This window comes from Pelecanus crispus, chromosome Z (assembly GCF_030463565.1).
Source record: "Pelecanus crispus isolate bPelCri1 chromosome Z, bPelCri1.pri, whole genome shotgun sequence".
NCBI classification, from domain to species: Eukaryota; Metazoa; Chordata; class Aves; order Pelecaniformes; family Pelecanidae; genus Pelecanus; species Pelecanus crispus.
In genome coordinates, this window is record NC_134676.1 from 40,417,448 (window position 1) to 40,489,536 (window position 72,089).

General features: G+C 40.0%; 1 protein-coding gene across 1 annotated transcript; it reads left to right on the plus strand.

Moving 5' to 3' along the window:
• The first annotated feature begins 8,172 nt into the window (after nucleotides 1-8,172).
• Nucleotides 8,173-44,819, plus strand: CEMIP2 (cell migration inducing hyaluronidase 2). Its single transcript, XM_075726247.1, has 23 exons — nucleotides 8,173-8,497; nucleotides 13,240-13,380; nucleotides 13,915-14,476; nucleotides 18,027-18,196; nucleotides 19,498-19,686; nucleotides 22,589-22,758; nucleotides 25,313-25,522; nucleotides 25,912-26,117; nucleotides 26,703-26,772; nucleotides 29,511-29,639; nucleotides 31,330-31,418; nucleotides 33,364-33,495; nucleotides 33,985-34,020; nucleotides 34,718-34,873; nucleotides 37,047-37,224; nucleotides 37,719-37,934; nucleotides 38,657-38,865; nucleotides 39,393-39,578; nucleotides 40,770-40,989; nucleotides 41,610-41,708; nucleotides 42,869-43,017; nucleotides 43,756-43,862; nucleotides 44,623-44,819. The coding sequence occupies exons 1-23, from the start codon at nucleotides 8,173-8,175 to the stop codon at nucleotides 44,817-44,819; spliced, it is 4,146 nt and encodes a 1,381-aa protein (XP_075582362.1).
• Nucleotides 44,820-72,089: the final 27,270 nt, after the last annotated feature.

Sequence of the window (72,089 nt, forward strand, 5' to 3'; positions counted from 1 at the left end):
TAGAGACTGCAGGTAGCTGTAGATACCACTTCCTCTTATCACCAATACGAGTAGTAGTTTAAAAAAAATTTTTTCTCCTGCTTTTATGTTTTTTCCCTGCCATCTTCTTCAGGTTCTCTAAGGTGAATGCTGCAAATCCGTTATTTTCACGTGGAAGCTGTTGACTTAAACAGAGCTATTTATTTGCTTAAAAGTAGGCTTGTACTCGGATGCATCACTGAGCTGAGGGAGACCAAAGTGTTCTGTGAGCTAACCCTCACAATGTCCCTGTAAGGCTAGTGACTGCTTTTTTTTCCTCATGTTACAGGCTTGGGGCCCAAATAAGCTGTGACTCACGCAGCAAGTTAATGGCAGATGCGTGATTAGAATGCAAGTTTCCACTCTTGATCTGTTATGCAAGTTATTAAATCTTTCATTTCTGAAAATGAGAGGAACAGTAAAAATTATTCCATTCATGTTGCCTATTTCAGCACACGTGCTATATTTCCTAGTGTGGTCTCTTGGATCCTCTGTATTTAAGTCATTGGTCAATTCACTTGTATGCAAAGAAACAAATGGTTTCTGAATAATTTCCTTCAGTGGAATGTGCTATTGTTTTAACAGTGAATGAAAAACAGAATAGAGTTCCCCAATTTGTAAGTGATTTATAAAGAATAACTGTGTCAAAAAGAAACAAAGGGGAAAAAATTGAAGTCACTGGAAGTGTCAGGCATCATTTTGGATACACAGACCACAGTTCGATGCTGTGGTTTCTGGCTTGTGTTTGTTTCGATGGGCAAGATCTGAAGATATATGGTGTACAAATGTATATGAATGTTTGTATATGTCACAAACGTATTAGAGCACACTGAAAATAGCAGTGTCTTCGTCAGTTAAGAACACTTGAATGGTTGCAGGATAATGTCTGGTGTCCAGGAACTGGAAAAGATCAACATGTCCCTGCAGCTTCTGCAGTAAGGTGCATCTCTGCAGTAGAACTACGAAAATCCCTAAATTTTGCACATGAAATTTCTGAAAAGTTAGAGATCGCATCTCAAATGCTTTCCTGACAATTATGTAAGTGAAACCAAGTGACTGCTACAGAGCTCATTCACACAGGCTGTGGGTGAAGGACAAAAGCCCAGTTGTCATTGGAGAAGGGAACCCTTTTTCTTGTACAAAACCTCACTTTGCCTCTGATCTTTCAGCCTCCTCCTTAATGGAGATCTACCAAACACCTTCAGAAGAGGCGAGGAACTCGATTCATGACTCTCCTGTATGCTGTAAGCCATGAACCTGAGGGTGGTTTTCCTTGACATGCTGTAATTTCATACTTGTTCCCACAGACAAACTCATTTTCCACAGGCTACAAATTACCTGTCTCCTTCCCTTGGGAAGCAATCTTCTCACCATCCTCTCCCCCCTGCCCCAGCATCCTTTCTAATCCATAGGTAATAACTAAATTGTTTTGCATACCACCTAAACATGTGTAATTAAACTTTCTCTACTTGTATATAGGTTTGAAATTTGCTTCTGACCTAGAGAGAGACTTGTGTGCTCAAAAGATTTCATTAGACCAGATGATAAAGATTGCTTCTATCTATGGACCTTGTCTTATACTATAAATATTATGCATGCTTGCACTTCTGTCTCTTGATCTGTGGTACTTCGGAAGGACTTGTTTTAGGAAATGTGGTCCTCAGCTCAAGTAGTTTCCAGACTGCTTGATTACTATGCAATTTTGTGTGTTTTCTGTGTGCCAAAAAATTCAGTAAAAATTCATAGTTGCTACACAGGAAATTCAGAAAATCTGGTGCAATATAACTTATTTTTGACAAAGTTTTATAATTCTTACTGTGTTTTTATCCCTGTTTCTCACTGACTGTTTGATTTTTGTCTGAAACTGCTGGGCAAGGGAGAAGACTCAGTTGTGGCATGCAGCAAACAATGTATGGGATAGATGATGTCTAGAGTTTTTACACATTTTTAATTCAGCTGGGATTTTTGTGGCTGTTGTAAACATTGTTCTGATTTCCAACAGTTACTTAACTGTGTTAATGTGTTTTACTGTGCACATATTTTTTCCAACTTTTGCACATGCGGGTGCAAAACTAGGTTCCTACAAACATGCTGTGTATTGTCATAGTGAATAGGTGTAATTTCAAAACAAGACAGTGGAAGAAAATGTGGAGCCAGATAGGAAGGCATGTGGGCACCTCATGTGTCTAATGGGAACACAGTGAGGTTAAGATTTGTTGAACTGGGGACTTCTAAGGCATTTGAAACACTGTCCTGAAATTAGTATCTCCCTTGTAGTTGACCAGCTTGGAGGCCTGTAAAGGTGTGCATGTCATGCTTCAGGAGTTTGCTTTACACCACTTTCTGTTCAGTAATTGTAGCTACTTAGGAGCTTTTTAATACTGGCTTCTTGTCCCTTTCCCTTCTCTTGGATTTCTCCCTGCCCTTTGATCTCATACCAGACAAGTGCCTGTGCCAGGAAAGCAGCAGTAATCAACATGGTGCTGTTTGCACAGGGAAATATTTTTCTTGATGTGTGTGGTTTTCCCCCACCCTTCCTCATTTTTTTCCTTAGTGGCGATTGTATACTCTCAGATTAAACGGTGTGGTAGTTGGTCAGCAATACAGTTGGTGTTGTTTGATAGCCCAGAGCAACGGAAGTGGGGTTTCTTCTAGTTTCTCTTTTTAAGACCTATGAACTATGCATCCCTAAAATGTGCATTAAGGGAAGCATTAATTTCTTTGCATTGTATGGAAGTAAGCATACTTTGCTTACAAAGTTTTGAGAAGATGCAAAGGTGCAAGAGTTTTCTAGCATGTTTGACATGTTTTGTTCCACTAAGCATTTGACAGCAGAAAAGTGTGAAATCTCTTGGCATATTTCTCACATTTTAGGTGGTGTCAGGTGATGTGTTGAATTACCTCGTGAAAGAATCCAATTCCTTTCCAGGAAACCAGCTCTGAACTGAGTGACAGATAAGCATGCCACTTGCTTCTGAGCACATGCTCATGTCTTGGAAGGTTCAGATGTTACCCCTTGGTCGTACAATGCATATGTTTCTAGTTTCTGCCAGTGTGAACAATGTGGACTTGTATGAGTGTGTAGCAGTGGCACAAGTTAAAAGTGGTGAAGGAATATGTGAGGAGGCTAGAGATGTTGCAGCCTGTTCATGGCTCATTGCCGTCTGCCTGCTGGGGTTTGCTGTCCACACAGCTTGCTTGGATGCTCTGCTGGCAGAGCCAGACTTGCAGGTAATCGCTGTTTTTACTTAGATGCTGTGCAAAAGAAACTTTTTTTTTAACATTGTTTAAGCTGAGTTAGCTGATGTGATGAGTATGAGAAGTACTTGTTTGCTTGCTTATGCTGTGGGAAGGTGTGCATAAGCAGAAATCTGGATTGCGTGGAGTAGCACTACTCTTGCAAAAGAGTGACCTGCAAATAGTGTAGCCTTCCAGCAGATGGGTTATAACAAGTACATAGTGGGCTGAAGTATCTGAGATGCTTTAGCCAAATTGGTGCATTGGAAGCTTCCCTGGTATTGGTGAGCTGGAAGCACATACTTCCGTGTGGCCCTGACTAAAATCTGTGGTGAATAATGGATTTGAAAATATTGCATATTAACCTGTTGAAGGCTGAAGGGTGAGAAATTTGGGAATACTGAGCAGCCTGCCTGAATGGCATGACAAATAACAGATTTGTACAGATTGAATTCTGTATAACTCTGTTAGGTAAGGTAATGGGTTGTATATTGTGCAGGAACTTGACTTTTACTGAAATCACTCTGAAGCAAGCTGCAAAGTAAAATAATGCATCACTCTGTATTCTACAGTACAACTTTAAAGTGGTGGTGTTCTTGTCTAGGACTGCTCCATCAGGAGGAGATGCCCACATAGAATCATAGAATCGTTTAGGTTGGAAAAGACCTTTAAGATCATCCAGTCCAACCATTAACCTAACATTACAAAGTCCACACTAAACCAATCAAGGGTAGACTAAACTAAACCATGTCCCCAAGTGCCATGTCTACTGGTTTTTTGAACACTTCCAGGGATGGTGACTCCACCACCTCTCTGGGCAGACTGTCCCAATGCTTGACTACCCTTTCTGTGAGGAAATTTTTCCTAATATCCAATCTAAACCTCCCCTGGCGCAGCTTGAGCCCATTTTCTCTCATCCTATCACTAACTACTTGGGAGAAGAGACCAACACCCACCTCACTACAACCTCCTTTCAGGTAGTTGTAGAGAACGATAAGGTCTCCCCTCAGCCTCCTCTTCTCCAGGCTAAACACCCCCAGTTCCCTCAGCTGCTCCTCATAAGGCCTCTGTGCTCCAGACCCTTCACCAGCCTTGTTGCCCTTCTCTGAACATGCTCCAGCACCTCAATGTCTTTCTTGTGGTAAGGGGCCCAAAACTGGACACAGTATTCCAGGTGCGGCCTCACCAGTGCCAAGTACAGGGGGACAATCACCTCCCTGCTCCTGCTGGCCACGCTATTCCTGATGCAAGCCAGGATGCTGTTGGCCTTCTTGGCCACCTGGGCACACTGCTGGCTCATGTTCAGCCGGCTGTCAACCAGCACCCCCAGGTCCTTTTCAGCCAGGCAGCTTTCCAGCCACTCTTCCCCAAGCCTGTAGCATTGCATGGGGTTGTTGTGACTGAAGTGCAGGACGAAGCACTTGGCCAACTGTATGAGGTTTAACAAGGCCTCGGCCCATTGATCCAGCCTGTCCAGGTCCCTCTGCAGGGCCATCCTACCCTCGAGCAGATCGACACTTCCACCCAACTTGGTGTCATCTGCAAACTTACTGAGGGCACACTCAATCCCCTCATCCAGATCATTGATAAAGATATTAAACAAGTCTGGCCCCAAAACAGAGCCCTGGGGCACACCACTTGTGACTGGTTGCCAACTGGATTGAACTCCATTCACCACTACGCTCTGGGCTTGGCCACCCAACCAGTTTTTTACCCAGCAAAGACTATGCCTGTCCAAGCCATGAGCTGCCAGCTTCCCAAGAAGAATGCTATGGGAGATGGTGTCAAAGGCTTTGCTAAAGTCCAGGTAAATGACATCCACAGCCTTTCCATCATCTACCAGGCGGGTCACCAGGTCATAAAAGGAGATCAGGTTGGTCAAGCAGGACCTGCCTTTCATGAACTCATCACGAGCTCCTTTAGGACACCTCCTGCTTCTGTGGTTTTAGGAGATGCTGGTGACAGGAGCCAGTCCTCTCTGGTGTTTTCAGTTGCAAATGGTCTCCTGGGGCCTTTGATCGCAACATTTTTTGTCCTTTTTTTTAAAGGAACACCACATAGGCACAGGTCAAAGTGAAATGGCAAACCTTGGGTGGAGAAAGAAAAAGTTACATGGAAAAATTCAGGTGCATGGGAACTTGCAAGGAAATGTGGTATTTCAATAGTTCAAACAGATTCTGTCCCCCCCACCCCGCATTTTACTCAAACTGGTTTTGTACAACCAAATAACTGCACTCTGTAGGGTGTAAGGGGCCATATAGCCAATTACTACATTTGCATTTGTGTGGTGCTATCTGAAGACTTCCACAGAGGGGAAATAAACAAGTCAATAATTTTAATCAGATTATCAGTGTGTCTTAATTTTAAAAAGCCAGTAGCTGTTCTACAGCATAGAAAAGATCCTTTAGCTAGAGAATTTCAAATAACACAGGAAGAGGGAAGGAAGTGTTGAAATGGTTACTCCTGTTGTAATGGAAAACTATATAGTAAATCTTTTGATGGTGCTGAGTATCTCCTTATGAGTTTGTTTCATTATTTTTATTTTGCAGTGGGTAAGACAGTGATTCTGCAGTCTCTTTTCCACCCGTCCTTGGCGTGACCTGTGTTTGCACTTGAGTGGGATAGTTGGAAAATTTTTACAGTTTGCAAAATGAGGCTTGCAAACCAGGCGGAATGCTTTGTACAAAACAAAATATGCTTGAAATATGACACAAGTGTTTTTGATGTCTGTTGTAATGAATGACTTTTTTCTTTAAAGGGCTAGCAGTCCTTTAAGAGGCCTCAGTAGGCAAAATTGTGGTAAAATTATTTTGTAAAAGTAAGTTAAGCTTTGCATAACTATTCTGGATTTAGTTGATATAGCTCAGCAATTAACAAACTCATTGACTGTTTGTGTCACATTGTAATGAACACTCTGTAGTCATTTTGTCAGTATGATAGATAAATGCCATAACTGAAAACTCTTTAACCAAGTTTAAGGAGTTGGGGGTCCAAACCATAAAAAAAATCTCAGTGCTGAATCAGATTTCTTTTAATTTTTTAATCAGAAAGATACTTCAGTATTTGTTTCAGCTAGGCATAAATACTGCCTTTGAATTAGTTGAAAAGCTCCTTCTCTACTCAGCTTTTAACATCACTTCTAAAACATAGAAATGATTGAGTTTTCACTGCTGAAAGATGACTAGTTGAGTGTAAAAGCACATGTGGTGAAAGCAAGCTGTTCCACAGTGCTCATAACACATTGAGCAGTTAAGTTTGAGAGCAGAGGATTAGGTTTGGGAAATAGTTTCTCAAAGAACAGAAAGGAGAATGGTGAAAATCAATTTGCTACAACAAACAGGTGCAAGAAGCACTGCTGGAGGACTTGGCATAATTTTTGCACTCTGGGATGGCTATTCCAGTTAATGTTTCAGTGCCTTTATTGTCATTGTGCATACATCTGGAGATGCATTGTCTCCCACGAAAGGGTAATCCAGTCTGTTCAATCATAACAACTCGTTTGCCTTCAAACAGTGAAGTGTCAGATTTTGCAGCATGTGAGACAAAAGGCTCCTTTGCTACTTCTCAGAGTAAGATTACAGTTGTCACGTTTCTCCTTCACCAGCGTGCCTGGCACTTCAGAGTATAGCTCAGACTTCCCTTTGTTAATGGAAGAAAAAGAGGATCTTTATGCTCCTCCGTTATTTGTAGTTCTTATTTTCATAATTCATTTTGCGATTTAGTACACATGATTTATGCCTAAATCCCCTTCAGGATTTAGGTTTCAGTTAACTGAAACTTGAGCAGCCTTCTCAAAATCCCATCCTTAAGAAATGTTAATTAAAAAAAAAAAAAAAAAGAAAAATCATGCCAGCTTTGTGATTACTCCATACAATACAACAGAGTTGACCAGAAAGACTGAGAAAACAGCCAAATGCAGTTTTGTGTCTCTTAAAGCAAACCAGAAAAGTGTGGTAGGTTAGAATTGCTGGCGAGGATGGACCAGGCAGTGATGGTTTTGGTAGGCTTTCCTTGTTGGTTGCTTCAGAAAAAGATGGAAAGAATACTAGTAACTGAAATAAAAGTAGCAGTTGCTTCTGGGTGATAGGTACAGAGATCTGGAGCAGTCATATTGCTTCCAGGCTTTGTGTCCAAATCCAGGCATCTCAGCAATGAGAGAAACCACAAGGTTTGCTGAACAAGATGCGGATGACTTTCTTACAGGACCATTCCTGATGCACCTTTATGAGCAACTGAATCCTGCTGTAAGTTAAGAGTTTGCGGGCTCTATATGCCTCAGCTAATTAAAAGTGTTGACTAAGTTGTATCAGTGTGAATGTAAATAAAATTGTGTTTGGTATTTTATGTATTAAATTTAAATGCTTTTTACTAGTTCCACTGTGGAAGGGAGGCTTGTCTCTTCCAGCTTCTTTTCCATAAAGGAAAACAATGAGGAGTTTGTTCAGCTTCTGCGTGCAAAAGAAATACATTTAGGCATTCTTTGCATAACTGTGGGGAAGAAGGGGTTGCTAGCTTTCTCATTGTTCAGCTTGTTTCTTAATTGCATAATACAAGTTAACTGTGAAAATGCTCTGTGAAAAATACTTAGTGGAACTACAAAGAAATGGTTTGTGCTGTACTGTGTTCCCATACCAGATGCTTTTGAGTTTATTTTTGTTGAAGAGAGAGAGAGAGATGTATATACGCTATTGTTTCAAGCTGCTATGCCATGGCGAATGACCAGTAGCAACTGAGTGACTGATACTTTGTAAGTAGCCACAGTTTCAGTGGCTGTTCTTCTTAAGAAGGCACGTGGCTAAAAATTGCTTTTTTGTTTCTTTTTTTCTTGTGTGTGTATCGTACTCTGTATTCTGAAAGCTTGTCTCTTATTTTTTCCCTCTGTGTGTGTGTGTGTGCATGTTCCAGTGACTTTATAACATGCAAGACACTGATGCCAGGGGGAGCTCCCCTGCTTTCCTCCGGCCTCAGAACGGGAGCAGTCACAGGTCTTCGGGGTACGTCCCTGGGAGAATTGCCCCTCTCCGTCCCCCGCCACCTTCGCAGAGCCATGCTGCAGCCGAATTTACCTCTGCACGACAAGAAGCCCGGACAAGATTCCCATCCTTACCAGTGGATCAGCACCGCCGCCAGGCAGAAGCCAACAGGCATAAAAATACTCTCATTTGTGTTGCCATTTCTAGCCTTTCACTTTTTGTTGCACTGGGGATTTTTTTGGGAATAGCTTCAAAATACGCTCCAGATGGTAAGTTCCTTTGCAAACAAAATCATCCTAGATGTTGTGGTCCCTTTGAACATAATTAATAATTCAGCATCAGGATTAGTGCTAAAAGTTAAGTGCAAAAATATGACACTTAACTGCAATTTTAACATGGAAGGAAGTGTTTGTGTGCTAAGATCAGTTCCTTTTTCTGTTATCAGTGTCCTTTTTATATGTTTTTACTGTGAATGATTTGATTTACTTACATGAAGCAAAGAGACATACCAGTAAATAAAGACTACTGGTCAGGGAGAAAGAAGTGTGAATGTTGTGTAAGGGTAATTGCTTTTGTCTGCAGAAGCAGCTGTCTGATATGTTCACAGATTGCAGTCAAAATGAAATCCTGTTTAAGCAGTAACTAAGGAAGGTAGTAGAAGAGTGTTTATGTAGAAACATCTAAAAATCTGCAAGAATTTATACCAACAGTATGTGTTTGCTTTGTTTATACTCAAATTGGCCAGGGACCTTTTTGATCTGTTAGCCCTGATTTGTTTCAGCTCATCTTAGAAAACTGGGCAACTTTCATGGAATTTGGAAAACCTCCCAAATGTGTCAGTGGTTATAAAGCATGAACAGGTGATGTGGTTATAAGGCACGAACAGGTGATGTGATTAACCGCTGATCACTAAGTATACATCCCACTGGCCAAATACTGCTAGGAGTTGCTATGAGGTGCAGTTGCTAAAGGTTGGTAGTATAGTTTGGAGCATGGCTTATTTTGTGGGGTGGGGTTTTTTTGGTGGGGCTTTTTTGGGGTTTTTTTTTGGTTTTTTTGAAGACAGGAGTCAGGTTTCTAAAAGCTAAACAGGGTTTTGAATTGAAACTGTTGGCTATTGTAACACAACAGACTTACACTCCTCAGTGGCTTTTGGCATAGTAACTCAAAAAGATTACATTTCCAAAGTCAGTGCAACACAGACTGAACAAATTAGATAATTAATTGAAGATTTCAGATGACAGTACAAAATGAATGCATATATCTAACTGGAGTGCTTTTGGTGGTGGCTCGCTTGCCAAGATCTCTTCTTGGTTGAAGTTACTGAGTTTTTGTAATAATTACAAAGGAAAACAAAAAAACCTGAGTGAGTAGTAAATGGAAAGTTATTGCTATGTTGTGATCCAGATCACTGGTAGCAGGGGTATATATCTACAGTAAGTACTTTGGTTACAGCCAAGATAAGAGAAAGCTGAAGAGTGACTTAGCCATATGACTCTGAGAGGTACTTTGTGGGGGAGAAAAACCTTTCTGCTTTGATACCAAGACTTTAACTTTTAATTAACTAAAAGCTGTAGATTTTGATGATGGTTTTAGTAGAAGTGGGAGTTATCATGTGCTGTGGGATATGTAAAATAATAGTCTCTGTATGTTTTAAAAGCTGATAATGTGAAGGAGATGACTTGCCTTTTTTAAAAATGTAAGTGGTTTTGGAATGGTTTTGCTTCATCCGCAGTAGCTCATTCCAGAGGCAGAGTTGTGCAGATTTTTTTGCATTGAATGCATGGCCAGCATGTGGTTGATAGATCACTGGGGATACTGAGGATGTTGCAGGAAAAGTTGCTGTAATTTAGTAGACAGGCTTTTTTTTGTCTATGGTAATGACTTACATAAGGGCTAAGGAGTAACCCGAGGTCATGACTGCTTTGCTTCAACATCCCACTGCTTCTGGATGGAAAGACAGGCCAGTTTCAGTCTTAATTGTTACATTGTCTTTCTCAAGTTTCCCTGCATTATCCTTTAAAAAACAAACAAACAAACATGCACCCATAGAATCCTTTGGAAACCCTGACACAAAACTCCTATAAGCACCAAGGAAAGTCTGGCTGAAATTTTAATCTTGCAGTATTGTTGTTGCAGCAACTCCCCAAACGTTTTCCAACAGCACCAGTTCCAGCTAGGTGTGTTCTTCTTGAGGGCTAATTGGAAATCCATATTGTCAGTACTTTTAATGGATGTTTAAAAGGCAGTGGAGGGAATGTGAGACTTAGCAGTAATTGCGTGTAAATCTTAAACCTCCGGCATACCTTCCCCAAAGGGAAAATGATACTTGTCTGCATTTCTGTTCCTGCCTGTCAGCTGGTTTCTCTTTTCCTCCTTGCTTTTATCTTCCTGTCATCATCTTTTTTTTTTTTTCTAAGGAGTCCTGAACACTGAAGATCAGGGAGGGGAGAGCACTGGAAATGCAATTTCCTTCCCCATTTCCAGGGGCTTGTGCTGCAGGGTCAGGATGACAAGCTGGGAAGGTTTTCAGGGAAAAGTTCTGCTTGGCCCTTGCAGCTCTCAGCTGGAGCTTGCCCAGGGTAAACAGGATCCTCAGAAAATTTAGCTGCCAAACTGTGATAAACTTCTGCTGAGCATAATATAACACTGATAACTTTTTCCCAGAGGCCTTAAAAACTCCAGACTTGGTGGCTAAGCAGGTAGAAAGGAACTCTTTAACTACATCTTGAGAACTGTTTCCTGCCTTTTCTCCTGCCAAATTTCATATCCTTGCTCCAGCAGAGGGAAGGTTCTAGATTTTTTTTTTTTGACGGGGTGGGTTTTTTTTTCCCCCTCCACCATTTGCAAAAATACCACTTCCTTGTCCCCAATTCTATTAGAAGCAACTAAACCTTAAGGAGAGCTGACCCATTTTTATAAAAATGCTCTGAAGCAGAGGCTTGACTTGAAAAATTTTCAACATGAGTGGTTAAATTTGGCAAGGCCCTAACTACCTAACGTTTTCTGGTCTATGCTTCTGTTTTCATTTGACCTTAACTATAGAAGCACTGACTGTAAAATGTAACCAGTTATTTTGGAGGTAACATATGGTGAAGTACTAAATATTTGATGTTTCCCTGTACCCTACTGCAAATGCTAAGGGAGAATTCCAAAATACTTTTTCTGAGCACATTTGATCTGCTTGCCAAAAAGTTGATCCACCATACTTCAGAAGCATGCTTGCATTACAGGAGTACCTGCCTCTGATGCTGGTGGCTTCCTTGCTGGATTGTAATGTACAATGGATTTTAATTTCTTATTTTAGTTATTGTGCTGTACCTCTTCCTTCCAACTCAACAGCAAAATTTACAGTTACTGACCTTCCCTTCTGTGAATCACACTAAGCAGAAATTATCAGATTGCTGACTCATGGTTTCCTTACATTGCCCTTTGCTACTAGTCAGGAAATAGGTACTTCTTCACTTATTCTTGTATGTGTGTGGTGTCTGGGGGAAGGGGTTTAGTGACTCTGCATGAGTCAGGCAATAGACTTGCATTTATCTGGCAAATGTTCAGCAGTCTTGCTGATTGCAATGCTTCTTGCTTTTTTGGCTTTCCCTCATGTTGAATTTAATTTTTAAATGCTATCTTCTTAGGATCCCCCCAAAAAATTTTCTTTTATTTTTATATTACTACTTGGACGCCTTTTGCCCTTATGCAGTTCTGCTATTTTTTTCCAACTGGTAGCCAAATCTTGGTTTGTGTGGATTTCCTGAGTTGGAAGGGATTTGAAATGTGGAGAGTAACACCAGAGGAAAAACATTTCTGTCAGCAAAACTAAGGCTGGCTTGTGTTAAACTTGTGGATAGGTTTCACTTTCTTTAGATTTTGCAAGAATGGGTTATTGCTAATAGCTTTTTGCCCCCAAAGTTGTGTGGGTGTTTTTCTTCAGAAGATAAAGTGTGAAAAGGGTATTTTGACTGTTATTCTCAGTTGGGCTGCTAACCTGTTTATTCTGGCATCTTTTTGGTTGTCTTTTGCTTAAGAAAAATATTTTCAGTCTGAGTTTTCTCTTGGTAAGAAAATCCAAGGAATATACTTACCATTTCTGGTTTTGTAGTATGTCTATGCTGCTGCATTACTCAGCTGCTTAAGATGCTAAAGATGTGCGTGTTGTAAATACTACATTGCTGTAACTTCATCTGAAATCATGCAGCCCTGTTACTTCTTGCTGCTGCTTCTCCTTTTCTGGCCTCATAGTGTGGTGTCATTGCCTGTGTAGTGCCAGGCCTGCAAGCAGGGTTTCAGCAAGGATTGCATGTATCTCTGCTCTCATGTGGTTTGTAGCCTGACATTTAAGCTGACTTCCTAAGGAGTAGAAACCATGAGTTTAGATCCAAATGTCTTGTCTCCCAGGAAACTGCTCTAACCAGCAAGGTATTATACTAAATATACTAAGGATGTCTTGTCCCTCTTTAGCCTTTGCCTGCAAACTTACACTGAAAGGAGTGATTTGGTTGCTTAAAAGCAAGAAGGGATCAGCCTTTTTCACACAGGGAGAGAGACCTTGAGGGAGGTGAGATATTTAGAAGCTTTACAACCATGTTGGTTGGCCTAGGACATCCAGTGCTCAGTGTGACTGCTATGGATCTGAGTGCTTCCCACTTACATCTCGTCTACTGCAGGTGATGTAGAAAATGGCAAAAAAAAAAAAAATCAAATGGGGTTCGGAAGTATCTACTGTCAACAGTGTATGTTGACAGTTCAGTCTGTGGTCATCAGTAGCTTAATTCAGTATAAGAATGCCTTCCTATCCTTGAGAGTTTAGCCGCCTCTCAGGTGTCTTTTTAGCTGCTTGAATACAAACAGCAGCATCCGTGGCAGCAGTATTGTAACCACAGGAGGAGGTGGGAATCCTTTGTTGGTGACTGACTCTGCCTTGCTCATGTTCATCCTAATGCTGCCTTGATTGATGTGATGACGCTGTTTTTTTTTTTTTTTAAAAGCTGAATTTAATGTTTTATTGCAGAGAATTGTCCTGATCAGAATCCTCGTCTTAAAAACTGGAGCCCTGGAAAAGATCCTGAAAAGAGAGTTTTTATCAAAAAAGGGGATTTGTTTCGTCTGAACTCAGATGCTACAGTATACTCTATAGTTATACAGGATGGAGGTATGAAATGGCAAGATGAACATCATGCTTTAATTTATTGCATAGTTTTTACTCCTGTGATTACATGAAAAATGTGTTGGAATTTTATGTTGCAGCTTAAAGGCCGGTTCTTCTGCTTTTACTTTTCAGCATGCTACCAAACCAGGAATATCATTAAAAAGATGAATGAACACTGTAGAGTCTTTTCAGTGGAGCATTGACATGTTTTTCTGTAGGATATTGTAAAATAAGACTTGTGTAGTAGCCTTCCTTGTACAAGATCTGATTGTCTTCTGATGGTGACTATGGTATGTTAGTAATTCTACCAAAATGGCAGAAAAAATTAGGAATAAAACAACCAAATTCTTAGAAAGACAAATCACAATTGGTAGGAGTTACTTTCCCAAATATTCTTAAACATATATAAGAGTGTAACAGCTTAATTCATGGGTGTGGAAAATAAATCTGTAGTTTTTCTGTTCTTATTGTAGAACTTGGTTGTTTGAGTCTATCTGAATTTTGCTTTGACCTACAGAAATGTTTTTTTCCCTTTAGGGTTACTTGTTTTTGGTGATGATAAAGAAGGTTCTAAAAATATTACCTTGCGAACTCGATTTATCCTGATAAAGGATGGTGGAATGCTTCATGTTGGAGCAGAGAAATGCCGCTATAAATCCAAAGCAACTATTATTTTATATGGAAAGTCAAACGAAGGTGCTGATGTGCCAGAATTTGGCCAAAAATTTATTGGCGTGGGCCCTGAAGGAACGCTGGAGTTGCATGGGCACCAGAAGTTATCATGGACTCTTCTGTCAAAGACTATGTATTTCTCAGGGCTGGCCTATGGTGATTATACATTTAAAAAGAATTTTTCTCGAGGACTAAATGTGAGAGTGATTGATCAGGACACAGCAGAGATTTTGGAAGTGCTGAAGTTTGATACTCATGAATTTTCAGAAGAAAGTGTGAAACTCCAGAACTTACTGAAAAATGGAAGTCCTGGTCGCATTGTTGCTATTGCCGTAGGAGATTCAGCTGCTAAAAATCTACTGGAGGAAACCAGAGTGACTATTCAAAATCTTCTGGGAAGTAAGTTTGTCAGAGGATTGAGTTACAGGTAAATAATTCATTTTCCCTTTTGTACTGAGTGAAGATTAGATACAGGTTCTGCCGCCTTTTTTTGAGGGGTGGATTCATTAAACTTTGACGGTGTCTGTTCTTAAAGTCTTCAGAGGATTCTCAGTGTTTTACGTAGTACTGTAGTAGTAGTAATATTCAGTGTGCAGTATTTTGATAGTGCGGAGACTGACAGTTACAGGTATCTGTGTGATAGACTTTATTACTTATAATTGCTCACTCTCACTGTTCTTTACAGAAATTAAAACTGGGTGGAGCAAGGAATTTTTTCTCATTCAAACACACAGATAGAAAACAGTTGCTAGGTGAAGCTTTTAATGCATATGACTTTGTTTGGAGAGCAAGGAATGCCAGGTTAGAAACTGGATACAGGGAAGGGATACTAATCCTGTATATCAAACAGTGTCTTATTCATACCTGTGCACTGTTGAAATGAAAGTACATTACCCCTCCACTGATTCTGTAAGGGAACTGATCTGTAAAAATATTTTGTTATTGAAGTACAGTTGTAAGGTGTTTCTGTATCTCTTGACCATTCTTTTCAGTTGATCAGGTTTTGGATGGTGGGACAGTAGAAGAAGATATTACAATAGGACAGTACGATAGGAATTACTGAAGCAGGAAACTTAAATTGCTGTGCCATTCATTAAGTTGTTGCAGTGCATGTTCTGAGCTTGGCTTTATGCTGCACACAGTTAGCAACACAAGTGAAAAGGACACCAAGTCTCCTAACTAACTGTCAGTCCGTTCTTCAGTTTCCATTGAGATGGTGTTGTATGACCTCTTTCCAGTTTCCAGGAAACCGGTTGTTTAGTTTTTCCGTTCTATTCTTACCCCTCACTATCCCCTGACATCTGGATTCCAGTTAGTTTCCTCCCGCTGCTTTGGCAGAGGCAGGCTGGGGCGTCAGTCAGGATGGCATGTTCTGACCTCAGTTCCCGTCAGGAGCACGTTTGTGTCGGTGGCTGTGTAAGCATGTGGTCAGGGGGTGGAAAGTGCTTGCAGCGCTGCCTCTGAAGCAGTTTGGTCGGAGGTGCTGAGACCTGGATGTCCTGTTGTTGTGGTTTAGCCCCAGCCAGCAACTAAGCACCACGCAGCCGCTCGCTCACTCCCCCTGCCCCGATGGGATGGGGGAGAGAATCGGAGGAGTAAGAGTGAGAAACACTCCTGGGTTGAGATAAGAACAGTTTAATAATTGAAATAAAATAAAGTAAAATAATAATAATAACAATATAATAATAATAGTAATAATAATATACAAAGCAAGTGATGCACAATGCAATTGCTCACTACCTGCCGACCGATACCCAGACAGTTCCCAAGCAGCAATCGCTCCTCCCCAGCCAAACCCCCCAGTTTCTATACTGAGCATGACATCATATGGTATGGAATAGCCCTTTGGTCTGTTTGGATCAACTCTTCTGGCTGTGCCCCCTCCCAGTTTCTTGTGCACCTGGCAGAGCATGGGAAGCTGAAAAGTCCTTGACTAGCATGAGCAGTACTTAGCAACAACTGAAACATCAGTGTGTTATCAGCATTATTCTCATACTAAATCCAAAACACAGCACTATGCCTGCTACTAGGAAGAAAATTAACTCTATCCCAGCCAAAACCAGGACATCTGCCTACCTCAGCCCTCTTACCTCATCATCTATCAACACCACAGCCACAACATCCACCTGTAAATACTTGCCTTCTTTGTGAAAAATGAAAACATATTTGTTGATTCTCCAAGATGGAGACCTGGTGACGTTTCAGGCTTTCTATATCAGGATGCATGGTCACATTCTTCTCCTGCTAAATCCAAAACACAGCACTGTGCCTGCTACTAGGAAGAAAATTAACTCTATCCCAGCCAAAACCAGGACACCTGTAATAAGTACCGCTTCCTGAAAGCAGTGAAGCCCATGTGGCGGTTGTCCAGGTCGCTGTGCAGCCAGCCCTGACCTGGCCCGGAGCTGTGTGTGTGGTGTCTCAGCCCATGACCTCCACACTAGTTTGTCTGACATGAGGAACTTCTTCAGCTTCCAGCTGGGAAGAAGCAGCCTGCCTTCCTTCTCTGCGGAGCTGGTTCTTGTCCATTTTCATTAGTTGGTAGAGGGTCTGTAAGCACATAAAACTGCCTTGTTCTGCCGTGGAAGACTGGCAAGAAGCTCTCCCTGAGTCCTCACTGAGGAGACGCAGGGTCATACTGCTAAATCTGTAAAGCTAGCGAAGGAGGCTTCAGCATAGAGGTGAACACTCCATTACATCCCTCTGCCCTTCTGCCTCTTCCGGCAAAATATCATGCATTAAAATATCTTGATATTTATTTTAAATGTTGGTATGTGAAACGTTCAGCTTGTTTACCTCTGCTACTGGCCTAAAAGCTGGCCTAGTATGTACTATTCCTATGAACAGGTTAACACTAAACAGTTTCATTTGGCCTTTTAATCCCAATCAGTAAGAACATCATGAGGGGACTGAAACAAAGGCAACTGGATTGAACGTGGTTTTGATACCTGCCTTTGAATCAATCATTAGCAACGGACTGCAGTCCAGCTAGCTGGCACAGTTTTCATTTGGGGTGAATGATTCAACTTTAATGATGCAAAATTGTTCAGCTTTTTAATAGATGATCTCAACTGCTTCCTCTGCACACATAATTATGGCATTACAGAGCAGTAAAGGACAGCAAAATAGTCTTGTTTTTTTTGAACTTGGTGGCAGCTTTCTGTGGCGTGGGGTTTGTTTTTCATTTCCAAAAACTTGGATGCATTGAACAGAGCTGTAGGAAGGGGAAGCACATCCAGAACAGTCCCCTGCTCCATGCCGGTGCTCAGCCAAGTAGGTGTCCAGCTGAGGGAAGGGCCAGCGAGGAGGGGGCAAAGCAAAAATTCTTGGTCTCAGCCCTCAGAAACATCTGTGATGCCTTGTGCGTAGGTTGTGTAACAGTATGCTGTTCCTTTTCTGGGTCTGAGCATCTTGAAAGGTTCAAGAGGTATTGCCTATCCAGTACAGTGACCGCCAGCAGCTGCTGCTGGCTGCATCCCTCCCTCCTGGCCGATGCATGCGCAGTCTCCCGGCTCTCCTGGCCGGTGCTGTGGGACGCCGCTTGCCGCGGTGCCGTGATGGCAGCAGGCTGCGGCAGGAATGTCGGCACTGGCGTTCTTGTGTCTTCCTGTGCCCCGGTGAAGCTGTTTGGCAGTAGCATCCTCTATCACTTCTGTCGCTCATCTCTTGCGATTGGCTTTTGGAAAAAGCGTGTCTTGTTGGATGTTATACTAAAAATATATCTGAAAGTCTTCTCCATTAAGAGCTCTTGTATTTGCCAGTTTGTATATAGGACATCCAGTTATTTTAAACTATGTTGCTTTTCAATGAGGTCTGACCGTTTTTATTCTGCATTTTGAAGATGTGTTTTAAAATGAATTTGAAAGAGCAGGTAAAAGGATTGTTTATGACTTCTGTGCTCCTTGTCTTGTCCTTTACCTGTTTGTGAAGAATTTGTTAAGGACCATTACATAAACATTTACTTTTGGTTTTCACAGGCAAGCCTGGGCTTTTGTTGGTGTGTTAGGTGGTGGAAATTCTTCCTGTAATGAATCAGTGAGAAACTATGAAAATCACAGCACTGGTGGGAAAGCTCTTGCTCAGAAAGAGTTTTTCACAGTGGATGGTCAGAAGTTTGTTGTGAGAGCTTACAGCGAATGGAACGATGGTAGGAAAGCATTTTGTGAAATCCTGTAGTTGGGGAAGAAGTAAAAAATATTGTATGTATTATATATGCTTTTTTCGCTAGAACTGTTGGTTGCAGTTTAAACTTCTGAGCGCTGCTGTAAGGCGGGAGGTTTTCAGCTTGTTTGGGTGGTTGGTTGTTTTTTTTTTTTTGCTGTGGATGAAGTATGAGGACACAGTTCTTCAGTACAATGTATTTTCTCAGTCTGTGTACAGCATGTGAACAGCATAACATTAAGAGTCTTCATTTTTAATACATTTAGATAGAGATAAGGGGTCTTATAAAAGGCTGAAACAGACTTTTTTTTCCCCTTTTAGTAATTTGTCAGTTATGTATATTTTAATCTAAGCTTCTGACGTGGTGATTATGATCCTAAAAAGAAAACTTGGTGGAAACCAAGAGAAATGTTTTATTCTTGTTACAATCTTCTGTTGCTGTTTGATGTTGAACTTTAGGCAGCTTTTCTCATACCAAGTTGAATCTGTGGTATAAAGAGTCTGGAAGGCATACCACTCACTTGCTTTTATCCTTTATTCATTTTTGTATTTAAGATATCTTTGAGCTGAGTTTTGCTTTTTATGTGCAGTCGTCTTTTTCTGTTTGTAGAGTTACTAAGCAATATTGTGTTGGCCTCAGAAGAGAATTTTTTTTAAGGTAGTTGGACATTTATTTGTTAATTAAGCTATTTGATACTACTCCTTTACTGTTCATTACAGCCCCATGAAAATGTACAGACTTACTTTAAAAAAAAAAAATCCACCAAAATAAATCTTTTACTTGCTGGTACTGTAGAGTTAGGGTCAAGAGTAAGCAACAGTAGCTGAACTTATGCAAATCCATCACAAGGCAGTGAAGTAGCATGTGTGTGTAATTTAGCCTGCCAAACTGTTTTATTAGTTGTGAATAAAAAGGAAAGTTCCCCTACTTTGTTTTGCCAGGTCCTTGATTACATCTGTAGAGTTTTAAATTGCAGAAAAATGTCACTTGAAACAAGTAGAGGTAGCTGCACCTACAGATTGTTGCCATATGATATTAGAGTTTTTCCTGTCACTGTTAGTTCCATCTCTTCCATTTGTTTTATTTGAGATCTGCCAAATAAGCAGGCTGTTAATAGTATCTCACAGTAGCACGTTTCAGAGCAGAATTGTACTTTAGAGGGCTTTGGAGCTTGTGAAATCTTCTACGTTTCTTATTAGTATCTTCTTGGAGATGGTTTCTTATAAAGGTGAAGATAACCTTATATTGTGTTTACTTTTTTCTTTTCTTTTTTCTTTTTAAATTAGGTATCCCAATTTCAGGCTTCCAGGTAGAAGCTGTAGGTGGAGTGATACTGAATCTTCTGGATGATGTTAGTAGTTGGGAGCCTGGAGACCGGATTGTGGTTGCAAGCACAGACTATTCAATGTATCAGACAGAGGAATTCACCCTCCTTCCCTGTCCAGAGTGTACCAAGCATCAGGTCAAAGTCAAAGGTATGAGAGCAGTCACCACTTGAGGATTTGTATCAAATACGTATTCACAGTAGTACACCCCAGACAGTGCCTTTCAGCGGGAGCAGTAAAGAACAGCCTGTTCATCTATCTCTTTGTGGCCGTATACAGGAATGTGTACTTCTCCTTGATATAAAATTGCTCTGTATAATGTCAGGTCTGCCTCACAGCTTACCATACTAACTTTTATTTCTCCTTTCTTCCCAGGCTCATTGAACACTTTAGTTTTCTTCCAAGAGGATTATGCTTGTTTTCCTTTCTTGGGTCCTTTCTGTCTTTTCACTAGTTCTCTTTATATGTGCTTGAATGGCTGAAGTGGTCATTACCATTTCCTTTTTCTTTAGTGCCCTTCCCATCTTCTGAAGTGTTATCATTATAACTTTTTCTGTTGTTATTAAAAAAGGAGAAAGGAAAAAAAAAAAAGAAGAAAAAAGACAATGGCAATCTTGGAACCTGTCATTTTCTCTTCCCCCCTGCCCCTTTCCTCAGTTCCCCCTCCATCCCCCACCAGCAAAACAGTTACGAAATAAGTGACACTTCCAAGCCTCTGCTCACACAGGATATCCCTGAGTAGTTTCAATCTGTTTTTCCTTTGGGTGTGATGTGCGCAAAATGGTCATGCATGTTGTTGACCGTTTCCTTTTTTTATTATCTGAGTCATTCTGCTTTACTTCACAAGAGCCTCCCCTGGGACTGGCTCCCCCGCTCTGCCGGTGTCTGCGTCTTCCTCCTGGCGCTCCGTGCCAGCGCCCTGCTCCACGGTGGTCCACCAGCCTCAGGTCTTGAGCTTCCCCTCTCACTCCCTTCTGGTGGGCTGCAGCACAAACTAACTAATGTTATTTTGCAGTGTTAGCTTGCAGTTAGATCAGTGCTCTTCAGGATCTGGTCTTGTCCCACTCACCTCTGTATGGTGCAACTTCCTCTTCTTCAAACCACTCTTCTCTTTCTCCATTCTCGGAAGTTTTCTGTGAACACCCTCAAACTTTCCTGTTCCCCCATGACTTAAGGGACTGCCAGTTTGTATGCCCGCTTTGCAGTGCAGTTTGCATCCCACAGCATTTGTTAGCATGGGTCAGATATGTTTTACTGTATTGTGAAGCCCCAGATACAGGAGGAAGGTGTCTAAGTTGACCTTACTGTACATCATGAGACTACCAGGGTGTGTGAAGCTGCAGAGCTGACTTAGTGCCATTGAGGGTGACACTTCCTGGGCTTTGTTCTTAAGTGTCTCACATTGTGTGTGTTACTGAGCATGGTGTTTTAAAGAGCAAGCTAAACTTGAAGGCTGCAGTATGAAGTTTTAAGAAGGTTTTTGCCACCACTTAATAGTGTGTGTGCAAACTCTTGTTTCATCTTGGAAATCATGTACTGTGAAAAAGAAGCTGCTTTTAAAGGATTTAAAAAAAAAAAATTTCTAGATTTACAATATGGTGTAAAATACAAAATCTTAGCATTCATTTTCAAAGAAAAAGGCATCTGAATTGTATATAGATCTTTAAAAGGTGTTAAAGGAGGTGAACTGGCCCATCTTGTTTTTTTCCACTCACAATACCAAGTTTCCTTTGTCATAGTAACAGATACTGTCTAAAAATCCCCAAACTACCCTATATATTTGTTCCACAAAGAATGATTTTTCTGTGGAACGGCAAACTCGACAGGCTGAAGAACTCACCATCTTTTGAAACTATTTCTTGTATTTTTTGCTAAGTTTTTAGCTATTTTGGCCCTCTGTAGTAGGAAAACCAAAAAGTATTGTTTTGTAAGAGGCCTAGTTACTCTTTCTTTCCTTGATTTATGTATGCTAGTCAAATATAGGGAAACACAATAGGTAAGCCTTCAAGGAGAGGAGTACAGTCCCCTTTACAGACATCTGTTGTCTTTTTAAATCCTCAACAGCACGTACAGAATTAATACCACTCTTGTTTCTGCTTTGAATTGTGGTAATGACCAGTTTAGGCTTGTATCCTTTTGTAAGCTTTGAAGGGATAGTGACAGTCTGTGCTCAGGGAATCAATAAGGGGGGGGAGGGGGGGAGAAAAAAAAGCAAGGGGAAGAAATCTTTTTAAAAAATAAACACACAAACACATTTTTTTAAGTTTACAGGACCAGATAATTTTCTCACTTCATACAGACAAAGAAGTAGTTGATTGTTTCTTTGGAAGAACAGTGTAAACCCGGAGTATCTTGCTTTCCCTAGTTTTAGTTTATGCATCTTCAGAATAGCTACCTAGGAAAAACCAAATTCAGTTAGGAAAGCAAATCCTTTGTTCTTTCAGAGGAGGGTGAATGCAGTGTTTACTAGAGATGTTTTGGCCTCATTTTCAGTTCCTAATGTTTCTTCAGAACAGATTAAGCAGCCAGTGTAGTCTTTTCTTTTAAAGCAAATCTGTATCTATGTTTCATTAAAAGTTTTCTAGTTACCTTGAATTCATTTAAACTTTTCTTTGTTTTTATCCATTCTGTTCACAAATTGGACTGAAATTAAGATGCACTTGCAAATAAAATGTTGGGATTTGTTTAGGATTAGTTGTCTTACTAAAATGAAAAATAAATAGACAGCACTTTGTTTTGAAAGGAAACATGGAGTAGCATACTTGATTCATCATCCTGCAAGATGCTTAACTATCATAGTCAACTGCAGTCTGGAAGGAAGGAATTTGCTTGGTGTTAGCTGGGCTAATGTTTATCATCTAACAATTATGTGCTTTTTGTGTGCCTTAGCATAACAAAAGCTAAGGGAGAACAGCATGTTAAGGTATCAGAATGCATGGGTTTTGTTACTATAATTGGCTTGCTTATATAAAATAAGTTGGTTTTGTTTTCAATCAATGACAACTCTTCTCCCTACCCCCACCCCCCCCCTTCCAAAACTGTTTTTGGACAGAAAATCCTCAGTTTCCACATGTAGGAGAAGTTATTGATGGAGTGGACATGAGGGCAGAAGTCGGAGTTCTTACGAGGAACATCTTAATCAAGGGGGAGACAGAAAATACCTGCTATCGTGAAAAGGAGTGTCAGTTCTTCAATTATGATACATTTGGTGGACATATCAAGGTCTGAAAAACATTTTAAAGTAATCTTCTTGTCCTCAGTATGCCTTTACATGCCAGAAAGCTAATGCTAAACTTTGTAAGATTTGAAAACTTCAAGAGCATCAATTCATACAGCTGTATTGCATAGAAATGATTTCCTTCTCAGCTTTCCCAAAATTAATTTAACTTGTCAAGACTTAGTCTCCAGAATTGGAGGAAGGCATAGCAATGCATTAAATGTTGTAGAAGTATCCAGCATATATTGCAACACTGTATGGCAGGGATTAAACCTTAAAAATGACATCCATGCATGTGCATCTTGTAGCATTACAGAATAAAGTTTAATCTCCCTTTTCTCTGTATTCCCTCCTTTGACTGCCTTTTTCCCTCCCCAATTGGTAAGCATTAAATCCTAGAGATCTGCCTCATCTGAAGTTGGTCACTAGAGAGGCATGGAGAGGAAAGAAACTGAGTTGGACCATGGTGGTTTTTTATTTAATTTTTAAAAAAATTGAAAGCACTAAGGTTATGTAAAGGAACCTGTTTCTAATTTCTCGTATTACCATAAACGTAAAGAAAGCTAAGGGAAAGTAGTGTTACAGAAACTAATATTTAAACTTATATTTACGTATGTTTTTAGATGAAAGGATTGATCAGCTTTTCACTGACGCTGGAGAAGTTTGAGGCCTTGTATTTTAAATGCAAATGTATTTGTGCTCATTATGGGCTGGTCACAGTGTAAATCTCTCTTCCTAATATATTTGGATGCAGATTTTAATTTTATAGTGGTGGACATAATGGTGGGAAAGAAAATATGCCCTTTGCCTACTGTGTGTCAGCTTTTGTTTTATGTAAGAGAAGTAGGTGGGCTCAAGGCACTCTTTTGTGTGTAAGATAATGTAATGAAAGAAGATAATGACAAGCTGTGAATCCTGCAAAGCATGACCTTGATTGCCACAATAGCGTAAATACAGCAGACCCCTCAGATGTCTGGAAGCTAGAACAGAAAACAAACATTTTGAATCATCAAAGTTGTTAAACTGTTCCCAGGAGGCTGTTCAGAGTAGCTGAGTGTCTGCTGCCAAACCTAGACTTCAGCACTAAAAGCATTTTCAGTTTATGTTAATCTGGCGTGCTCAAGCAGAGGGTGTCTGGGCACTAGCAGATGTTAATGGCCTCAGGGGTTTTGATCATCCCAGATTTTCTACCGGTCACTGGGACAGTAGTATAAAGGAGGCTTAGTGGCAGTGAGGAGAGGCATTGGTTTGTAGTTTTATGACTGCATTAGTGCTTTTAAATGTTAAGAGTCGGAGATCTCAGGGATGCCTGTTTGACCATCCCCACGTATTTTAGGCATACAAACAGCAGTGCAACTAGAGCGGGGGGTTGGGCGGGGGCGGGGGGGGAAGTCCATGTTACTAATTTCCCCAGAGGACAAAGTACATATGAAAATGGTTATTTTTAATAAATACCCAGTACAGGTAAGTTAGTGAACTAACAGAAAAGGTTTTTTCTCAGCTTAGCTCCTTGCAGTGTAGCTGTTGCACTTGGTTTCCATTTTCATAGCAGGTTAGGTGGAAGAAAATACTTTCGCTTTCCTGTGTGACCAGTACAGCCCCATTATGTTTTTACTTTGTACTAGGTAGTGTTACTGTGAAGTTGTATGATTCTGAAGGCAATTTCATATCTTTCTTGATAAAGAAGTTGCTCTGGACTGCTGTGTCCATCCAGTGTGGGGTTCCCATTGCAAAGAAGATGTAGATGCACTGGCGTGTGTCCAGTAAAGGTGGGGTGTGGGAGTACCTGAGGATGAGTGAGGAAGAGCTGAGAGAACAAGGCTTGTTTGGTGTGGGGAAGGTGAAGAGGAGGGATGTCACTGCTGTCTTCAGGCACTTGGGGGGGTTCAGACGAGCCAGAGCAATTCTTGGAGGTGCACTGTGATAGGACAAGAGGCAATGGGACCAAGGTTCAACAAAGCAAATTCTGCTTAGATATGAGGAAAATGAAAGGGAAGAGCCAGCTGATGTCATATGAGCATCTCTGTGGCTGGAGGTATTCCTTGGGCAATGCGCTGAGCAGCTGCCATTAAGCTGGCCCTGTGCTGAGCTGGCGACTGGACCGGGTATCTCGACAGGTTCCTTTGAATCTGTATTATTCTGTGGTTTTATTCAACTAAGCTTGTCCCAGGTGGGCTATGCTAGTACAGTTTCAGTATAGACAGGCCCTGATGTGAGCAACTTCTGTGTATTTGGACAGTGCATGGTTATACGTAAAGAATATTTAATATGCCAGGTGGTAAAGACCAAAGAGTAAAGTGTGGCAACATGTCTGGTGGAAATTACTCTCTTAGCCAAATGGAGATTTAGCTTTTATGCTTATTTATGAAGGATACTGTTTTGTAAGGCAGGATAGAGAGCAAGACAGTAATGATTGTTCTAACTGTTATTGTGTTGGCCTGTGGTAACTATACATCTAACTTTTGTACATCTGGTATAGATGATGTATTAACTTAAATTTCTGTTGGTTAAAAAGCAAATAGTTGGTTATTCATTCTGGACTTCTCATTATATTTTTAGATTTTGAAGAATTTTACATCTGTTCATCTCTCCTATGTGGAATTGAAGCAAATGGGCCAGCAGCAGATTGGAAGTTATCCTGTTCACTTTCACCTTTGTGGGGATGTGGATGAAAAAGGAGGTTATAGTTTTAAGACTTACCTGGAAGGTCTTTCCATTCATCACTGTTTTTCCAGATGTGTGACTGTTCATGCAACTAATGGCTTGCTGGTAGGTGCAAGGAGAGTAGAACATACTGTGTTGAAACAAATGTCATAAAGAACATTTAGAGCAAAAATAGTCTCCTCCCTTCTTCAAGTTTAATGCTCAGCAATGTTGGGTTTTTTATTGCAACGAATAAATGAACAAGTGCAAACAGTAACTTACTTTTAACAGGTCTCACCATTCTGTTTTTTCAGATTCTTCCAGGCAGCTAAGCTCTCCAGACATAGTAGTGTGTTTGTAAGGGATAAATAAAACTGTATGCTTGAATCATCTGAACTGCTGATACCGAAGCTTCACTCTGCAGCTGTGCCAAAATAGTAAAACTAAATGGTACTTGTCAAATAAATCTCAGTAAATGCTATTGCTACTGACATAATGAACTTGTATTTCTGCAGATAAAGGACACCATTGGCTATGACACACTAGGTCACTGTTTCTTCACAGAAGATGGCATTGAGCAGAGGAATACTTTGTTCCACAACCTTGGACTAGTCACGAAACCAGGCACTCTTCTTCCTACAGATAGAAACAGCAGCATGTGTATTGGTATTAGGGATAAAGTGTATGGAAGTTATGTCCCAGTGCCAGCCACAGACTGCATGTGAGTATTTCACAGTGAAAAAGTAAAACCAAACCAGCTGCAGCAGTCAAACTGCTGATAATCTCTTGACAATATACCAATGGGAACATTTTAATGTGTTATTTAATGAATGCAGACACATTAGATGTGGTTCACATAATAGTGGTATTTAAAAAAAAAAAGAATTAGTGTTTAGTCTTTTATTAAAGAGAATAAATAAGTTTGTAGGAAGAATTTTGTTTCTTGTGATACTTGTTCAATAGACTTTTAAGGCTGCATCTTTACTTCTGTGTAAAGACATACGCATTCTCAAGTTGTCTCCACTAGTTTTTCTGCATACTACTAATCTCTTGTAGAAGCTTATTAACACAGTTTATCATTGCATGGAGTATCTGAACAACATTAAATAAAATACTGTGCACTGAACTAAAAAAAGAAGCATTTTTGACTGCTAAATGTGGAGGGGGGGGTGATTTTTATTTCATATGTGAAGTAGTGACTTCAGACATCAGTTTAGTTTTTTTTGATATGCTTGTAACAGAGGGGAGATATTTCTGTAGCAGCTAGAGCTTTTCCATAATAACTTCTTTCTGAATAATATTTCAGGGCAGTTTCGACGTTCTGGATTTCTCATCCCAACAATCATCTTATAAATAATGCAGCAGCAGGTTCACAGGTGAGGTGTATGGATGTAATTCAAAACAAACTACTCAGGCTACTGGTATTTCTAAAAACCTGTAACACACTGCCAAAAATACATAGATTTTTCCTTTTTTTTTAATTTTAATATGTTCTTTTTATGTTTGGCAGCATATTGGCATTACAAGTGTAGGGTTTGTCTAGGTGCACATTTAAGAGATGCCAGAAATCTTTGTTCTGGCTAGAGTGGAGGAGATCTCTTCCTCTTTGTAGTTAATAGACCTGACAATAGTGTCAATGTGTGTATGTAGAAATAAATCCTTTTATTTCCAAAGAACTAGTGCATTTCTTAGTAAGGCTTCCGTATTTTATGTAGGTTGTCATAAGTTTAGTGCATGACTGCTCTGCAAGATTTGTCTTCATAGCAGTAGTCACTGGAATGAAAAATGACTACAAAAAAATGTTCATTGTGTAAGAAACAGATAAAACAACTTCTATTGTCAGTCGTTAGTCATTTCTTTCCCATCAGTGACTGCTGATTTGTTTTTACTTGTTGTGAACCTTATATTAGTGCAAATCTCTTGTCACAGCTGCTTGTGAAGTAAAGCGGAACTACTCGGTACATGTTGTGGAGGAGGGGGATGGAGTCTGTTCTACTTCTCCATTGGATGAGAGGCTGAGATGTGCATGGTTTTGACTGGATTTTTCTGAAGAGATCAGTGGGAATGGAAAACAGGAAAGATTTTTTTGTTGTTGTTGCAAAGGCTCCGGTACTGGAAGTAGAACATGGGTGTGTGTCAGTGTATTTTTAGGCACAGAATACATAATAGACTGTTATTAATAGAACAGGTTTCAAAATATTTAAGTGAGTTGAAATATCTAGAGTATAAAGAAATGTAGAAAATTTGGTCTGCTTTTTGTGTGGTCTGGCTTTCTTTTTTTGGACAAAATTTTCTAGTTGACTGTCTACCACTAGGAAGGATCTGGACACACTTACTGAATCAAAACAGTTCTTCCCTTCCCAACACAATGTCTTTCCATTTTGCCTGCTTTATGTAATATTCCTTTACCTTGTTTTAGCATTGCAGGCTAAGTTAAAGGAAACAGCTTCCTTGGTCTGGTGCTTAAAACCTGCAAGGTCTTTTTCTGCCTCTGTAGTGTATCCCAGTGAACGTCACTTCCTTTTGTTACCAGAATGTGCGGGGTCAGAGCAAGCATTTGTGTATGTTACAAAGTTTTGCCACTCTAATCTACCTCCCTTGCATGGATGTAAACACATTAGTATAAAGGGAGTACAGCTTACTATGTTTCAGAAACAGAATACTTCAACTGTGTTGATACAAACTCTGCACTGTAGAGCTTTTGCTGGTATAAACTATTAACAGTTCACAAGCAAATAAAATAATTCCATTGCCCCCCCCAGCGGCTTCATTACACAAGCCTATTGTAAGGGTGTATCGGCAATAGATGTTTCTTTTGTTTGAGCTGTATATGAGGGGTCGAGGGGGGAGCCCTTTTCATTTTTCTGAATGCTTGTAAGTGCTTAAGGAGCTTTTAAGTTTATTAAACTTTTTTCCAAGCATCAGGATGTTGCTTGGAAATAAAAATTACTTTAGTCTGCCAAGCACAGATCTGTATTTAATTATATGTGAAGTAAGACTTTGGTATTTTTATTAATGGAACATCCACATTTTCTTTGGAGTTGTTAATCACCAGAAATGTCAAAGTGTGTCATAATTACGGATGGGAATATGTTACTGAGAAGCAGAATTTCCAGGACTCTCTGGAAAATGAGTATATTCTCAGAGTGAAATGCGTGAAATCTTTTAAGCCGGAGTGAATTGGCTTTATCCACGATTCTTGAACAGGAGGATGATGACTATTTTTCATGAGATGGAGCACTCAGTACGCAGTGTTTCTTTAGCTACTGTTTAACCCTTAATGTGCCTTATGCAAAGATTTTTCTTATTTTATAAGGGCACAGAGCATGTGGTCAGACAAAATTTTTCGTGTTTGTAGGTATCTGCTATCTGGCTGTTGCGATGCCACCTCTTGTGAACCCAGATGTGGTTGAAAGGGGAACTTTATGGGTCGCGTTTAGCAGATAAATCCAGCTTCTTTAAGAGCAGGGATGTTGAGGTGGAGAAAATGAACAGATGCTGAAATTATTACTGCATGTTATTGGCACAGTTCTCTGAACTGGCCAGACTTCTTGATGTGCTTTTTTTTTCCCCCATCTTCTGAAAGCTCTTGTGGGTTTTTCGGCTGTGTCATTAAATTCTGATGTGAGCAGAGATGAACAAACCTTAGTCAGACTGTAACAGTAAGGAAGAGAGGAGGGGGTTTGAGTATTTTACTGTAAATGGTATGATTTGCTAGGAAACAAAGGAAAATCAAGTGTGTGTGGTGAAATATAACTGAAGTGCAAAAATTACATCAACTCTGACAGTTTTCTCATTTGAAATATTAGACTGTCTTAAAAGTGTGGTGGTGTATGGTTTCACTGAGAAGCAAAACACTTTTTAGTGCATATTATTGACTAGATTATAGCCTTATTTGCAAAATTCTTTTTTGTCACTGGACAGTTGTTTGGAGACTTTATTTTGAAAAACTGTATTCCATTATGCGCAATTGGTTTGGGCTATGTTCTTATTCGCTTCCTTACTTAAAATATCCAAGTTCAACTTAGCATACACTTATTTTGTGATTAGATGCATCAGCACTGATATTAGTATCAGACTCACTTGTAAGCAGTGTCTCTCTTCTTTCTTGCAGGATGCTGGGATATGGTATTTGTTCCACAGGGTTGCTACAGGAGATTCTCATAGCTTAGCCATTGAAACGAAGTCAGAGCTTACACCCCTAGGAATCTTCTATAACAACAGGGTTCATTCTAATTTTAAGGTAATGTATTATCTCATAAAAAAAAAAATTGAAGTTCTTTATTTGTAACTATTCTATATCAGGACTTGTCTGTTAACATTTTAAGCTGGTTAGGTGAGGGTTCATGCTGTGTTTGAACTGCATGATTCTATCTAGGTATTGTAAAACAGTATAATCAGTATGCGTATAGTTTCTTGCCACATTTTGAGTATTCACTGTACTTTTTAATCCTCGTAAGGCACAAACAACTAAAATCAATTAATACTTCTAATGAAATACGCTGTCTCAGAAGTAGCATTTCAGATGCTACCCTCTAACTGATGGGATTGTTTTCTACTCTGAAGAAAGCTGACCCTTGAAGCATCAAAGTTTATTACAGTTGTGATTCATCTAATAGCTTCCAGGAATAGCTGTGACTTGTTTCACCAAGTCTCTAATGTACAGTAACTCAGGTGTTTGCGCATGGTGGCACAGTCTCTGACTAGAGATTAAGCTTTCAGGTTGCCTTCAGGATCTCCATGTTGGCAACAGTTTTTTGTTAGAAGGTTCTCAGCCTAGATACAGGCATTCAGTATTGTTTCATTAGTGTGACTTTAGTATCTTTAACAGATTCAGCTAAGTGAAGTTAAAGTCCTTAAATTAATTATTTCATTTGGAATCTAGCTGCTCTCTGTGTGTATGTATACATACATATATATATAAAAAAAAATATATAAAATGACATTTAGAAAGCCCCCTAATTAGACATTTATGTGTGTTTGAAATTTACCTAATGAAGTTCAGGATCACTACTGGACTTTTTTCTTTTTTTTTAACCAAGTTAAACTGATTTTACTTGACAGTTGGGTGTCTGGGATACCAAGAAATGATGCACTGTTTTATAGAAGCTGTGTTAATGGTGTTTGGGACTGTAGGGCATTTGTTCAGATTGTAATTAAAACATACTGAATACAAAAGCTCATTGTAAAGAAAAAAGGGTTTCAGCTGTATGGCTTGTATTATCTTTAAACAAAGGTAGCAGTTTGTGTGCTAAGATTCCATGTTAAAAGAGCGAACTCCACTAGCAGGTCTGAGGATTGTCTTGGAACACTCGACTGTAATCGTAGTTTGGATCAGAGGTGAAAGTAGCTGCAGGTATTTGTGTACGTAATTCAGGTTAAATAATAGAAATGCTTCCTTCTGCTTCTGTTTTCTCAAGTAAATTATTTCATACTGGATTATTGAGTTTCAAGTTGGTGATTGCTTGGGCAAAAATCAGCTTCGGTGCTGACGGTAGTTTAGTTTTAAAGTGAAATACAAAGCATTTTTCATAGTGGTTTGGTGTCCCCATCCCATCCCCACCCCACCCCCCATTTGTGAGAATATTTTGAATTCACCACAAGATTGGCTTCCAGATTTTCCAGAACAGCATCTGGAAATAAGTGTAAAACCTCAAATAGTTAGAAGTTGTGAAAGAAATCTGAAATGAACTTTAATGACTTTCCATTACTTTTTTTTTTTTAATGCCAGGCAATTATTTTCCTCTGCCCAAATTAGCATAGACAGATGCTGTTTTTCTCATAGACAATATGTCAGTTAAGGCCAAACTGAAAGATCTAAGAGTTTCTAATACATGTATTGAATGCAGTGTAAAGTTTAAGTTTTAGAAGTTTAATGTTTACTCGATCTTTTGTTTTGGATAGGATGAATTTTCTTTCTTTGCTTGTTTCAGGCTGGTTTGTTCATTGATAAGGGTGTTAAAACAACTAATGCTAGTGTTGATGATCCCAGAGAATATCTTTGTTTGGACAACAATGCAAGGTAAAGGATATTGTCTTTCAAGTGAGTGAAAAATGGCAAAGTTCTGAGTTTGCTCTTACATTCACATGAGGAAAAAAATTTTTAAACAATATAATTATTTATAAATAATAACAGAGCAACAAGTTCATAAATATTCTTTTCCCTCATTTGTTCATCTGTTTTGGGAACAACAGAGCATGGTGTGCCTTAAAGGAGTTGGCTGTTTCTTCTGAGACCTTGCTTAGGGTAGTTTTCACCCTCTTAGGAGACACTGTTTTAAACATGCTCTACTGTCATGCTTAAAGTATTTTCTGGAATTGCTGCTAAAAAGTAAAGTCTTACTTTAAAACCTGCTCTTCTGATTTATGATTTGGTTTTAAATAATTGTTAGAAAAAGGCTTAATAGAGCCAAGTAATACATCCACTTGCCTTTCCTACTGCTGAATGCTTCCTGCTGTACCTTCTAGACTTGGGGATCATAGTTTAGTGGTACAGTTTTACTGAAGGCTGTTTGCAGAGATAGTACAATCAACCACATTTTCTTTATTTTATAAAGTGAGAGAAAATAATGGAGAGTCTAGGAAAATTCCAGGTTATACTGTGCCTGGTTAGTCTTGTCCGGAACTTCAAATAAAATAGCCTGGGATGGTGGTCAAAAGACAATATTGGGTAACTGGATCCATCAACATTTTATTGTGACAACAAGCATTAAGAGTGAAAACACAGTTCATAAGACTATTTCTGATTGACTTGTGTTTGGGATGGGGATAGTTAAGTGATAGTTGCAGATGCGGAGAGGAAGGTTCCCAATTTTGGTGATACTCGATACTTCATGATTTGGAAAACAATTTGTTAGAAGTTTTGACAGAAAACACATATAACCCTTGTGGATTACCTCAGTCATAATAGGTAGTCAAGAGGAACATGCAAGGGGAAGAGGCCCTGTGAGAACCTGTAGTGTGTTGACAGAGCATCAACAGAGGACGTGAGAAACTCAGTGCATGAGATGGGGTTCATGTTTCACAGCAGCCAAAGAAGTAATGAGGCACTCTGTAACTACATGAGGCCACTAATCATTGTACGTGGAACCAAACTGGAGGGGTTTAAACCTTGAGGAACCTGAGACTGTCAAAACCAAAACATTCACCTGTTTTCTCCTTCCTCCCCTGGTGGGGTAGGTCAGGGTGGATCTGAATTGGAGTGCAAGGTGATCAGAATAAGGGATATATATATCTTTACCTGCTCAAAAATGCATTTTTGTAATTTTTCTGTAATTTATTACTTTTTCTCTGGGATTGTGGGGATAATCAAGTGAAAGGTTCTACCAGTCTTTAATTAGGCTGTTTCTTCCTGTTATGTTAAATAGGGTCCAGCCATAACTTACTGTATGAGACCATCCTGGTAGCAATGTGGAGTGTCTGGGTTGGAACAGAAAAATATCTCACATGTGCTCAAAGAAGGAGCACTCCTCAATGTCAGAAGAGTTTGAAAGATTTGAAGGAACAGTTAGACAAGCCTCCAGCCTTTTTTTTTTTGTATAGTGCATGTCAGCCCTTTGTAGCCTTCCAAGGAGCTTTAATTCCTTCCATCAAACTTTCACATTAATGCTGCAATACAAGTGGGGAGGGAGTACTTTAGGGAGGGCAAAAAGAAAAAGCAGGGGATAAAAGGAGATGCGACACAGCTAAAGAAACTCAGGGAGATTGAGCAAAAGCCATTGAGAGTTACTGGGAAAGATAAGTTTTATGTTCCTGCTTTGTTGTACCCTGGAGACACTTTTCTAGAAATAGAGAGCTAGAGATGCACCTGGTTTTGGTTGCTGTCATTCCAAATGTGAAGCAGAGTAGATTTTTGCCCATCAGATGAGCATAAGTGTTTATCTTTCAGGCTCTCTCAGCCCAACATATATGATGTGTAAAACAAACAGTATTCTTATATTGAGTGTGTGGGTTTTTATCTGTCCCAGGTTTCGACCTCATCAAGATGCAGACCCTGAAAAGCCCCGAGTTGCTGCCCTGATTGACAGATTAATCTCCTTCAAAAACAATGATCACGGGGCCTGGGTCAGGGGAGGGGATATCCTCATTCAAAACTCTGGGTAGGTATCCGGAAGCAAATAGCTGCATGTTCAGAAGTTTCCCCTGAAGCTTTGTTTATGAAAGTGCATTACAGCAGGGTTATACAAGAAGATGCTTAACTCGAACTGCTCAATCTGTTGAACTGCTTTCACACCATTCCACTACTTTAAATGAAACAAGTTTATATGTCATTATATGAGAACCTGCCTTAAATGACAAAAAGAAACTATGTGATAAAAAGAAGTCCAAGTAGGTAAAGACAGTAAATTTATACTGAGGTATCTATGGTTTCCCTGAAGCTCTCATGTTCCTCCTTGAAATGTATTTAAAAAAAAAAAAATCAAGTAATTTAACAGCAAGATTTTTGTAAGAGTTAAGTTTGTGGTGGTTCTAAATTCCATTAATAGAAAAATTCAAGCTTTCTTCAGTGCATAGCAGGATGTGCTCTTGCAGTAGCTTATTGTAGGATAATCCAGAAAACATGACTGAAGCTTTGAACTTTCTTTTAGGTTTGCAGACAATGGAATAGGTTTGACATTTGCTAGGTGAGTACTTCATATTAATCACTTCTGTTTTTTCTTGCCTAGAAGCTTAGAACATATACATCCATCTATTAACAGGTGTATTTTGATAAGGCTGTCACTTCAGTTTTGGGCCAGGTTCTATTTCCAGTGGTGCAAATGATGTTATAGAGGCTGTAAACTGACACAGCTGCAAAAACTTGCACTTTAATTCAATCTGTGCTTGGTTTACACCACAATTTGCTGCCTCTTCACCAGAAGGGTTATGTTTATCCAGTTTTTGGTATTCTGTGAGTCCTTAGGCAGTTTTGATTTTCCTCCTGAATAGCTGAAGGTGAGTAATGGAAGAGAAAGGGGATGAGCATTTAGAGGGGGAAGAGTCTCTTTCTAATAAAAAAGAGACAACTTAAGTAGCAGGCCAAAATTGCTGCCATTTAGGTTATGACAGACTGGTCCTAGGCTTGCAAAAGTGGTCTGTAAAAGAAAGAGTGCTGCACTACAAAGGGAGATAGAAGATTTAGTGCTCAGCTCTCTGCTAGCTTTTCAACCAGTTAGGCTGTAATATTGTTAATGATTAATTTATTATTCTGTATGTTGTAAATGAAGTCTAGACTGCTCTGCTTTAGGAGGACTTACAGAAGTAAAAGTAGCACTATGTCTTGGTGTGTTCATCTGCTGGAGAGTCTTGGCTAAAAGCTTATCTCTGACATTGCTTTGGTAGTGATGGGAGCTTCCCAAATGATGAAGGTGCCAGCCAGGAGGTATCTGAGTCGCTGTTCATAGGTGAGAGCAAGAATTATGGGTTTCCAGGCGGCCAAAATAAATATGCAGGAACTGGAGGAATAGACAACAAGGCACGTACTCTGCCTAGAAATAGGTAAGTGTATTATGAGTGAAGGAAGTAGAAATGATACAAGAAATGTTCTCTGTATCATATGCAGATACCCTTCCTGAGATTTAAGAGATTAGGACTCTATTGGTGGTGATGCTCTTTTTTTCTTTTTAACACTTTCTGTGCAGCTGTGTCACTCTTGCCTTTTTGCTGAGTCAGTTTTCATCTGATGGTACCACGGGTTGCTTTTCTGTAGTGATATAAGTTCTCCTACTTTAATGAACCCTTAGTCTTAAACAACATTTGGGCCTGGAAGAGAGAAAGAAAAAGCTTTCAGGTAAAGTGAATTCAAGGCTTGGTTTAGGACTAGAGACCACAGTCCGTCTGTGACCATGATCCTTTTCTTTTTTCTTTGGCTTGCTGTGATGCTTGTTTAACATAGTGCCAAGTCCTACCCTTGCCACACAATAGGAAAGAAGGGTGAGGTAGGTCTAGGCCACCGTGGTTTTTTGCTGCTTAGCCATTCAGAGGAAAGTTAATGTGGCGGTGATATATGAGGTATTCAGTCTAGTTGAGCAGAACAGCTGAGGTTGGAAGGGACCTTTGGAGGTCATCCAACTCCCCTGCTCAAGCAGGGCTGCCTAGAGCTGGTTGTCCAGGACCATGTTCAGGTGGCTTTAGAATATCTCCAAAGATGGAGACTCAACAACCTCCCTGGGTAACTTGTGCCAGGTTGTGCCAGTGTTCAGTCACCCTCACAGTGAAAAACTTTCTCCTTGTGCTCAGGAGGAACCTCCTGTTTTTCAGCTTGTGCCCATTGCTTTTGGTCCTGTCACCGGACACCAATGGAGAAAGCCTGGCTCAGTCTTCTTTACACCCTCCTTTCAGAGATTCTTATACATTGATGAGATTCCTGCCTGAGCCTTCTCTGCTCCAGACTGAACAGTCTGAGGTCTCCCAATGTTTCCTCCTATGGGAGAGGCTCCAGTCACTTAATCATCTTTGTGGCCCTTTGTTAGACTCTCTGCAGTAGCTCCATGTCCATCTTGTATTGGGGACAAGCACTCTAGGTGTGGCTTCACCAGTGCTGAATAGATGGGAAAGATCACCTCCCTCGATCTGTTGGCAACACTTCTCCCAGTGCAGCCCAGGATACCATTTGTCTCTTTCCGGCAAAGGCACATTGCTGGCTTATGGTCAACTTGGTTTCCCCCAGGACCTCATAGGTCCTTTTCACTGGCACATAGGGTTGTTCCTCCCTAGGTACAGGACTTTGCATTTCCCCATGAAGAACTTCATGAGGTTCCCATTTGTCCGTTCCTCCAGCCTGTCAAGGTCTATGTGGATGGCAGCATGACCCTCTGGTTTATCAGCTGCTCCTTGCAGTTTTGTGCCCTCCGCAAACTTGCTGAGACTATACTCAGCCCCATCATCCAGGCCACTAATGAAGATGTTGAACAAGATTAGACGTAGTATTGATCCCTGGGGTGCACCCAGTTACTGGCTTCCAAGTAGACTTCATACTACTACCCTCTGGGCCCAACTGTTCAGGTAGTTTTCAATCCACCTCACTGTCCTCTCATCCAGCTCATACTTCATGTGGATCTTATGGGACACGGTGTCAGAAGCCTTAATGAAGTTTAGGTAGACCATGTCCGCTGCTCTCCCCGCAGCTACCAGGCCAGTCATTTCATCACAGAAACTTATCAAGATGGTCAAGCATGACTGCTCCTTGGTGAATCCATGCTGATTACTCCTGATGACTTTCTTGTCCTTCATGTGACTTGAAATGGTTTCCAGGATTAGCTGCTCCATCACCTTCCCGGGGATCAAGCTAAGGCTTACTAGCCTGCAATTCCCTGAGGGTTCCTTCTTGAAGTGAGAAGTGACGTTTGCTTTCCTCCAGTCTATGGGCATTTCTCCCAGTTGCCATGATCAATCAAAGAGCAGGTGATATTATTCTGCTGCGTTGGGAAAGGGGCACATTTGCAAATGGACAGCGATAGCTCTTCTAACGAAAATTAAAAAAAAGCGGTAGATTTTTTGACTCATTAGGTAAGTGCAGAAACAAGATTTCCTTCACTAAGATCTAACCTGCAAGTCATTCTCTTAATGTTGCTTTCTTGATTCCTCTGAGAGGAATTGTATTTATGACATAGATTCAGGGTTATCATGGGTTTTGTTACAGGATGCTATAAATATTTGCTTGCATTAACAGGACATTTCCAATCAGAGGCTTTCAAATTTATGATGGACCTATTCACCTTACCAAGTGCACATTCAAAAACTTTGTGCCAACTCCAGACAGATTTACCAGTGCAGTTGGATTCTTGATGAAAAATCCATGGCAGATGACACCAAAAAATAATATTTCTCTTGTGAAGTTTGGTCCGAATGTAAGTTTATTACAAGGTTTTTTTATTCTTTCAAATGGCTTGATTTCTTTCTTTTGCTGTATTGAAAATAAACATCCAATGGCCCTAGGTCATCTTTTCCATACATCCCTACTCCAGAGTTTTTCTCTTGGTTGGAAGTTACCTAAGGTGTGTCCTTTGTCTCCCGAGCAAAAAGTAATACCAGGGGAGATGTAGGATGTGTTGCAAGATGATCTCTTTCATGGCTAATGTTAAGTCTGAAAGGAGATTTTTATAAGGTTTGGTATATCCTTAGTAATGAATTTTCAGTTGCAAATATTAACACTGTTCAGAAGCAAGAGCTGGCCTGAGCCTATTGCAAATCAAAATGTCTGTTTTGCAAGATTCCACTGTCCTTGACAAGGTTTTTAATCAACTTTGTCAAATTCCTGTGTATCTGCAGGTGTGCAAGTGTTAGTCTGTTCTTTGCCTGGGGGCAAAAAAAAACCTATAAATATTTTAATTGTTGTTGCCAGGTTTCTTTGAAAGCCTTCTTTGGAAAACCTGGTCCCTGGTTTGAAGAAGGAGATCTGGATGGTGACAAGAACTCTGTATTCCATGATCTGGATGGTTCAGTGACTGACTACAAGGATACCTATGTGGGCAGAATGGATAACTACTTGATTCAACACCCCAAATGCATTAATATTACAGAATGGAATGGAGTGGTTTGCAGTGGGACCTATGCACAGGCTAGTGCTCTTGTAGCTTTCTGTTTGAGGCAAATCTACAATATGAATAACTTGTGGGGGCAGGGGGAGTGTGAGAACTACAAAATTATGTCTTTGGATTCTTTGATGTTTTGAAAATACTTTTATGCATATTACACTTTTCAGCCAGTTGTGTATATTGTGTTCCCTTCAGCATGCAAACTGGGAGTACAGTATTAGATGCTGCAAGGTAAAATCAAATGTGTATGCATGCCAGGAGTTCTATGTTGCAGCCCTATCTGCTAAAACATTTTTGTATTGGAGGTATTTTCTTCCACTGGAATTCTGTCTGTCTTTTTTTCACAGAGTGGGTTTTAAGGGGCTTTTTATTTCTCTCTCTTTTTTTCTTTTTTTCTTCTTCTTTTTTTTAAATGGAGATGTTAAATACTACCTTCTGAATACAAATCTCATGTGGGTCTGATTCCCATTCTGGTTCCTGTTTTATATGAGTTTGGCCAAGTACCATAGCTGATCCTATACACTTCCACCCCCCGCCCCTTTCCTCCCCTTTTTTTGTCTGTAAAATGGACAAAATAGTTTTTCAAATAGGGCTCTTAAGGAGATATTCGTGTATTGTGTAACTCAGAACATCAAACTGCAGCATTTTGCCTAATAATGTACTGATTATTCTTCACTATTTAATTTTCTTTTGCAAAGAGTCCAAATTTTTCCTCTTTCTTTTCATCCTCCTTAATATCATATAGGTTTATGTCCAAACCTGGAATGGACAGAATCTTTCCATGACTATTGTGCGAGATGAGTACCCAGCCAATCCCATGGTTCTTCGAGGTATTAATCAGAGAGCTGTCTTTCAACAATACCAGCCAGTAGTGATGCTCGAAAAGGGCTACACAATACATTGGAATGGAAAAGCTCCAAACGTCACCTATCTTTATCTCATTAACTTCAACAAGTATGCTTACTTTCTTTCATGTCATTGATCCTTAACGCAATACTGAAGTAATGTCCTGCAGAATTATCATGTGTGAGAGTTCGCAACTGTCAGTAAGACTGGATCTTGGGTTGGGCGGTTTTTGTAACTACAAATACTGAAGTATGAAAAGCAAGAGATTAAGCAATAAACCTGCACCTAAAGTTAAAATTCTGTCCAGTATGGTGTCTTTAAGGAAAATCGTTTGGAGAAGAAAATATGCAAATAGTGAAGTTGAGCAGAATTGGAGTTGAATAGTTTAGCATACTTGATTTTGTTGTCAGATAAACTTATTAAATGTCTCAATTATAAAATCAAATAAATCCTGAGAGTATCAAAGTTACTGTAACATTTAATGAAACACTTCATGTAGAAAGGGGAGGAAAGATCTGGTTAAGGGTTTGGGAGCTTTTTGTGTTCCTGTTACTTGTTTTCTGAGTGATCTGTTTGCTGTGTATTGTCATCTGAATTGTTCCTTCAGTGAATCATACAGTTTCTTTTGTTTTCAGGAATGACTGGATTCGTGTTGGTCTTTGTTATCAACCAAATACAGATTTTGTTATAGTACTGGAAACTTTTCAAAGGCGGTCATCTGCTCTGTCAAGCAAGGTAGAGCGCTACATGCCTGTATCTTCAATGATGGAGCTCGAAAAGAATCGATCAGACAAGAAGTTCTACTTTGACAACAGTACTGGGTAACTCCTTGTAACTTGACCGTATTGGAAGATGTTGTTTAACCTTAAAATGTCCAGTTTGATAGTGTTAAAAACAACTGATTGAGACACCTGCGTAAGAGGAGAGCTGTTGCGAAGGAGCCCAAAGCCTATTTGAAAGAATACTTTATGTGACTTTGAATCTCCAGAATACAGTGGTTGTCACTGAAATACTTTTCCAAGAGCACCACAGTTCCCACAGATATTTCCTACCCCATGTCTGGGGAAAATGCGGTATCTGGTGTGCTGCAGAGCAGTGTGTTTCAGGAAGTACCTCTTAAGTCTTCAATGAAAATTTGTGCTTTCTTGTTAAACTGAAAATTCCAGAAATTTCCAAGAAGTTTTCTGTTCCAGGAACATTTTAAGAATGTATTTCTGAAAATCCTAATCTGTTTTCAGCTTTCTCAAACGTAAATAAAAGTCGTAGTCTCTCTTTCAAAAGTACTTCTGACAGAGGCTACTGAGATCCTTCTGAGAGGTTTAAGATGTGGTCAGCTTTGAATAAGTCCTACATACATCACTTGTGTGTTTTGCAAATGTTGATCTTTAATTTCTAATTTGTTCTTCTTATTTATTTTGTTCCCCTATCTGCTACTTTGTCTCTCTGTAGTAAATGCGCAGATGAATGTAGCTTTTGAAAAGACATTTAAGTTTCTTTTGTCTAAAAGCTACAGTGATAACAGTCAAATATATAATAGAAGAATTACTGGTCTCTGTGTACTGTGAACACTGATGACCAGTACCCCCTAAACTGCATTTCCAGGCATTTTCAACAGTACATTGTCCAGTTACATTGCCCAGTGCTGGTGTGTGAAGTTGAATATCCAGTTACTGCTGGGTATCTGCAAGGATCTATGATCAAAGAAAACAGTTATGCTCTGCAGTTTGTTTTTTGTTTCCTGCAAGCCACTGATTTGAGGAGTGGCTGTTCTTTTCAAAGTATATGCATTCATAATGATGTCGCCTTTAATTATTGGCAATTTCAGATATGTCAGTAGAGAATTCCTAATGCTAGTGAACTGTAAATATTTTGAAAAAGTTTGAACAATGGTGCAGAAGTGAATACTGTGGTTTCTCTGTTTCTGAAAATCATGAAATATAGCTGTTAAGGCTTAACATAAATACCTATCTTTCCAGCAATTGATCTAGATTCTTTTTCCCCCTTCTGTGTAGATTACTGTTTTTATTTCTTCAAGCCAAATATAATAGGGATGGTCACAGTTATTGCTCATCTCAGGGATGTGAAAGGATCAAGATTGTGACCAAAGATTCAGCAAAAGGGGTCAGTAACTGCATGGCAAAAGCATACCCAAAGTACTACCAAGGACCAACCGTTATAAAGCGGATGCCAGTAAAAACTACTGTACCATGTACAAAATGTGGCACAACTCAGGTAAAGTAAAATAAGCAAAAACTTTCATGAACTGTATAGTTTGTGTTGCTGTCTACATGCTTTAACGCAGAATTTCAGTCTTTCAGCACAGAATACTGCACCTGCAGGTTTGTGGTGGTCAAATTGTTAATCTCCTATATGCCAGAAGGCAGGGAGTCCCTTGTAGCACAAAGGTCTCAGTTTTTGTTCTTTGAAAAATACTGCTTCATCTCTCACTGAGTGCTACAGAGAAGGGACATAGGTAGATCTGATGTCTTGTACTACAGTACTGTCTGTACTCCATGTAGTATAGCTTTGCTGCAGAGATCTACATGCTATAGGCCAACCTTCTCTCTTCTTTTTTGGATCTTTGCTTATAGCATGAACTTGAAATTGCATTATCTGTTTTAGCTATACAAGCTAAAGGAAGCTTGTAAGCTGAGAAGAATATTGAGAGTAAGGAGTAAAATAGGTTACACTATACATCATGATATTTATTAGCTTTGCTAGTACTGTAAATAATGCCACTGACAAATGGATGCATGTGCTTTGGAGCATGGATGGTCTGTTGTAAGTTGTCTGACATAAGGTGTTGAAGACACATGGATATGTGTACTTACCTGTTTTTGTTTGATACCTAGATGGTATTCACCAGTGATCCTCACAAAAACTACCTCCTTGTGCAGATTAATTCATCTGGTAAAAAAGAATTAAGCAGAGGTCAACAAGCATTTATTTCTGTAAGTATTCTTCATGGTTTTCTTGTGTCTTTCTTTTTAGCAGTTTCTATTGCAACAGTTATACAGCTCTACATAGTGCTGACCTCATTTTTCTTCACTTGAATGAAAAGTGTTCATTCATAGTTTAAAAACCAAACCGTCAAAAAGCTGATGTTTTAACCTCAGAAAATAAGGCTCCAAAGCTCCATTTTGTATTCGAATCCTTTCCTCCTGAAGAGAAAATTGTGCCAGTAAGGGAGAGTTTAAAATCTTCAGATTCATGTTGAAATCTGGATGGATATCCATTTTTATTGATGGCTGCTTTTGGCGGGGCAGGGGGACTCCCACCAAATGACGTTTTAGTTAAATCCATGTTGTTGAAATTGTTTTTGTGCTAAGAGATTGGTGAGTTAATGGGATGAGTCATTCAAGCCATTAAGCTTTGCTAAACTCCTTCAAAATGGCAATTACTAAAGAATCCATAGACATTTCTGTATTTGTTCTGATGCAGTCCCGATAAAGCTAATAATGTGATACTGTACAAAAAGTAGTTTACTTACACTTTTCTATTTGGATGCTGAAGGAGACTTGCACATGATGCTGAAATATTATCCTCACACCACAAAGCTTAAAGTCTGTAGGCGGCTTACATTCTGCAATGTCAGTGCATTCACTTGGTTGAAATAATAAAACTCTTGAGATATTTAGATAGACAAATAGCATGTGAGCAGCGTAACCTTAGTAGCTGCAAACTTCTACAGGAATGTGTGTGCCATATCCAAAGCAGTAAGACTGCTCCGTAGAAAGAAACTGTGCTGCTGCAGGGACAGATTAACTGCGCTATTGCCAAGAAGTCAAGGTAGTTCACTATCTGAATTTTAGCTTCCTGAAGCAGGAGCAGTGACCGAGGCAGGTAGTGAGTCACCTGAAATGTATGACCTCCCTGTAGAAGCCAGGGACTGAAGGCTCCCGTGCAATTTCAGAAGTCCCACTGAAAGCCTCCCCTCAATGGGGAAAATTTAAGAGATGCCAGGGAGAAGCAAGTGTTTGTAAGGAAATTAGTAACACCACTGTGTCTAACTAGATGAAGATCAACACCGAGTGCAGTAGAATCGCTCTGTTTAATTCATATTAACTTAAAGAAAGAAAAAGTTCTTTTCTCTTTTTTACCTTCCATTCAGGTCAACAACACTGTGTTTTCCTTCAAGGATAATGGTATACTTATTGTTGTAGTTGATGCCTGCGTTGGCACAGTGTCGTTAAACAAATTATTTTCTGGAGTAGACATTAAGCGTGTAGATGGATATTTAAAATCTGGAATTCCGCAAAGGTATGTGTAATGACCATTTATTTCCACCATGTCCTGTAAGCTGTAGCTCTGCTTTCTAACAAAGATTTAAATAATGATGTCTATACAGGAGCACTGAAAGTGAGCAAAACGTATCTAAGTTGAGGAGAAAGGAGAAACTTCAGAGCATTTTAACAGACAATTTAGCCTTACTTGAGAAAACAAACCAACTCACGTTTTGAACACTTAAAATTTTCCAGTGTTGCCTGTCTTTCACCTCAAAAAGAATTCTTTTTTTAACTACACATCATGTAATAACACTTCTTGCTTAAAACAATATTTAACTTTTTGTTTAATAAGGTCACTTAAGGACACTAACAAAAACTATGTGACAAGATAACACAGTGTTCTCTCCCTGTCTAGGGAGAAAATTGCTTATCACTTAAGAAAGGTAAAAAGTTACTGCCAGAAAAATCAGCATTCTAATATTCTAATTTTGGATCAATATCTAAACTTGATTTTTTGATACAAAATATTAAACTATATTTAAATAACACTTTCCAATTATTTTGAAGTTTAAATTTAAAAGTCAGTTTAAAAAAAAATTCTGGGTGGGTGCTTTTCTAGGTAGTGCTTTCAGAGAGGGCTGACTGTTTGCATGTCATGAAATGACATAGCATGAGTACTCTTAAGCAAGTGGACTATGAGGCCAGCTAGCTGTAAAAGCATGTAGCAGAATATTAAGAAAACTTTGTGTTTATAACACCGTTTCTGCTGCAGGTCTATTGTTCTACTGAGCACAAGAGGTGATGTAGCAATTCCTGATAATTTATCAGAAGCCTTCATGTCCCTGGGGACAGCCAAACCGCCTTATCTTCAGAGCAACGGTTGGTGGAAATTTCGCACCTTTCTTTGACACCACCTTGGTCTGGATGTTGTGTGTTTATGTTGGCATGGTGGCTTTCTCATGGGGCGTGTGAAAAGGATGCAGCTGGCGGAGGATGGTTGCCAGTTTGCACTGGTGTGGGCTGCTGTGTTTCAGCCCTTGATGGGGGGGTGGGCAGGCCTTCAGCAGATGGGGCAGAAAACCCTTCCTGTCGCCCCACAGGGCGTTTTGTGAAGCTTCTTGCAAGGAGATAGTTGACTAGCAGTTCTTCGTGCCTGTGGACTACAGAAAAAGAACCCCAGGCTTTTTTCCCAAAGCCTGTATTTTGTGCCTCACCCAGCAAATCTATTTTTAAAGTATCTCCTGTGCCAGGCTAGTATTTCCTGTTCTAATAAAACTTGAAGGTAGAGATGAGAAGCTGTTGGTATTTTGAGGGGTGATCACTTTATAGGCCACATGGCGTATCTCTTGTCCGTTCAGGGCCCTGGCACAAGCCCTGTCTGAGAAAGCAGGTTTTATAACTGTCCTGATAGCTGTTTTTCAAATTAAGATTTCAGAGTATTTAATACTGAATATTGAAAAAGGAAATTGCAAATCGATATTTACTTGCGTAGTACACATGAAGCTGAAGAGTGGATTAATGTCCTGGATAATCTGGGGGTAGAATTTCAGAGGAGCGTGCTGTTCACTTACCAACACGTCCTGTGTTGTGCTTGGATGGGCTTGGCTGGTTCGGTAACACTGAGCTGTTTTTGTCACAGGAAGCCTGGCCTTTCTGGGCTTCAGAGGAAACTTTAAGCCATCCTGGATTAAGCTGTTTACCAGTCCTGCTGGGCATGGGCTTGTTCAGATAGAAAAGTATATCCCTTTACAACTGGAAGAGTATGGCTGTGCCAGAGCAATCAAAAGCCGACGGAAAGACCTCGAGCTTCTGAAGAAGGCTACGCGATCTCAGTAAAGACTAAGTTGTATATAAAAGCTGGGGGAAAAAAAAATGTGAACTAACTTATTTTTTAATTTATAGCATTTTAAACTATATTGTTATCCAAGTAAATCATGTTATTGTCTGACAGATGTTCGCCAGCATTGACTGCTTCAATGCCAATCTGTGCACCTTCTAGTTGTACAAAATAGTAAAGAATTTATTAGTGTTTGTATAAACAGGTTTCAGAGATTTTTCAGACGTTTGTATTTACTGTAAACAAGTTTCTTCTGTTTAATACTCCTTTTGTATGAAAGAGGGTGTTCATAAAAGCCTTAAATTTTTGATAACAGGTGTTGGAGTGCATCTTGGATTACTTGAAAGATTAACATTAAAGTCTCCATAACCAGCTTGAAGTAGTCATTATAACTTATGCATTTTCCCTCAGCTGTTGAGGTGTTTTCCTGAGGGTTTATTTAGCAGTCAGCTCAGTTACACTCTCAATCTGCTTTCCAGGGTGTTAAAAAACAATTTACCTTATGCTTGCAGCTGACTGAAGGGGTTTTAACTGCAGTAAAATTTTTGTTTTGCTGTATGAAAGATGGAGAGGGGGCATTCAAAGATGCAGCCCGGGGATGGGTGAGGATTGTGTACCATGCAACAGAGTTTAACAAGGCTATGTGTACCAGCATGGCATACAGAGCAGAAAATGACTACCGTTTTTTGCAGTCACTGTTTACTATTCACTCCTAAATATACAGGTGTCTGTAAGAGTTACTTCGGTAAACAGTCTGGGTGTTAAGGCTGCAGTCTTGGGTGCAGCCTGATTTCAGCTTTTTCTTTTAAAGCTTTTAGCCAGCAGGGTAAAGCTGAGATACTGTTATTCTCAATTTGTTATAAAACTAAACTTCTAGTCTTGCAGTGATGATTTTTTTTTTTTTTTTTTTTTTTTTAAAAAAGGCTATCCCGGCTCTAACTTTTAAGTGAGTGGAAAGTGCTCTCAAGTTCATTCAGGCATGTTATATCTTTTGCCTTATCTTCAACTCATTTAATATACTCATGTTGCTAATTCCTATTGATTTTATATTAGGTCTGTTTGATTTTTTTTTTTGGCTTTGTTGACTGACCCCTTCTGCAGATAGTGTGAAAATCACTTAGAAGAAATGAGGCACAGCTGCCCTTTTTCAGGATCCTAGTCTTTGAAATTCAATTTCAGAGACTGTAAAGATGCATTTTGTAGTAGGGAACAATAGGTGCCATAGAGCTAAAATGTAACCATAGTTCTTAATAAAACTGACATAGTTTCTTCTTGTATATGTTCTCATTCATTCTAGCTGGTATAATTTATCTACCATTCAGAGATGCTTTGTGCTTTGAATTCAAAATGGAGTGGCTATTGGAAATGACCTATATGCCTGTCTTCTCCAAAGAAGTTGAAAAACTGGGGATTTTTTTTTGTGCTTTAAAGGAGAGGAGGCACAGTAGCAGATCTATTATTCTGTTTAATTAAAATATGCTACCTCAGTGCTACAATTAAACTGCCTGGTCTAGTGTAGTTTCCAAAGTGAAAGGGGAGGGGAAAGGAGCACAACACAAGACATGAAGTTAGCAGATAGATGACTGATGTTACTTTTATTGTAAAACCAAGCCAAATGGATGATTGTGTATTTTGCAGTTGTTTTGATGCACAGTTCTCTTAATGTTTAAAAAAAAAAAGGGGGGGGGGGGGTTTGTTAGGGGGAGATGTGGTAAATTTTTAAGACTAGCTATAATGTTTGGTGTTACTAATGCAGGGCAATATGATTTAAATGCTCTGAGTGCAGTAGGGATAGTGTTTGGGGATTAAAATGGTTTTAAGGCTTCCACTGTTCTGTGGGTCATGCTCAGCAGAGAAATACTGATGAGGTAGTGACCTTCAGGCTTGTGAAGCTGGCCATTCTTTATCAGATTCTGCTGTTTTCAGGCATCTTGTAAAAATCATACTTGGAAGTGTCAAGGGTATTCTGATGTAGGGTTTACTGATGGACAATTGGACCTGAACCTGAAGTGTTGTCTTTTGTGTAAATTTAAACACTTGATAAAAAACATAAATAAATTTTTACATCTGACAAGGCAATAAAATCTTGAGTCTCTTCTGTTCTCATATCAAGCAATTTTGTAACGTGTGTTGCGTGAATACTATGAACTATTTTATTTCAGACATCAATGGACCTGTAAAGTTGAGCCACACACTTTCCACCTCATGCCTGAAACTCAGTGAGATCTTAAAAATGAGGCATCTCTGCCCCAAACCGAGTCTAAAAGGCATTGTAATTGTCTCTTTGTATACAAATAGATTGATTTCTATTCCTTACTCAAATGGTGTCGTTCTGCAGTAAAGAAATTAAGAACTCACGGGGCTCGAGAAAGGAAGGCAAGTTTAAAGCTCTAATGTAACGCTTTAGAGCTTTTTAAGGCACATCTGGGCTCATGTTCTTGCTCCACAGGTTGTTTTTACATTGTATTTTGTAATTGTTATAATCATTTAAAAACAACAACAAAGAAACAACAAAAGAATAAACAAACTACCTGGAGCAGGGATCAGGTTAAGTGTACTATCAATAAGGCTCCCTCTCTGGCCAAAGGCAACACTGATAATATACTATATGAGGGGCTGGAGACCCATCCTTGAACAGCCAGGATCATGGCAAGTACAATGCTTTAGGAAAAGATAGGCTTAATTCTGTGTTGTGGGACTGCAGTGACAGATGAGGCCCCACATAACTTCTGACCCAGGACTTGAAAATGTTTTCCTGTTCAGGGCAAGTCCTGTGATTTCCTCTGCTTCCCCTTAACTCCTTTTCACATTATTTAGGAAGGATGTACATCTAAGGACAGTCACTCAGCTCTGACTGAAAAGCCCTGTCCACTAGGTTTGATGATAGCTGTATCGTGGTGCAGTGGTCAATGAAGGTCAAAAGGGTATGTCACTGCTATATGTGTTTAAGGTGATCGTAATGTCATCCTAGTGTCCAAACAAAGTGCAAAGAAAAGCAGTAACTTCTGAACTACAAAATTGCATTTATGTGAGCTTTTTCCCGTAATTACTTTTCCACCTCTCCTGGTCATACTTGTTCTAGCACTTACAGGAAGGTTCTGTCCTTTCCTAGAGTTCACAAGCATATTTTTCTTTTCTAATGCCTTCTTTTTTTTCCTGTGTCTTGTGCTAGTTAAAATTCTAAAATAATACTCAGTATTGAAATATATAAGGCCACCTTTGGCTTGAGAAAATTTAGGAGCTTTTTAATTGTATGGCCTGGGAGTACTGCAATTTTGCATATTAAATTGTATTAACAATCATAACTTGTTAAAAAAACAAAGGCTTGTCTAACCATTGACTTGCATGATGGGGAATGATGGGACTGGCAAATCATAGATGTCCACCTCTCCTTTTTTTTATGTGATTAAACTCTGAAAAATAAATAGATTTTGGATAAACAGGAACAATTTGGGGAGAGAGCAATCTGGGGATCTCCTGACATCAGCCTAGCCTTTTCCGATACATCATCTTGTGCCTGCTCTTCTGTCCTTTGCTTAACACATACTGAAAAAATTCAGAGATTTGTGCTTTCTTGAAAGGTTTGTGGTTGTCAGGTTTGGTGTACTAGTGAGAAGTTGGCTTGGTCAGATCACAGAGAAATTTCAAAGTAATCAGTCTGTTTAAACTTTGTCCTTAAAGGCCAACTTTTTCACTTTTTTGGTTTCTATTGTATTTAAAAGTACAAAGCAGACTTAATTGCCATGCCTGGGAGGCAAATTCTTTGTTTCATCTTTGTCCAAGTTGAATGGGGTGGCAGCTGAATATCCTGATTTAGAATCTTTTTCTGAGGAAGTGTTCTTAGAACATGTAATGGCCTGTCTTTATATATAATTTGTTCTAAACAGAACATAACAACAAAGTGTTATTTCAGGGTTATTTTTGTGTGTGTGCAAGTTTATAAGTAATAATGCTGTGCTAGAACTGCTGTAAACAGAAATACAACAATCTCTTTCCTGTGCAGCATTTCCAGTGACATTTTCAACAGCTACACTAGGATCAGTTCAGGGTGTGTTTTGTGTAATTGGTAGCTTTTAGGGATGGACCTCAGATGATGGCATGTCATCTTTTTAGTATCTGTGAGGTTCTTCAGCAGAAGATGGTTTACTCCATCTGCAGTGTACGAACTATGATCTAATAGTTTTCTTCCATCTCTGGTGCAAATGACTGGTGCCTGATCTCAGTAATAGCAGACACCACCACAGTTATCTGTGGTCTCATATTATTTCTATTTCTGAGAAATGATTCTATGATGAGCATCACTCGGTAGTATATATTAAACATTTCTTCTTTTTAATAGTATTTTTAATAGTGTAATATGAATTTTCATATGGCAGCATGTTCTGGGTTAAATTTTTCTTTTATATATTATGCATATAATATATATAAAAATACATAATATTATACTCTCTATATATTATTCTATATTCCTATGTAGATACCAGATTCTTCTGTCCTTCACAACAGTGAAATGCAAAGCATTAGAAGATACAAGTATGCATACTCACATGAATTGTAGCAGCATGCACAATTGCCATTGGGGTCCTTCTGCTAGCTAGCAGACAAATGTAAAATAAGACCTCATGTCAGGCTTTAATAGTTGGACATGGAAGAAAACAAATGAAGGTTCAAGAAAAATTCGTTTGCAGTCTCTTTGCCCTATAAGCCATACACACTGTTCTCCTTTTGCTTTGTAGGGGCAGGGTTCTCCTCACCACTTCCCTCTTAGTCCATAAGGGCTGGGGTGCTGCTCTGGTTAAGTATCTTGTTCGCGTAGAATTTTCCATTTCTGGTATTCCCAATGTTTTGCTGCCTGTGGATTTTTCTGAGTAATTGTCCGTCCTTCTTCTCCATTACCTCTATTTCTGAAGCATCTTGAGGAGTGGGTTGGACCTCTCCTGTTTTCCCACCCTTTTAGTCTACCCAGCCTGACTTGAATTTCAAAATGTAATCTGCCTCTTTTAACAGAGCCATTACCCAAAATACAATTCTTCTGTTAAAATCTCTTGTCCCCGTGATTCACATTGTAGCAACATGTTCAAGATCAGATAGATGCATGAAAATAGCTTTTGTAAATAAGCATCAGTTGCGGGGACACTGCCTGTGTCAAACTGAAGGAATTAACAGCACAGAACTCGTGTAAAAATGTTGATCTCTGCTGCCAAACAGGCCCTTTGTAATTTGGGAGGCAGGGTGGTTTTGAATTCTTCCATAGCTGTCATGTTGAATGAACCAGATTAAACACTTTATGCTCCAGAGTACAGAATTAGAATGAGTACCAATATGAAGCTTAGAAATGTTGATATCTACTCTTTATAGGAACAATTGGCTGTTTTTTTCTCTTATGATACTTCAGTTTCATTACTTTCACACTTAAGTCATTGTGCACTCTTCCCTCCCCCTGCCCCAGGCAGTCCTACACAACTCCATGACATTGTTAATAGTGACATATAAGCCAGTCTCTAAAAAGAAGTTAATAAATTACGTTCACACTAATATGCATGTGCGTAGCAGTTACTGATTATACAAGTAGTAAACTAGGGTCTTAAGTGAACTGCAGTTTCTAGATTTATATGTGTAAATAGCTATTAATATATTTCCCAAAGCAGACCCTAAAATCACAAAAATATTTTTGTGTGCAAACGGTTCCTCTCTTTGCCTGTGAAAGCCTGGTGTTTAGGATCTATGAAAGGGTAAATGACATTGCAAATTGCCAGGAATCTGTACTGATGTTGTTAAGGAAGGTTGTTGCTAGAGGGCCCCAGGACATGAAGCCTCACACAGAGCTTAATAGCTAAGCAAATGCTCTGTTAGGAGCATGGTGTATTGTAAGTTTGAGTCAAAATCATGTTTTCCCTCTCACAGGTGTATATATATACACTAAAACCAATATGTGAACCCACATCTATAATTAATCAAATTCTGATCAAGCACTTAAAAGACTCAAACACACTGTGTCTTGATTGTAAACATGAAGAATTCTCAGAAATGTGCAAAAGTAATGAAGTTGAACAGAGACATGGCATTTACTAGAATATACCTGTGATGTGGAAGTACAAAGTGAGATGACATTTCTTATTAGGCAGAGACACAACAATACAGGTGCAGGCAAATCCTTGATCTCTAAAGACAGTCATTACCCATGACATCTTTGTAATTTTTTAAAGTTGTCATCCCATAAATGAATAACCTGTGAATAATCAGCTACATGAGCTTAAGGTCCTAGGAACAACTGTTTGAATGTAAGTGTGGTTTTTTTGTTCATGAGAATTGTTGCAGAAGTAATTTGGCAATTTGTACCTAAAGAGAGTGTTTAATTCTGCTTTTGTTTTTTGTAGTCTGTTAACTCTTGCTTTACCTTCTACTTCTTGCAAACCAAGTTCTTATACTGGAACTGTAAAGCTCCTTCTTACACAATTAATGAACCCAACTACATGCAGAGCAGCCATCAGTGAGATTTTTGAGACCAAAAAACCAAACAAAACTCTTTCCCAGTGTAACAGTGGGTGGGGAGGAGTGTGGCTTTTGCATGTGTTCACTGACTCTTTTGCAGATTTGTCTGCATCTTCCCTAGCATTGATACAGTTGCAGTAGTGCTGCTTATTTTTCATGTGAGGCAGAAAAATTGTGTGGATATAATTGTACATCTTTTTTTGGAAGATGGGAAGCCAATTATACTGGTACCAAGAAAATGCAGTCCACATGTACATACATAATGCATTAGGAATGGGGTACCCAGATCTGCAGGACTGGTTTTGAAATGCAAGGCAGTAATTATATATATAAAAATAGTTTCATTTCCAGCCAAGTAGCCAAAGCTCATCCAGAAAGCTTCTTTCATTGGGTATGTAGAGACTGTCCCAGAGAAAATGTTGAGGGATCACAGAATATCCAGAAAGAGCTGATTCATCATGGAAGAGGACAAGTTTAGGAAAGAAATGTCTGTAAATGATGGCATGATTTTTCTTTTTCAGATAAAGTATGCCACAAACAGGAATGGGTTCCCATGCAGGAAACAGCTCTTCCGTAAAACAGGCCAGGGAACAGAGCGTATTAGGCCAAGGCAGTGGCAGAGCAAACAAAACTTAAGTGCAGCAGCTACTGATTTCCTTCCTCTGTCATGCCACAGCATAATTTGCTGCAGAACTACAGAGAAGCAATTACTCCAGCTTTCAACACAGTTCGCACCTCTGATTTGGATACCGAGTAATGCATGCCCTCATCCTAACAGATACTTAGATCAAAAGGGACCAGCTATGGAAAAACACGTGCAGGCAGATGAATACATTTGCTATCAAAGTAAATTTCCCTGAGATATTACCAGAAAAAGGGAAGTTCTCTTATGAAGGAAATAGTTCAAGAAAGATTAGCATGAGGCTATAGAGTGCTTTGACGGAAGGAAGTTATTTTTGTACCTCCTCTAGTTAGCTAGTGCTCACGAAGCAAGAAGCACTGTGATGTGCAAAACCAAAACCTACCCCTACTGATTTTACAAGCACTGCTAACAGACACAGAAAAAGCCCTCCTGTTCATATTGTGGTCTTGCACTCAGAGGAAACATAGAGAAGCTCACACAAGAGAAGCAGAGGTGTCACACCTGCCTGGCCGGAGCCAGCAGCCAGTGAGAGAAATGATGTGGCTGAGCAGCCCAGAAATAAAAGAGAATCTGTAGCCAAATTTCTGAAGTGAAACGTTTTGGAGTAAGGATTCTTGAAGCACAACCTTTCTAGAGCCTTTTAGGAGCATTAACTACTACAGGGTATGTCAGACCCTGGAAGGCTTGCGTGTATTTGCAAAAGCTGGTTTTGGTGTGTCTCGGCTGCAACCCTGTAACAGTGAGCTGATAGGACACAGTCTGGGAGGAGCAGTTATTTGCTGGGGTGTTTGCAGCTCCAGCATGCTTGGACCCAGAAGAGGCAGTGGCAAATGGCAGGGATCTCATATTGCTTTACTACTTGGCACCTGTCCAGCAGATATTGCATCCTCTTAACAAGATCTCCCTGCCAGACAAAGCAACAAAGAAAGGCTTGCCATCACATTAACTGACTAAGATGAAGCCTTAATAAAAAGGGGGTCACTTTAATTAATAGTTTAATGTGAGCCTCTAAATTGAAATCTCGATGGAGGGAATTAGAATAACCTCTGGGTGACCTTAATTGGAGCTATCTGCCGAGCTTCGCATTAAGAAACGTACAGCACAGGTTGTTGTGAGCACAGATGAAAGAGTATCTTGGGTGGGAGCACTGGGGAGATGAAGGAAGGATTAAAAGAGACAACACAAATTACTGAAGAAGATATTTTTCCTGCCTCTTAGCTCCCACTCCATCTTGAGCATTAAATTCCAGATGTTCCCCACTGAAAATCTCCAACATATGTCCATCTTCAAACAAAAACCTGTAACTAGGCTGTTGAGTAAAATCTGAGGCTGTCTCTCAGCATGACTGAAGATCGTGGTTTAATCAGCTGGCAAAAATGTTCTCAGATAGCTCTGCCATAGCTCTCTTGCCATTTTACATTGTAATTAAAAACACAACAACAAAATGTCAGAAGCTGTTGCCTCTGGAATAAAATATGGCAACAATGCATTGGAAACTAGGAGAAATTGAACTTGGTTGGGAGGTAGAAGTCTGGTTTTCTTTCCTAGCTAGATTTTTTTCTTTTAAAGTAATGCTTCCATCAAAGTAACGGCTGTTAGTCTGGACTCTGAGCAGATCTGCATGGCAATAAAGATAGCTTCAGACTTTCAGTATCAGATTGAAAAGTACAGATGGAGACAGAGGATGGCAACTGCTTTGGGGTATTTGGTGCCAGCTGATAATTGCAATAGCAGCCAACTTAAAAAATGCCATAGCAGACCCTACGGAGTTGTTTATCCCTAACCCAGTGCCTATGTATCTTCTTTAAACACTGTGCAGGGGCTCAGGCCCCATGCACTTCCTGGCGCAACGTATCAGAAGGGGCCATTTCCACCTCTGTCATCTGAGTCCTTTCTTCCTTGCCTGTTCCAGAGTTCTTCCTCCCAGATTAGTTTTTCTCCAGATGTCAAATGTCTAAAGCTCATTAGTCGACATTAGTTCAGCCTTAAACATCCATTAGATGTTCTCTGTCCTGTTCTTAGTCATCGTGGTTTCCCACACCCATTAAGAAAAAAGACAGTCAGCAAAATGACACATTATTAACTCTTCCTCTTCCAATGGAAGGGCAAGGTTAAACACTAACTCAGTGTAGATATAATCGAGAGAACATTGATAAAAATCAAGTTTTTAGTCTTTCTACTGCCTATTTTGAAAGACTACCACCAGTTTACAGTTTCTTTGCTCTGCCTGTGTAAGGGGAAGACATTTCCACTAGCATCTATGTCTGCTCAGTAATGTCAGTAATGCTTTCTGAGGTTTTTGTTGTGAGCCATGATGCACAGTGTACATAGCAGAACAACAAAGTTGGAATCAAAATGGTTCCCAACTACATTACTGTGAAGAGAAAGCCTAAAGTTCCACATACCATTTCAAAAGTATTTTTATCATTTGTATGTTCAGTAGGAATGACGTTATTCTTATGCCAGTTTGGGGTATTTTAATGTTTATTTTTTCATGTAGGGCTTTATATTTCAGCAGAGGGCACTGTGACCTTACTTAGAAATTAATCTGTTAATTGGGCCACTTGAGCATGGAAAAAAATTATACCATTTTTCCTCAGCATCAGTCCTTAAATCACAGGGTTATATATGCAGGATTCACTTATTCTCCATTTTAATCACTGCGTCATCACCATGGCTAAAAGACTGGAAGCAAGTGAGAAAAAACTCTTCATGGAATTAATATACTTAAAAAAAAAATCTCTTTACTATTCTGTAGGATAAAATTAGCTAAATAAAGGCTTGGACTTTTTTAGTCTACGGTAACATAGTTTTCCACAGTACAACCCCTGGTGTAGGCATTTTAAAAAAGACTTTACAGCAGCTGCTCTATCAGAGGATAACAAAAAACCCCCTTCAAAACTCCCAGACCTCACTGATGTGTACAAGTCACTGAAGCACAACCTGCTGTTCTGTGCATTACCACCCACAAAGGGCAAAAGCACCAAACCCACCTCCGCTGCAATTAAACCTGAGGGAGGGCAGGACAGACTGTAAGACTGGCATCCCTGCTTTCCTCTGGGAGCCAAGCCTGAGCTGCAAGCCCCAGACAGCCCCTGGCTTCCTTTTGGGCTCAGCTCTTGCCTTTTGGCATGAGCACATTGGCTTCTGAGGCTTGTTTTGAGTCTCAACCACCAAGCGAGTAGGTAGGCACTAGGAATTTGCTGAAATAAGGAAGGTGCGAGGAAACAAGAAGGAGGAAGTGGGCCTTTGCCACCTGTCTCCCCACCAGGCTGGGATGTCTGGTGTTACACCAGCTTGCTGTGGAGCATTTTGTGATGAGCGTCTCACAACTAAAATGTGTGGCGGGGTTACGAGCAGCAGAGGTAGCGCAAGATGGTGCCTTGTGGTGCAGCGAGGCCATTAGCATCGCCTACTGCAAGCCAGCGGTGTGCCCTTGCTCTAGCCAAAGGTATACCAACCACCATGTCTCTGGCATTGCAGAGCTGGCTGTGAGGCTGTCCCCACTTTGTCAAACGGTGTGAGCTGAACAACTGTGTGAATAGGAAGCAAAGGTGTTGCTGCCAGGTGGACTTTTATTGATTCAATTCATTCAGCTGCTACACAGAAAATGCCGGTAAAAGGGTAGTAATAGAAAGAGATCTTTCATGTGAGGCAGTTTAGCTAGCTGAAAATATTCCCTAAAAGATAAATCAGTCACTCTTACAAGTGTGTATGTGCGTGTTTGTAGCTATTAACAATGAAAATATGAGGTCAGGATAAAGAAAAGACACTAATATAGGCTAGTAACCCCATCCTTTAAATTTTCTGCATTGACTGGATTATATCCAAAACTTTCAGCTGCTATTTTATCCAAAGGTGGTATTTGTATTCCTCGCAGATCATATATAGCTTGGCAGGAGGTACAACGGTTGCTTTGAGCTCTCCAGCTAGGAAAGCTTATTTGAGGTATCTCCATTTGTTTTTTACAGTAGCATGTCTGAGGAAAAGCAACTTGTTTTCTAAGAATGACCCTCTTCTTTTCCTCCCTCTCTGGGATTAAACATGCTGGTTTTGCAAAGCAGAAATATGAGCAACTGTCACTTGTGCTTTGGACTGCAGAATTATAATCCTGGGTACTAAGGGGTGCTGTGATGCTAGACACCTATTATTTCCTGTGACCTGTGACCCGCTGCAGATAGTTGACCAGCTGGTGTTGATTGTGATCCATTTATACACTGCTTGTACCAGAAGACCTCTGGGAACGTGAGGCTTCTTTTGGTTTATAGATGTCTAACACCAAAGCTGGAAACAGGTAATACAAGAAGGGGACTTTCCTGTGGGCAACACGCTAGAGTCCTGCCCTGCTGAGAGTTATTTCTAGCCCCATGGGCATGCTACATACCTGACAAGTACAATAGTTATGCATTCTTTGTAGCCAAAAGTTTGTGGCAAAATCGCCCACCACCTTGTTGACAGGCTGTCCTACTAGAAGCTGTCAGCAGGATCCCTCTAATGAGACAACTATTTCTTCACAACGTGTTAAATAACAGATCTACCTGCACATAAAAGCCATATGCCACAAAACAGTGACCTCTAGCTAATTATCGTTCCTATCCCCCCACTGCACCCACGGGAAAAGTTGCAGCAGTTCAATTTCTCTGGCCCTTTCTATGTCTTTGATTTTGGGATAAACATGACAGCTGAAGCTAACAGGAATGCTCTGTGACAATGTGAGAACAATGTCTTGGTTTTTACTTCTGTTTTTCATTTGACATGTTACCACCTTTGCTGCTTTCAGAAGATTGATAGGTTTCACTGCATGCCTCCATTTGCCTGGTACAGTCCCCCACTACTCCCCAGCAATAAATTCTGTGGCCAGGATGCCAAAATCAAGCAACTTCAAAACCACAATGACCCCAGCATTGGTTTGTGATTCTAAACGATGCAATTCCCATCATGTTCAAAAGCCTCTCTGTTGTGTCTTGTTGTGAGTCTGTAGTTAGTGCTGGTTCCAAAGAAAGCAGCCTCACCTCTATACGCCGAATGCTTACAATATAGCTGCCACTTACTCTTTTAATTGTTTTTTGTCTTGGGAAACATACAAAGAAATCCTACCTACTACACTACCTTTTACTTGCCACCCCCAGGCCTATATAAAATGGGAGGTATGGGCAATAAGGTTAGATGATTAACTTTTAAGAAAGTTTTAAATGATTTAACATTATGGTAAGGAGAAGGACGAAAAGGGTCACACTGTGCACCTTTGTTCTTGAAAAGGAACAGGTGATGACCACAGTGATGAGAACAAACCATGGCATGACTGACATAAACCCTTCCCTTCAAGTGAAGATGTAATTTATGTAGCCAAGTTGTCATTTATATCTATGGCTTTCTCAAAAAAAATTTTTTTTCAGTTGAGTTCTAATAATTTGTAGCAAATCCATTGCAACAGAAATGAGTTAGAACTCCAGTCTGCCAGTGTAAATAGCATTTTGGTCATCTAAGATCATCACCTTGCATTTCTTGTGGGTTAAATTGCAAATTGCATCCATGAAAGCACAGCCGTACACTGTCAGGCTTCAGCAGACTGCAGAAAAAAATGAGTTTGGTGTAATGGCACTTCACGGAGGCGTGTCTGAGAGGAAGAGGTGGGCCAAGAGGGGGACAACAGTGAAGATGTTGCAGTTGTGGTGCACAGCAGGTTCTGGAGGCATGTGAAACACATGCACAAGGTTGGGTGGCCTCATTGGGCTGCAGGGGTGGCTGGGAGGCTGCAAGCAGGAGCTGGGGGGAAATGCAGCACTGCTTATAGTGGCCGTGGGCGACTGGGGCTGGCAGTGGAGCTGGCTGTCCCAGGGCCAGAGCAGGGTGTTCGGGTCCCCTGGGGCAGGAGCGCCCTGAGTCTGAGCAGGCACCTGTGAGACCTCCCCTCAGCTGCACACCTGTGGCACGCTTCTGCCATGGCCGTTGGCAGACAAGCCACAAACAGTGAGCTCCCGCAGGGCAGGAAAGAGGGCAAGGAGACTACAGTGGGGATGTCAGGAAAAAGCAAGATGATCCGGTTCATCATTTGTTTCTCATCAGCTCCTTTCCTCTGCCCCCTCTCTTCATTTCCTTACATGCTCCTCCTGCAGAGGCAGCTTCTCTCCCAGTGTCCATATCGTTTACACTAATTATGCTGATGACTCTGGATATACTAATTCATTTAAATGACCAATCCTATTTGATTCTTTCCTTGCTAACAGTTTAAAAGGCTCCTTCAGGGCTTAATGTTCTTCCCTTTACAAATATTGCAGACTGTGATCATGACTAGCTTTTGATTTAAAAGTGGTACAAGGGTGTTATTAAATTGTGATTATTTATTTTGTAATCACTTTTGCCTAGTTTAGATCTGATAGCTGTGAAAGTTATCCCCCCTCACACTTAACATTGGCTGTGGTTTCTCATTATAATCTGTGCACAAATCCACCAATTCTTGCTGATTTCTTTCTGGTCTCCCCCTTCTCCTTCTCCCAATCTTTAATACAGTTCTGCAGATTTTTGGTTAGCTCACTCAGCAGTATTTTTCATAACAGATTTTTGTAACATCTGCTGCTGTGTACAAACACAGAGTCTAACTATTAGAAACGCTCTGGATGACAGCACACACATTTAATTGTGTAATATAAAGAGAGCTAGCTGAAAATTGCATACCTGTTTTCTGAATGCTGAGATGCTAGCAAATGTTTGCAGGCACTGGATGTTGTAATTTAATGTCACTTAATTCTCCAAGCAGAGGTTTGCTTCTCCTAGTCTAAGCAGGGTACAAGGCAATCAAGGCTTTATGAAAATTTGTTGAATATGGACATTTGTTAAAGAGAAGAGTCTTCTCTGCACTGAGGCTTGGAAACCTTGACCTGAAAAGAGTGGCATGGTAAGGAGAGTAAAATCTTGAGTCAGCCCAACAGCGGCTTCTCACAAAAAAGTATGTCCTTCAAACCCACTAGTTTACAATCTAAGTACGTTTGACGCAGCAGGCAACACTGTATTATAAACCCTCTCAAACACAGTTTAGAGCCAAGAGCAGCAGACTATGTTTACCTCAAGACCTAGGTTTATTACCCTGCAATGCGGATGGCATGAAGATCTCCAGGCATATTCTCATAGAATCATAGAATCATAGAATCATAGAATCATAGAACATCTCAAGCTGGAAGGATCCATAAGGATCATCAAGTCCAAGTCCCTGCTCCTCTCAGGACTACCTAGAACTAAACCGTATGACTAAGAGCATCATCTAGATGCTCCTTGGACTCTGACAGGCTTGGTGCTGTGACTACTTCCCTGGGGAGCCTGTTCCAGTGACCCTGTTTAGTACTGCCAGGATCTGATGAAGTGACGGCATTTTGAAAAAGCTTTTCTGTGGGAAAGGCATCCATCTTGGCATGTGCAGCTTTGTAACGACTCCATTTCTCAGTTAGGCATTCTTGCTTCACAATTGCTGGTTTTATATTGTGGCAAGAGTTTTGATGGTTGCTTTCACCAGGAGAGAACTGTTAGACAGGTAGTTATTACAATACAAATATTTTTAGACATATTATCTGCAGGCAAGAGGTACCATTCAGATACTGAGATACTGCCCACAAGACAGAGTAAAAATGAATGTAAATGGATAGATCTTTAAAGATACAATTACTTGTGGGATCCTGGCGGTAACTTTGGCTCTCAGTGCTCACATGCAGCATGCACTACAGCTGCTCTTTCAGGCAGCTGTAGTGCATTTGCTCATTTGTTCAAGTATCATTAGATTCATGAAATTATCTTCCTTGCATGGGAGACAATTACATGAAAGCTTTTGTACCTGAACTCTGATTTCATCCCCTTGTTGGTGCAGAAGGCTTTTCTCTGTCTAGCTCAATGCTCATTTATCACATATTATATTGATGAAGAAACTTCCTTTCCTGAAATATACTTTTCTGTCACATAGCTCTGCATCAGGTAAATAAATCTTGAATGGAGATTTTTGGAGAAAAAATGTTTTGAAGCAAGACTTATTTTTCATCAAATAGCTTCAAGCTATTCAAGTTAACTTTGCATGTCACTATTCAACTTCCCCTGTTTATGTTGGACTTCATAAATAATTGAACTTTTCTTATCACAATTTAGTTCTAGGGAACTTACGGAACAAATAATTATTCTTTTTTTCCTCCTTTGTTTTGATTTGTGTCTCTGTAGTATTTATCTGTCATTCTTGTTGTTGTTCCTTTCTCCTTGTTTTGCAAAAGTGACTAGACACAAAATAGACTTGTACCAAAAGACTGTTTTATATGCTTAAAAGCTGACCTACAAGCAGGTATTTGCAATAGATAAGTATTGTAAAGGAGTGGTATCAGTAGCTGGCATGTGCTAGCATTCTTCTAATGAGCTAATCTTACCTAATCAGCTGCACAACTGATGGAAGCCACTGCCTTGATGTTTGAATAAGAAAAGGGAAATTATGAGGCTCAAGCCAGAAGGGGTTTGTAGGCTGAGTACCCTTTGTTCCTCACTGATTTCCATGGATGCCAGAGGCAGACAGCCCTGCATGTTTTAATGGCAGCGACCCCATAACCATCCCCTTTTCCTTCTGACACTGTTGTGGCTTTGCTGCTCAGCACCTTGGGTGCTCTTACCTGCAACCCAACAGCTGGTTTCTGCTCACAGATCCATACCCTTTCACCCAGACTGCAGGGACAGTGTTTCCCAGAGCCTCCGGTGCAGTTTTTTTCCTGTATTGTTTCCACGTTGCTGTTGATATGCTGTTGGTCTCATGGCCTTGCACATGCCTATCCCTGTGCTGTTGTTACGGCAGCCTCATGGGAGGCAGGTGCCGACAGCATGAGACTCATTCCCTGCTTTCCCTATCCTGCAGCTGCAGCTCTGGCTTTCATTTGGGGGCCCAGTAATGCGCCTGCACAAAGCTCAACAGCTGGCCAGCCGTGAAGCACCTGCCCACACCAGAGCATGCTCCTGCCAGCAGTAATGACAGCATAAGCACAAGGAGCCAGCAGGGACTTCAAGCAGGTCCTGATAAAAACCTTTAGGGTTAATATGGAAAAGTGTTTTGAGGCATATCGTCTGCCACATGAGAGAGGACACCTACACCTGGGAGGATGTTCCTCTCAGGACACCCCAGCACTTTCTTCTCTCTCTCTCTCCCCCCCTGCGCCCCTCCTGTTTTGCCTAATTTTTCTCTGTAGGTAACTTTGACCATTACAGTTGATAAATATCACCAGCTACAGACCCTGCCAACATGTCTTTGTGCATGGAAATCTGTATCAACACATTTTGCACAGCAACTTTCTCCCACTGCTGTGAATTGCTGCGAAGAGCATTTTTGTGAGAGGCCTTACTTAAACTTTGTAAGAATTTATATATATACTATATTTGTACAGCATGCTTAGCAGTACTGAGCCTGGAAAAGAAATAAAGGGTTTTGAAGCAAAATAAGCTGCATCCATCAGAAAGCTGTCACATTCAAAGTCATTATCTAATTAAATGACATGCTGGGCTGCTGCCACCAATGGCTAGATTTAACAGGTTAGCCTTGTAGTAATGCTTCTGCTCTCCATCCTATGAGGGACCACAGCTACAGCTATCTTATCAACTCCTTCGTTTTCCTGTCTACCTGTTAGAGTGCTTCAGTGATGGAGGAGCAAAGAGATTATACAACATTTCATTAACATCCTGAGTGAAAAATGGAGATTTTTCCATTATGCCTTCCACTAAAGATTCCAATATGTTTTTCGCTGATCATATTCTGCTCTTCCCTCTCCTCACTGACTACATTCAAGAGAGAAAACTGTGCTCCCTGTAAGCCTTTTACTCCAGTCTGAAGCCTGTTTTGGCATAATCATTTTCCTGTGAATTGGCATATCACACATTCATAAATCAGCCCTAGAAACCCACAAACTAATGAACTTCAAGATGTTCTGTAATGGTGCATGCTGGAGTATTGTAAGAAAAAACATTTGATGTCAAATGCAAAAATACTGGTGAAGATACAGTTCTTTCATGTCTCTTTCAGTTTGTGAAGACCTGTGCAAAAGCGAAGTGTTTTGATTGATGAAGGTTGTGCTCACATAGGCCCAGTGGAAAAAAATGCACACTTAGTTCTGATACAGCACCTACCACATTTGTCAACAGATAGAAAAGTTTCACTGCTTTCACAGTAGAAGCTGATGCCTAACTTTAGGGCTTTTTTGCTCACTCCAAAGTTATGCAGAAAGGCAGGCAAGTTTAGGGAAAGAGGGACCTCCAGTCTTTGTATATGCTATTAAGTCCCACTGAAGTCTTGTTGGCTTTAAGAAGAGAAGGGTGAGGAAACATCTTAGTGCTGTCTACAACCACATAATGGTCCAGTTGGAGAAATTCCCCTTAGATATTAGGAAAAATCTTCTTTCCGTAAGGGTGGTCTGGGGTCAAGTTACATGGACAGTTCATGCTATCTCCACCCTTTAAGCTATTACAGATATGACAAGCCCTCAGCAAGCTGCTCGATCCAGCCCTGACTGAGCAGAGTGTTAGACTAGAGATCTTCTGGGGCCGCTCCAGCCTCCCAGCTTCTGGCCTGTAATGACATGAGCCCTCCATTTCCTCTTCTCTTTACCAGGCTGAACTAGTGCTCCTCCCTCAGCTCCTCCCTGTATGCCAGGTTCTCCTGCCCTGTAACCACATCAGTGACTTCCACTGCTCGTTTATGGACATCTCTTTGGTGCTGGGGAGACCCAGGCTCCCTTCCCTCAGCCTGACACCTCTGCCCCTGCTAATGCTGCCCAGTATGTGCTTGACCTGTACTGGAGCAATTAATCTCAATACCACTTAGTTATCTCCCAGGATGCAAAACATGCAGTGCTTTTATTTGTACTAGTGAAACCCTTTGCTATTCAGTAACAAAAAGAGTAATTCTGGTTTGAATTTTGGAAGGCTTATCTTAATTTTTCTTGGTTGGAATATAACAACCTGGTTTCATATAAATGAAAAGATACACACACAGAGACATACACAGACACACACATATCTGACTATTCAGTCTTTTTCCCTCAAGTACAAACATATGTCTTACAAGTATTGAAGGTGCAGCTATGGAAACCCTTCGAAAACTTGGCACCTTGTGCTGAAATTATTGAACTAGCATTCTAGGTAATCTGAACATGTTTATATACATATATATACAACTACCTGAAAGGACGTTGTAGTGAGGTGGGTGTTGGTCTCTTCTCCCAAGTAGCTAGCGATAGGACAAGAGGAAATGGGCTTAAGCTGCGCCAGGGGAGGTTTAGACTGGAAATTAGGAAAAATTTCTTTACGGAAAGGGTGGTCAGGCATTGGAACAGGCTGCCCAGAGAGGTGGTGGAGTCACCATCCCTGGAGGCGTTTAAAAAACGGGTAGATGTGGCACTTCGGGATATGGTTTAGTCTGGTCTACCCTTGATTAGTCTAGAGTGGGCTTGGTAGTGTAGGTTAATGGTTGGACTGGATGATCTTAAAGGTCTTTTCCAACCTAGATGATTCTATGATTCTATGATTCTATGATTCTATGATTCTATGATATTGCAGAATACTTAAACTATACAGCTCAACACAGTCTTCTGGCTCAGTCTCACATCTATTTTAGAAGCTTATAATATAATTTGAGATCTTGTGTGAAGGCAGCAGTGTAGCATATGCATGACAGTCTCCATTTGGCCTAATCTTAAACTAGACTTAAAACTACCTCAGCAAAACCAGCAGGAGCATGTATTCAGGGATGGAAGTATATGTCAAAATTTTGCAAATTATTTTTTTCTAATAGCTTTTAAATAGCAAGAATTGTTACTTTGCATGACTTTTAGAACATTTCACTGAATGAAAGTCATCAAATGAGGTTTGTAGGTATCATTAACCCCTATGTGGACCCAGGCCTTCAGTATGTGGTATAAGGTTGAAGTATAAACATGAAACCAGAGTTCTATTAGCAGTCAAATTCCTCTATGGATAAAGTTTGTTTATATGTTTTGGCTTATTTCTCTGGCTCTTTGAAAGAAATTTAACATGATCTGGAAAGCTGCATACACTATTTCACAATTAGCATCCATTGTCTTGTTTTAATTTTACTGTAATATACTGCAAATCACAGCCGCATCTTACACACAAAAAAGTTTCCATTTCCTGAAGATACCAACTATAAGAAAGTAAATAGCAGAAATGGTGCAGCCATGGTAGTCTAGGTATGTGACTGAGGCAAAGCATGTGGAGACCGGTGTGTAGTTTTGGGGGAGGGAGAACATAAACTTTCAGGGTCATAGCCCTATTTGTAGTCAATGTGAGAGCAAAAAGGTGTTTGCTCTCTTTCAGGAAAGCTTTGGTTACCTGGAGAGTGAAAGTTCTCTTCCCTCAGAAGTACTCTTTGAGTAGGAAAGCATGTAGTTTCATTTGTAGTCCTTTAAGAAACACTGTCCCCTGTGTTTTTCCACCTGGTAAATTCTTTCTAGGTGTTGTGGTTCAGCCCCAGCCAGCAACTAAGCACCACGCAGCCGCTCGCTCACTCCCCCTACCCCAATGGGATGGGGGAGAGATTCGGAGAAGTAAGAGTGAGAAACACTCCTGGGTTGAGATAAGAATAGTTTAATAATTGAAATAAAGTAAAATAGTAATGATAATAATAGCAATATAATAATGATAATAATAATAACAATATACGAAGCAAGTGATGCACAATGCAATTGCTCACCACCCGCCGACCGATACCCAGACAGTTCCTGAGCAGCAATCGCTGCTCCCTGGCCAACCCCTGCCCCAGCTTATATACTGAGCGTGACGTCATATGGTATGGAATAGCCCTTTGGGCAGTTTGGATCAACTGTTCTGGCTGTGCCCCCTCCCAGTTTCTCGTGTACCTGGCAGAGCATGGGAAGCTGAAAAGTCCTTGACTAGCGTAAGCAGTACTCAGCAACAACTAAAACATCAGTGTGTTATCAACATTCTTCTACTAAATCCAAAACACAGCACTATGCCAGCTACTAGGAAGAAAATTAACTCTATTCCAGCCGAGACCAGGACACTAGGCTATGAGGATTTTAAATAGAATGCTATTCTAGGCTCCTCTGACTTTTTTTTCTTTTTTTTTTTTTTATTTTATTTTATACTTTCATTTAATTTATTTTTAATTTAATTTAATTTTACCTTTAATGTTAACCATGGTGCTTTCCCTTTGTCTCAAGGTATGAGCTAGCCCATTTTATGTCTGAAGCAGGTAGTCTTGCCTACTCAGCACCTTCATGGGGGGCTTTCCTAGCTGCTCATTTCTCTGTCCCCACCTGATGCCTCATTTTCCCATTGCTCCGTTTGGTCCAGCTCTTGCAGTGCTTTTCTGTCTATGGCAGCAGCCCCCAATAGTCCCCCTAACCCCTCATCCCAGTCTGTGTCTCATCCCCACTGAGCTGGACTCTGTTCCTGCGCCTGCCTGCAGCCATGGCCCCAGGCCCTCTGTGGCTTCTGCGCGTCTCCTCTGGAGGGGATGGGAGGCCCTATGGCACAGTCTGACCTCTTCACGCTGCACCGCTCCCCTCCCATCACTTCGCTCATATCCTCTAATGACAGTTTGTTTTCTGTATGACTCCAGAGGTTTGGTCTGGCTTCCAGCTGGCACACTGAGTGAGTTTTCCTATTTCAATTTTTTAGGTCTGCTTTGATGGCACATGAGCCATCTTAAGACATTTTATGGATGGCAGGAGAAAGGATCTATGATAGTTGTGGAGAAAAAAAGTGGCAGTTTGAAAATAAATTGAGTATAAAATAGAAGCACCCTAAGAGAGATGTCTGATATATTTCTCTATGCATTGAAACATTTCCAGATTTACAGTATTTTTACACAGAATATTCTGTGGCAGATCCTTATTGCAGATCCAACTGTCTGTCCTCTTCTGTCAGCTGATTTTTGATGCAAAACACCTGTGTTTTCACCAGCATCATCTAGTTTTCTCTTTTGTGGTTTTATTCTACATTAGCTACAGTGCCAGAAGCATCCTTTAGCCTGTGACCAGACTCTGGAGAAGGCTGAACCATTTCCAAACTGTAATTAGACCTTACTCCTCTTTAATAATTTAATCAGAAGAACCCACAATTGTAAAAGAAATTGCGTAAATATTTATATGCATAACATGGTCATGACACAGCTGGTTTCTCATCATGCTAGTATAGGCTCAGATTTTTACTACTGGAGGGTACAAACATGAAAGAAATACAGCATAGGATTCACAGAAGCCACAGATTCTCACATGCTGTTAAATAAATGACAGTGATCTTCATAACCTTTATTAGCATATATGCAGAGTGAATTGGACACCTTCTGCTCAATCACAAACTGTCTTTTCCAAGTCTTCCATAGCTATAAAATATTTCTGCAGTGGGAGGGAAGGTTCTTAAAAATACACAAAATTGACTTTGTACAGAAACAGGTAAGTACCTGTAATTAGTGTACAGAATTATGTTTGAGATGTTATTAAATAGTTATAAAGGACTCATTCTCTTCTTGTTAAATGCTTGCTTAGACAGACTGAGTAGCAGCTTAATTGTTAATGAATCCACTACCAGCTAGGTTGTTTCATCTATCTCCAAACATTAATTTGAAAGTTAAATGAAAAAACTCCATTAATATTTTTTGCTCTAAGTGTCCTCTCATTTCTAAGATTGGAAACATTGCCCTGAGAACAGATAAGCAGTAAGACATCTGCAATCTGGGATTTCTTGAGGGATGCCCCCCTAATGCCAGCCCCTCTGGAAGCTTTCACTGTCCTGCATGCTGGCGGTGTGTTAGGACAGCTCCTCTGATTGTCTCAGCTGTGGACGGTATCCTCCTTCTGCCACTGAATGGAAACCTGTAGAGTTTGAAAATGCTGTTATACCTTTCTGGAGGTCTGGATGTAAGAGTCTGTATGTGAGGGCCATTAAAAACTGACATGCCACCTAGCTGGCTCCTTAAATCATGGTCCAGACTCCTCTCTCCTTGAATGATAAATTTTAAATGTGTTATCAAAACAAGATGAGAAGCACTTTGCAAATGAACCTCTGATTTTAAAAGAATGGGAAAAAGTGAAAGGTTTTGAGTGACTCACATTGACTATCCAAGGGACTGTATCTCCTACCAGTTATACAGCTGGGAAAATGAATTATGTGAGCCATACAAAGGTCTGGTTCTGTTTGGAAGTGACAACAGAGTTAACTTTCCAGGGTCAAAGGAGAGACCACCCCAGATAGGTTTTCTTGGCCCACACTAGTTATTTTGGCTTTTATGTTTTAATATACACATTTTGTTTGAAGAATTTAGAATTACTTTATGAAGAAACACTACTCCCATGCTAGTGTGCTAGTGCTGGGAAAAATAAAATCATTCCTGTAGTCACAAAGTGAGTAGTAGAGTCCTCAGTGTAGTTAGGTCTTGTCCATCTCTTCTCCAGTTGAAAGCACATTTAAGGAAGTGCTGTCTTTAGGAAAAATATTAGCGTAAGTAAAATTCAGAACTGCCTCAAGCAATTCTATATTTTTTTAAAACTATTTAAAATATTATTCTTCCCTAGTTCCCTTTATACAAGATAAAATTACCAGTACAAAGTTAAGCAACCAGTTTTTCTCACTAGTCGAACAGCTCAAGACACTAAATATTTTCAATCTCTTTTTGAAAGTGTTTTGTGTTATGGATCATCTACAAGATTTCCATGTTGGTCCATGTTGATCCTTTTTATTACCTGATTTATTACTTTGAATATTTTGTTTGCTTACTCTGATAATATAAAAATCAACTATTCAGACAACCCTTGGTGATAGGGAAGGAGAGTTTATATATGATGTTCGGATACAGAGTGCAAATGATGTCTATGCATGTTATATAAATAATTGGTTCAGGTCTCTTATTTCTATGGGTAACAGGTGCCCTTTAATACTTAAGAACATGAAATGCAGTTGAAGTACATTGAGTGGTTTAGTTTCTACAATATGGGTACTCTGTTCTGCATGTTTACAAATATACCAAACATAGCAATATTTAGGACACATAAATTGCATAACTTACTTACAATTCCGTACCCAAATAACTAATTCTTAATCTCCCCTTTCTAAATGTGTTATTATTATTGCCCTTCACTTGACCAATGAAGAACTGGAAGCTGAGAATTGTGTAATGATTTTCTCAGCAAAACACAAACGTATGTTTGTCACAGACTGAAGACGGGACTTCTGAATCCCAAACCCTGGGGTGCTCTTCAGCAGAACACACTGTCCAGTGTCTCCAGACAAGTTCTTCTGCAATAATCGCAACTCATAGACCAGAGTGATGTTCTGGGAACAGGACTAGCAGTTTCTGAAATGTCTACCGTAAGCTCTGTAGGTCACGCAACATGCATGGATGGCTTTTGCTTCCCATATGGCAGTACGAATGTATTGTTGGAGAAACGATTCAGCTGACATTGGCTAAGGAAGAAGCCAGGCCCTCTGGCTGCAGAGGGTGATTGGTGCCTTGCAGCAGTGAACCCCAGCTCTTTGATCTTTCACACTCACCCGTGGCTCTGAGCGCAACCAGCCTTGGGCAAGGCTCCTAGGAAAACAGAGGGAATGCATGTCGGCTGGTCTACACACGAATTTGGGGATATGTTTATGTTGATTTAGAAAGGTTTGTAGCTCTTTGGCTTGCATCAGTGAATTTATATTATCATCATGTGGCTTTCCAACACGATGGGTGTTTGTTAAGATTCTCTGTTGGAAAATAAAATACGGAACATTGGCTAGCTAAAGAATTCCTCCTGCCTGCTGTTCTTCTGTTTGCCTAAGATTGATATAGCTTTTTATGAAAAAGGACACACCTTTAAAGTAAATCTCAGCTGGAATATTTTCACTAACCTTAAAGAAAGGAAGGGACAGGGTGGCAGCCTGGAGTTTTCACTGAAACTTACACAGGGGCAAGTATGTGTTGAGGGAAAGGCAGTTTAAGGCCATGTGCGGAAGAAACACTCTGCATTTAATCAATCTATCAGTTTCTCCCATGGAGGTCAGAAAAAAGACTCAAAAATGCACTTCTCTGCCATACTTCTGTATTTTTTTTTTATAAGGAGAACTTGCAGGCTAGAACAAATGCTAAGGTTTTGTTGTTTAGATAGCTAAGAAAATTGGCAAAGCTTAGAGATCATCCAAAATTATCAGCATTCCCCAGCTGTCAGCCAGCAGGGCAGGTAAAACGAATGTCAAGAATGCAATGCTGGTTTTTAAAACCATAATAAAGCCTTGATCTTTCAGTACATCTGTTATGCATTTTCCCCGTGTCATCTCAAAGTGTTCAGAGTAGGATAGAGAGCTACCGCCCTCCTGGTGAAGAGTGAACACTAGGCAGAGATTGTGAGATGGCATGCTGAAGGGGCTTGACAGCCTCAAGCCAAAGCTGTGGGGATGGAGAAAGGCATATGTGAATACTGATATGATTTTCTTTGAACTTGAGAAATTAAACTGTCAAGCTGGGATGCAAGCTAAGTATAAAAAACCCTCAAAAATCCTTCTCACTTTTCTGTCAACAGCATCACCAACACCTTTGCAATCCCTGGAAAGACTGGTAGGTTATAACTTTTATAAAATTTTGTTACTGTAAAAAAAAAACAAAACCTAACAAAATTGTTGCTTGTATTCATTCAAGATTAAATGTGAGGATATCTTCTGTTTAATTTTGAACCTCTACAAAACTTAGTTGCAATTCCAGGTCTCAGCTCTCTGCTTAGCCTTTTCTCCATAAAAGCCTGTCCTGCTGGCACTTCCCTTTCTTTTAAACTACGGAAGACTCAGTTTTCGTAATATCTTCAGTGTGCAACAACACTACCTCATCTGAACCGTCAGCCCGCTTTTTTCTCTGTGTAGTTACCATGAGCAGGCAGCTGGAAATAATGTAATATTTTAAATTTTGGAAATAAAATGGATTTCAACTTGATTATTTTATAGTTACCTTTTTCATCAAGCTTTAGATGTCAAAAGATAGTATCTTTTGGCTCAGAGCCTAGCCAGGCCTTGCCTTTAAGACTTATCTGCTTTTAGAACAGCAAAGATAAAAGAAGTGAGGAGAATGTTCATCACATCTAAATTAATTTCTGCTTTGCTGATGGGTAATTTAAATGTTGTGCTCTCCTGTGACAGGGGTTTTGCTTTTTGTTTTTCATCATAGATACAAGCTACATGCCAACTGCAAAATTTTAGCTAGGTATATCTGTAAGAAACAGAAATTTTGTATGAAAGTAGATTTTTCTGGACAGAAACTGTTTGTGTTTCAGCTTTCTGGCTCTGTAGAAGAGTCTACATCACATCTTAAAACTATCTTAAATGAAAGGTATTTATTCTGCTTAACCTATAACATTAAAACTTTTCTTTGTTATTTTCAATAGTAGTTGAAATTTCCAACTCTTTCTGTAACATTTAACTGATAAAAACATCTTTCTATGTGCAATCATACTTTATACAATACCAAATTACTTTTACCTGCATTAGGTTAATCTTCTGTTTCTTGTGTATTTTTTAACATTTATGAGCATTCCTAGAACAGTCTCGGTCATGTGGAAAATACTGCTGAATTTTAGGCTTGTTAAAGAAAGTAGTTTTGACCTAATTCAATCATAACAGGGTTGCAGTGTATGACTTTCAGTCATGCACTACATCTGATGAACTTCAGGACTCATCTGTGTGGTGGAGAAAGTGAAATTTATGTATTAAAACTTCCCAAGAGTAACAGACAAAGCCAAAAGCCCTTGTCTTTTCTATCTCTGGAGGCCTGAAGGAAAAACTGGCTTTCCAGAATTGTCAAGACAGTTCACCATGTGGGCAGGAAACTGTGATGTGAACAAACAAGGTACAACAGCTTTCACTTGCCTCTCTTTACCCACATGGTGCCTTCCAGCAAGCGTACAGGTCCTGCAGAAATTCTCTTTGTGACTTACAACTGTGTTTCCAGCTCCTGCTCTACTATAGTTCAGCACCCTGCAAAGACTGAAGTGCTTGTAGACACTGCTTTTTTTCGCATAGGAACCATTTTTTCCCTGTCATTTGTATTTCTTAGCTGGAAAAGATCCTTGCTTTAGTTGTTGTTTTGGTTTGGTTTTGTTTTTAAATGTGTTGAAAGTTGATGTGATTGATTATAATTTATAAATTACTCAGAGCTGCAAATCACACCTATGGGTTGGAAGTATTAAATACAGCTTTGTGTAAATATCAGAGACTCCTTATAAGGAGATGAATTTTGATGTCTGACTCAGCAGAAAAGGTCACAAGAGATTCTGAAGTGCAAGCAGTTTACTGAAGGAAGCAGAGCACATTAAATGTTAAACAAAGAAGTTAGGCAGAAAATACATAATCAAAGGGGAGCTGTTAATAAGAGTAGCCAAGCTGCAGACAAGATACGATATTACAGCAGAATCAAATCTGAGGAAACAGGTTATTCAGTAATTATTGTCAATAGTGTGATACCGATGAATACTGTAATCCCAAACAGGCCCAAAGTGTCAGTGGTACATCAAGGGTTGCTGGCTCCCCTCCCAAGCTTGCTATGCTATGCTGTGTTTGAACGTTTGGGCACAGAAGATAGCTACAAAACCTCTCTCTTTAGAATCCAGGAGTGTGAAATCTTCAGCAGCTACACAGGAAAACTCATTACTCTCAAGGCATTCCTGGAGCTAATGAATATGGAGAGAGAGGGGAAAAAAAAAAAGACAGAAAAGAGGTAGACCTGACAAGGGTTGTACCTGCAGTAAAAAAGATGTCCATAATTTTGTTTTAGTGTCACCATGAGCAGAAAAACATGGCAAACTATGGGTCCAGTTTGACATGAGGAGAAAGAGCTCAAGAAGGATTGCGGTTGCTTATTCCAGAAACCAGCCAGAAAAAAATGGGCTTACACTGTTACCTACAGGTCCTGCTCAGCATCAGTTAAAATAATAGATGTCATTTTCAATGCAAAAATATTTTTTTTCAAAATATACTCTGACTTTTCGTCTTCTGTTGACCTTGTTTCTTACAAAAACTGTCTTGAATGCTCCTTTCCTGCATCTCTTCACGTTCCTACTAGACTTTGAAAGAGAGAGTGTAGCTTTCAGATGAAAGTGGTTTCTTGATTTTTCCACCATGCATATATCCA

Coding starts and splice junctions, on each gene's coding strand:
- CEMIP2 (XM_075726247.1), top strand. CDS start 8,173: ATGCAAGACACTGATGCCAGGGGGAGCTCCCCTGCTTTCCTCCGGCCT. Junction 22,759..25,312: donor CATTTGGTGGACATATCAAG/GTCTGAAAAACA, acceptor TTATATTTTTAG/ATTTTGAAGAATTTTACATC. Junction 37,935..38,656: donor GCAGTGGGACCTATGCACAG/GCTAGTGCTCTT, acceptor AATATCATATAG/GTTTATGTCCAAACCTGGAA.